The following is a 71,380-nucleotide window of genomic DNA, read 5'->3' on the forward strand; positions in this document are numbered from 1 at the left end:
AATAAAGTTGATTTGTCACTTGAGTGGGCAAATAATCTTTGTAATATAATATATTAATATTATATACTGTATGATTTTTGGGGAGGCCGAGGGGGCAATTATCCCCTTTCCTCCACCCTTGGGTCCAACTTATTTGCATCCCCAATAAGTATGCGTATAATAAGGTGCATGTATCAATTTATTAATATTTTCTCTTAAGACCTTTATAAAGACATTTTGAAAAGCATCCATTTAACTTTGGTCATTTTAGCCTCTCATGTGACTCTAGAATCTCAATGAAGTCTGCCGACGTTGCCCAAGGATGCTGACTTTGATTCCCTTAACTGAATGTTGAAAATCTTTATGCCCTTATCACAAGAACAGATCATTTAGTTTTTTGTTAAAATTTTTTTACTTAATGTGTGCTAAAATATATTTGTACTTTTAACAAAATAAAAAGTAGAAAAAAAAAAATATAGAAGTGAAATTTTAAAAGAATGAACGTAAAAATTATAAGCTAGAAATTAATGCTAAAACTTGATGTCAAACTCACCTATGTGTCTTTGTTATCTTGCAAACTAAACTTGCATATCTATGTGATGTAGAAAAAAAATTCGTGAATGTCATGTACTCTGTTGGTCATAGCAAAGAGTCCCTTGTAACCAAACTTCAATATTTATTTTTGCATCCATCTTTGTTTCCATCTATAATAAAATGTCAATCATCAAAAAAATCTAGAATAAGATGTCAGACTGTGTCCTCACCAAATCTTAGAGGGCTTAAGCCATAAACTGTCCAAGAGTTCTCATGCTCTTAGCTGTTTCAATGAAGGATACTTATTGTTGATGGCAGGGTTGGTCTTTATGCTCTTAGCTGTTTCAATGAAGGATACTTAGCTGTTTCAATGAAGGATACTTATTGTTGATGGCAGGGTTGGTCCTTATGCTCTTAGCTGTTTCAATGAAGGATACTTATTGTTGATGGCAACCATGTTGATTTCTTTAACACGGCTTTGTTTTATATCCTTGTTGCCTCAATCATTAGTTATTAAAAGTAGTTGGACTTCCACTTGCTTGGCTTGCTCTCACACCTTATAATATTTTCCCACTTTTGTTTCTTACCTAGCCCACCATTATTTGTTTTGCTGTTATTATATGCTCATCAATCAATCATTATTTTCACATTAAAAAAAAAAAATCACTATTTGTTTTGCTGTTATATGCTCATCAATCAAGGGTAATGATACTCTCACTAGCATTTTCTTACATCTGATTTTTATATCCACTTTCATATTTTAAATGTATTTTTACTTTTTAAAATGTGGACATTTCACATTTCTATATTAATTATGGACATTTGTATAAATAATGGAGGCAAACTAATTAATTAGAGTCATTAGATAGAAGTCTTATTTCCTTTCTTTTTTTTCTTTTTTTTTTTTTTTGATAATTTAATAGTTAGAAAAATAACAATTTGAACCCTAAATGCTTCTGTTAAAAACACCAAAAAACATCAACTTCTTGAATTACAATACTATTTGCAGAAGTCTTATTTCTTGGATTTTCAAAGATGGTTTATAAGATCTGGCGTTTATTCTAAAAATAAAAATAAAAGATGGTTTATAAGGCAAGGTTGATTTCTTGATCAAAATGAGGCTTTCTTCCTTTTATTTCACTTAGCTCCATACAGTTTGGAGTCTAAAGAAAATTTGCTCGCCTAGCCGCTGCTCTGTTGTCCAAAACAGTTGATTGAATGAAATAATTATGCCAAGCCTTCATGATGCTGAATAGAAACCATCAGGCCCAAAAATACTTTAAAATACTTTATATTCTACTAATTGTGATATACCATGTGTTTTTTTTTTTTTTTTTAATTTTATTTTTTATAAGAAAAATAAAATAAATACATGACAAATTGTGCAATGAAATATAAAGTGGACTAGAAAAAGTAGCTTTGTATTCCATAACATTGCCATAGGAAATATAGACAAACACAAATTATCTTCCACTTCCTGCCATTTATTTATAAGAAAGGATAAATGATCCATGATTGCAAAAGCCAAAACATACATGCTGATTGGCCACCATTTATTTCAAAGTGCTTATGTAATTTACATAAATGATCCATGATTGGAATGGAGTGAGATGGGGGAGAGAAGAAAGGGAGGGGAAGAGTGCTGACATATACTAATATTTTAAAACAATTTGATTGGCACAAGGTTCAAAGCTGTTTTCTTACTGGTAGTAAGGCTAAGACCAGCTCCCTCTTCCATGCTGATATCTTCCTCTTTCATCCCATCAGGTAATTTCCAATTGAAACAATATAAAAGATTTGCAAGTGCAAGCTCAATTGTTGTTGTTGCCATATATATCCCAGGACAACCTCTTCGACCAGATCCAAATGTCAATAACTCAAAATTTTGACCTTTATAATCAATGGAGTTATCCATGAACCTTTCTGGGATGAATTCTTCTGGGTTCTCCCAGTATTTAGGATCTCGTCCTATGGCCCAAGCATTAACTTGTACTAACATTTTTGGGTAAATGTCATAACCATTGATCTTAAAGTGTGACATGGTTTCTCTTGGAAGAAGTAGAGTTGCCGGAGGATGCAATCTAAAAGTTTCTTTAACTATCATCTTTAGATAATGAAGGTGGTCAGTGTCGCTTTCAGTGACTTTCCCTTTATTTCCAATGAAATTTCTAACTTCATCTTGTGCTTTTTTCATCAATCTAGGGTTCTTAGCAAGCTCTGCCATCGCCCATATCATGGTAATTGCACCAGTGTCAACTCCACCTAAAAATATATTCTGATAAACAAAAAATAGTAACAGGTAAGTAGATGAACATGGGCTAATTTGATAAGGTAAGTAAAGTTAAAAAATAAATAAAAAAACAAAAAAACATGGGATTAGTAAAAGACTGGCAGCTTACCAAGAGGACTGCCTTAATGTTATGTTTTGTGAACCGAGCATCATCGCCAGACTCAGCTTGCTCCCTTTCAATTCTCAGTAGCACATCGATAATGTCTTCATGCTCTGGTTTTGTCCTCTCAGGATCAAGATGGAGATCAATGACCTGTTGGAATAAAGTATCCAACTCATGAAAAACCCTTTCAAGCCTTTTAAATCTACCAGATAAAGTGTCTATAATCCATCCCACGAAGGGCAAGAATTCAGATGCATTGTAGCTTCCTATCATGGACTCTACCTCATGAACCACTGCTTGAAACCTTTCATTGTCTAAACCACTCCCGCGAAAACTCCTACCAAAACCAATCCTAAAAGTTATACTTGCAGTGAGGGCAAACAACTTCTCAGAAAGATCAACAGGGGTTGCAGAAGATGCATAGTGAGATATAGAATCAATAAACAAAGCAACTTCTTCTTCCCTAATGAACTGATAGGACTGCACCCTCTTCACGCTAAAAAGCTCAAGAACACATATTTTCCTTATCTCTCTCCAGTAATCACCATAAGGTGAAAAAGCCATGTCCCTATAATTGTAGGAAAAAACTTTAGAGCAAGCTAAGGGAGGTCTACTGCAACAGGCAAGATCATGAACTTTTAAGACTTCTCTCGCAGCATCAGCAGAAGATATTATGACAGTTGTTATGCCACTGAGTTGAAGGAGCATCACAGAGCCATATTTCTTGGAAAGTTGCCACATAGATTGGTGAGGCAACACACCAAGTTGGTGCAAGTTACCTATAATAGGGAGCTTAGGAGGGCTTGGTGGAAGGTTCTTTGAACTCTGCTCATCCATCTTTTTTTTAATGAGAAACAGAAGAGGGAGAACAAGCAGAAGAGGAAGCCATAAAGGTATGCTATCAAGAGCCATTGAAGCTATATCTTTTATTCTTTTTTGATAGGTAAAGTTATATCTTTTATGTCAAGTTAGTAAGTGTCCTCTAAAATTGTTCACCTATAAATAGCCCGAGATACCAGACTGAACTAAAAAAAATCTGTATGTAAATTTTTTGTCCCCATTAGGCAGTATAATATACTAAAAAGGGAAAAATATTGCTTCACACTATTACTTACACCTATCCATGGTTTTGAAATAAGAATCTGTACGTAAGTTTTTTGTCCCCATTAGGCGGTATGATATACTCAAAAGAGAAAAATATTGCTTCTCACTATTTCTTACACCTACCCATGGTTTTGAAATTCGGATTGGACCGTACGGTCCAACCGGGTTAACCAAAAACCGTTTCTTGAAATGGTTTTGTGCAAGTGACCATTACTCAAAAAAAAAAAAAAATACTAGCTAATAAAAGGGAAATTCAGACAGAAAAAGACCAATAAAAGATAATAAATTGACAAAACTCCCAATTATTTTTATCATCAGTAAGCTTAACATTACTTCAAAGTTTCTATCAAACATTTTCACAAACATCTTGTGTGTATTTCTAAAATCAACATTAAAATAAAATAGAACATTGAGTTACTGCCAAACCCAAATGATGAAAATGAATTATTGTTATATTTAAACCAATGGTGGTATATATGGTGAGAAGCATAACCGGAAATGGTGGTGTCGCGGTGCAAGCAGAAGCTTGGCCACGGCTGGACTTGACAGAGCGAAACAACAGAGACCTAAAGAGAGGAGAAGCACCGCCAGTGGTGGTGGTCGTGTGAGCCTTGGAGGCTTCCAGTTGTAGCCATGGTCATGGAGAATCGGGCCAGTGGCTGTGCCGTGAAGAGAGAGAGAGTAAATTTTGAATGTTAGTATTTTGTTTCAGAGGAGATACAATACAGGGATTGAAATTGTCTTTTTACAATTTGATAATAGGTCAAATTTAAGAGCCATTGGATTGAATAAACGGATGATATTTAAGCCATTTGAACGGATGAAATTGTCTCTTGCTATTTCTGCGTTTTTGCCTTCTCTGTCTTCCTCTCTTCTCTTGTTTATTTCTTGTTTTTTGCCTTCTCATATACTCAACCTCACTGTCAACCACAGCCTTTATTCTTAGGCTTCGATTTTAATTCGGTGGACACAACAATGTTTTTCCTTTCTCAATTTTCTAGGCTTCTAGCTTTATTAGTTTATATTTTATTTTTAAAATTTCGTGGGGGGTATGTGTAAAGTGCCAGAGCCTTGGGTCTCTGGACAAAAGACAAAAGTTGAGTGGGAGACAGAGCAATAACCACTGCTTTAGGCAAAGCAACAAATTATATTTTATTTCTTTCTTAATTATCTAGGCTTCTAGCTTTAGTTTATATATTATTTTTAAAATTTCATGAGGGAAGACAAAAGTTGAGTGGGAGACAAACCAATAATCACTGCTGCTACTGTTCAATTTTATTTTTAGAAAAACCGGAAATATCTATTAACTTTTTTAAAAAAAAATTAATTTCATGCAAAATTTCTATTAACTTTGAAGGAGTATTATTTTTACAATATTTTTATAATAAATTATTAATGATTGCATTTTTATAACAAATTATATTTTATTCCTTTCTCAATTTTTTAGGCCCTTAGCTTTAATTTATATATTATTTTTAAAATTTAATGGGAAATGGGTAAAGTACCAGAGCCTTGGTTCTTTCAACAAAAGACAAAAGTTGAGTGGGAGACAAGCCAATAACCACCGCTGTTACTGTTTATTTAAAAAAAAAAAACCGGAAATATCTATTAACTTTTTTTTTTCAATTAATTTCATGTAAAATGTCTATTAACTATTGATAGATATTATGTTTATAATATTTTTATAATATTTTCATAATAAATTATAAGTGGTTAGTTGTTATTAATTTAAATTTGAACTTAACACTAAGATTACTTCTTTACCCTAATAATAACAATCTACCACTTAGAATTTGTTGTAAAAATGCTGTGAAAATGTTGTAGACATATCATTTCTCTTAACTTTTATATTAAGTTTTATAAAAATAAAATAAAAAAGTTTATAAATAGTCAAATATTCGAAACTATTTTAGGTAATTTTGTAATTTTTATTAATTTAATATATGTATTTATATTTTAATTTATTATTAAATTAATTATGACGTCATCACGGTTCGACAACGGTTCAACTTCGGTCCGACTTTAAAAACATTAAACCTTTTCTTTTTACGGTTCATTGGACAGTCCAAATAAAAAAAAATCATAATACTACATTCACATTTGCATGCACGATGTACATAGTTTTTTCAATTTTTACACTCTAACTAGTATGTATTACGTTCACATTTGCATGAGTGTAATATGATTACATATATATATTTTTTTTGATATCTCCATTTAAAATGGAGAAATAGAATGGTATGTACAAATGATATACATACAAAATGAATGTGATATATACTAAGTTCTCAAATTATTTGGTTAATGTTTTTGTCTTGTTAGATAAAATTGCGTTTGTATGTTTCTAATCCCTGTGAAAGTTTGGCAAATATCCATTATTATTGCATGTGAGATGACACTTGATAAGTTAAGCCCACTTTGCTATACTCCTTTTAGCATCCCACCTAATCTTTCAAAATTCCACTCTTATTATCTTTTTTGGGGAATATGATGGAGTGAGCAAAGAAGACCAGTAAGTGAATTTTAAGCTAAACGTTAATTCTTTTTGAGATAAAACGGATAGAATTTTATTGATTGATAGTATAAGTCACGTATACGAAAAGAGAACATGGACCAACTAGAACCTTCTTCCCTAAAATATGACAAAAGCACAAAACCGTTAATTCTAGAGTCTAAAAACCAACCTCAAAAATCAAATTATACTCATCAATCAAAATTATACTCATCAATCACTTTTGCAGGCATGTTACTAGTCTCATTTCCCATGCCCATTTGTCTGTGTGTGTATATATGTACATATTAGGCAATCATTAACATAACAAGTCACGCAATATATTCTTGAAACTGAGGCTCTTCAGCAATAATTTAAGCATATTTCATATTGTTTTAGATAATGACATTGGAGCGTACAATTCTATCATCTCTTCATTTCGAATGATGAGCTAAGCATGCAATAACAGCCGAACACTTTTAAAGTTTTCATCTTATTAAGAGTAAATAATTGCAATCATCGATATATATCTAAAAGTTGAAGCGTAATATTTATTGTTGCTACGCTCTAGTTGAGCCACATCAGTGTCCATATCATTTTCTTTCCAATCTTCCTATAATTTTTTTTAACATTTATTCATTTTTTTTAATATTTACACTTTCTATAACATTTCTCCATCCCTTACCTATTCACCTCCTCACTACCATCTACCTTAATATCACTTTTCCTATAAATTTATCATTCTTTCTTCCATTCTTTACATACTTTTCCCTTACAAAAAAGGTTCTCTCTCTCCCAATTTTTTAGTGAATTTTTTTATTTTTCTTGCATCTTTTCTTTAGGTTGATAATTGTTGTGTTCTTTAGAACTTTATATTGAATTGATGCGATTTAGTTTTGTGATTTAAGTTTTGTTTTTCTCTCTTTAATTTTTAATTTTATTACATGTTTTTTTTTCTTTAAATTCTTAGTTTGGGTTGCTTTGAATTCACCTATTTAGTTGTTCTATATATGTTATTTTTGTACAACATGACATTTGTTCTATGAAATTCCTTTAGACTTGATACGTTATCTTTTCATTTGATTTTTTTTTTCTCTCCTCATGTGTAGTGATTGACTTCTAACAAAAACTATTTTATTTATATAGTTAGAAATCTATTTCTTCTTAATTCCAATAGTTAAATTTTGTATGGGTCATGGATTCTATTGAGCAATTAATATGAAAAACAAAATAAAAGTAAAATAAATTCTACAATAATTTGCTTTATAGGGATCTAAGTTATAGATTGTTCCTTAAAAGTAGTGCGAGAGAAACTTATGATTGGTCTGCCTATGTAACTAATTTTTCTAATCTTTTGAAAGTTTGTGGAGCACATACCCTACTAATTAGGCCATCTAAATCATTTGAATTAAAAATCACTTGTAACATAAGGAAAAAATGCGTCATAATGCATTCATGTTCTCCTTATATTGTGATAAATCTGAGTAGTTGAATAGTATTGTTATTTAATTTACCACTATTACATATTTTTTCCTGAAAGCTACATACCATCGATTGTTACTCCAAAATGGATATTTCAAAGTTCATTTACATGATTACTTTGATGTGTGGTGAGTTGAAACATTGTTGGGTAATGATGTATGTTAGATTAAATGTGTAGCCACTTGACTTGCAAAGGATAAGTACTGATTTATGCTAAGTTTTTGTTATTGGTATTCTTTAGAGCTATAATGGTTGATAGGTCTAATGAGGCTTCATTAATTTATAAGAGGCTCCAACTTCACCCAAATGAAAAGCGACAAAACAAGACAATTCATGTTCAGCTTTCAGGTTTATTCTATTAAAAAAGATATGTAGCTTTTTGGTAACCGCCAATTCGTTTTGTTAACTCAACAGCATAAAGTAACTTTAATTTAGTTATATGGATACGGTTTATCATTTTTCAAGTTGCCAAAAAAAAAAAAAAATTCAAGCTAATATCAATAACACTACTACAATTGACCATTTAAATTCAGTCATATCCTTCATATCAATAAATTATTAATATTTTCTCATTTTTCTAAAAAAAATTAAACATATAATGTTTCAATTAAATACAAATAAATAAAAATTTCCTTATAAAATTGTATTCATTTTTTTTTTTAACATTTACACTTTCTTCAACATTTCCCATTCCTTTCGCATTTTCATCTCCCTACTACCGTCTACCTTAATATCACTTTTCATCTTTCCCTTTATCTTCATTTATTTTGTTTCTTCTTATTCTTATCATTTTTTTAAAAAAAATAAAATTTTCATTATCTTTTCTATTCTATATTTCTATGCATAATTTTCCCTCACAAAACAAGGGACGCAATATATTCTTGAAATCGAGGCTCTTCAACAATAAGTTAACAATGTTTCATATTGTTTTAGATAATGACATTGGAGTGTACAATTCTATCATGTCTTCATTCCAAAGGATGAGCTAGGAATGCGATAACAGCTGAACACTTGTAAAATATTCACCTTATTAAGAGATAAGACCTTCTTATATTGTAATTATCCCCATTCCTCAAATAAAAATTATTCTAAGCGTTTTTGTTGAAAACACTAGGAGGTGCTATCAATTGAATTATAAGGCTCTTGACATTCTCGAATGAATATTATCAAATTAAATCCAAAACTAACCACAATATTTCAATTGTACATGAAAAAAAAAAATCTTCATGAAAATAAAAATCTAAAATCTCATGCGCAAAAAACTAAATCACAGAAAAACCAAATCTTATTCCAAAGAGCTTGATCTTGTTTCAAGTGCATTCATCTACGCTAAGTCTATGTTTGAAATGGGATGAACTAAAACAAATTGCAAAACCTACAATCTTTATCGAGTTTTAAATTAATTGAGTGAGCCATGTATGACCTGTTTATTTTTTTCACTGTTGACACTGGAAAAAATATTGCCCAAATGTACATATCTCAAGTATCAACCAACTATATGTGAGGAGCTTCTTGGCAATGTGTAATCCAAGTGTGTGATTTGTGTCCTACACTAGGGTGATGTGGGTGTGAGTCTATTCTTTATCTTTCCTTTTTAAAATCACCACTAACCATTGGGTGCCATTGGTGACCTATATGTGTATTCCCTTTATACCTATTTAACTAAGGATTTTCCTAAAGGTTCCTAAGTTAAAGGGTAAAGCAAATGTCTTGAATAAAAGACATGAACTCAAAAGTTCTATTACGTGTAGAGAAGTTGTTAGGCACCCTACAATGTCTATTCTAAGATAGTACATTATTTTGATTTAATCCTAATTTCTATCATTTGAAGTGTGGCATTTGGATTCAAGGAAACATGAGAGGATGCATGTACATGTGAGCATGTGGAAATGTTTGTGCATGTGAGAATGCATGGCATGTGAAATGCATGTGCACATGAGGCATGCATAGATGAATTATTATGTGTAGAAACCTAACTCACTCCATTAAAATTTTTAACATTGTAGAATAAACACTAATGAAAAGATTAGTGCTTAGGGGATGGGGATTTGTTGGCTTATTAATGGGGCATGGGCTTAATTGATTTGAAGTGTAACTCATTTATTGGGCATTTGGATTCAAGAAAACACGTGAGGATGTATGTACACGTGAGCATGTGAAATTGCATATGAAAATGTGTTTGCATGTGAGAATGCATGGCATGTGAGATACTAGCAACTAGCATACAAGATACTACGTACTAGCATGTGAGAAAATACAATTAGGCATGCATAGATGAATTATCCTAAGTGCAAGAAATCTACCTCACTTAATCACTCCATTAGAAGTTTATTAATTAGCACTGCAAAATAAAACGCTAATGAAATGATTGGTGCTTAGGGGATGGGGGATTTGTCGGCTTATTTTGATGGGTCATGGGCTTAATTGATTTAAAGCCATGGGCCAAGCTCCGTTTGAAAATTATTTTGTGAAAATTGTCCTTTTATTTGGAAAATTGATTTATTTCTTTAGAAAAAGGCTTTTGAAATCCTTTTGAGATTTTATGTAAAATACCCTCCAAGGGTTTTTAGGGAACATCACATGATTTTTAGTTGGAAAATATCCTTTAAGGGTTTTAGAATTTTTTTTTCTTCTTTTTCCTTAAAAGTGGTGCAAACATCAAGCCTTTTATTGTGGGATGGAAAACCTTCAATACCACCTATGGAGATGGCATGAAGATACACACACATCCAAGAGGGAAATGACATGAACACAATATATCAAATAAATTGCAACTGGCAATGATGAGATAAACATATTAGCATAATAAACATGCGAATTCCAAAGAGAATATTATGCAAATCTAATCAACCAACATGTGAATTTATTGAAAAAATTATTGCAAAAGACATTTCATGTCACGACTCAAATCCATGGAATATGAATTTAGATACATGACTAACTTGCTAATCTTACATAACTCAATAAGCATAATTAATTTAAACATAATTCAGTAAACTCCAAATAAACAATACTCTAAATAAATCTCTTACAATAACTAAAATCCACAATTTAGAAATAATCTCCAAATACTATAAAATCTAAAGCGAAATAAAAATAACTAAAAATTATTTAAGGCTTCAAGTATTATTGATGTCGCCTAAAAACTCTCATGCTCTACCTTGCACCTTATGAAGTAATCCAAAGGTTTTGTCTCTCAACAAAACTTTAATATGAAAATTGTAATTGATGGAGTGAGCCACACATCCAGAAAGCAATTATACACAATACACAACAGAATAGAATCAAACAAAGCATGAGTATTTTGATTTTTCACAAATTCACTCAATGATATCAAATATACTTATTCCAAAGCATATAATGAATTACATCTTTAAATTATTCGAAAACACGTGCATATAATTGATCAGAGCACAGTGTCACATATACATATAGCACATATTCTCACATACAATCCAAAGGTTTTATCTCCCATATTCTCACATACAATCCAAAGGTTTTGTCTCCCAACAAAACTTTAATCTAAAAATTGTAATTGATGGAGTGAGCCACACATTCAGTAAGCAATTATACACAATACACAACAAAATAGAGTCAAATAAAGCATGAGTATTTTGATTTTTCACAAATTCTCTCAATGATATCAAATATAATTATTCCAAGGCATATAATGAATCACATCTTTAAATTATTTGAAAACACATACATATAATTGATCAGAGCACAGTGTCACATATATACATAGTACATATTCTTACATACAATCCTATGAACGGATACCAATATCTAACCCCTGCTAGTGAGGGATCAACACTTATTTTCACATACAACCCTGTGAGTAAGCTTACACATATACTTGATTAATTCTAAAAACACTTATTTTGAGTCACATATCGCAAAAACAAAGTTTATACATAATATAATAATTTTCATAATATTAACAATTATTCCAAATAAAGAGGCATATCGAAGATCACAATATTGAATTGAAACATAAATTATTATTTTACTAGATGTGATTAACTACAAAAGTATATGCTTTATTATTATTTTGGGTCACTTACCAAATTCAAATATTTAGATAAACCACATTAAGTTTGTTTTTTTTTTTTTTGAGAATCAACCACATTAAGTTTTGGTTAAGTTAATTATTATAAGCCTTTTAAATATATGTATATAATGAGATTAAGGTATGATTTGATTAAATTGAAATATAATTTCTAAGATATATAAATAAAGCAAGTGATTGCTCAATAATAAAGTATTAAACATCATTAATACCAATATATCATTTATAGTCCTTACAACTAATAGTTGTTCTTCATATATAAATTTTTTTCCCCCCAAATGTTTGTTTCAAGATATTGTAATATCATCAAGAAATTCACAATCCCTCAAAGGTAAAAAGTACTTTTAATGTCCTTTTTATTATTATTGCTAAAAAAATTGCAACCCACTTATAAAACTCATTATATTGCAGTTCCATTAGATATACAATCAGCCCCATTCCGTTAGATATCAAAAGCATAACATATTTTTACTAACTACACTTTTGAGCAATAAAAAATGTTTTTCTTTTTAGAAGAGTGTCATTTTGTATTACTTGAACTCTAGAACAAGACTATTTTACCCTTAATTTTAATAATGACCTCATATGTTTTTTTTTTTTTTTTTTTTTTTTTTTTTTTTGTTGGTTGTCAATTTTGGAATTTTCCACCTACGTGAAGTTATTATTTTACCCTTGAGTATTTGAAGAATGAATTTTAATAATTAAAAATGATATGTCTGCAATATTTCAATAATCCATTGATCCATTCAAATTAGATCTATCACACTTATTTGTTTTGTTGGATGGAAGGAGAGAGAATGCAAGACATGTTCCATTTAATTTCCTTTGTTTGGTTTAAAAAATAAAAGGAGATAAAAGAAATGTGGAGAGTTTGACTTTTTTTTTAATTTACTTTTATATCCTTGTAATTAATTATTAATTTATAATTTACAAAATAAAATAATAAAATAAAATTAAAAAAAAGTGTTATATTCACATCACTTTACCGCAAATCTTAAGTGCTAAGGTTCTAATTTAAACCCACCAATAAAATGATATTAATCTCACCCAATGGATTTCCTTTATATTTATTTAATTTTTTCTTCCTGTGCCCATTACACAATACTCTATCAGTTTGGTTTAGCAGTTCTTGCTCTGATTAAGTTGTTCCTGTGTGTGCTTTCCTTATTGCAGATAAAATCCACAGAAAGATTGGTGAAGTTCAGTATTTTTTTACCCTTTGTTTGTATTCTTTTCTTTTTTTAAGTTGAGTTTCTTCGTACCATGCATTCCTCATCTAGTATCCCTTTCATTCTGCAGGCACCTTTGGTCAGGTTCTTGAATGCTGGGATAAGGAAACAAGAGAGTAAAGAAGTTTGAGAAATTCTATCTCACAGGGATAAGATAGAGAGAAGACTTCTATATCTTATATATAATCAATTATAGAATGTTTCTGGTCCATTTTATGGACTTGTACAGGATGGCTACAATCAAGTAAATATACAACAAATATGGAATACCACAATCTTAGCTTTCCTAGAAAAAATAGAGTGATATGCGCCTCTATTTAATAATGCTAGAATCATGGAGGAGCCTTTTACAGCTGTAATCATAGTGCATGATTTGCTGGTCTGCTCATTGCTAGGATCATGCTCTATGGGCGTAATTCTATCACTCCCCCTCAAACATGGCCGTGGATGAGGACAAAGGCCAAAGTTTGATACGCAATGACTGAAATTGAACTTTTGACAAAGGCTTGGTAAATATATCAGCAAGTTGATTTGAAGATGAAACAAACCGAGTAAACAATGCTCCAAGCGCCACACGTTCTCTAATATAGTGGTAATCCAATTCGATGTGTTTTGTTCTTGCATGGAGAATTGGATTGACAGACATATATAGAGCACTTAGATTATCACAATGCAGAATAGGCACTTGAGGTTGTGGAATGCCTAGGTCATGTAGAAGGAAAGAGAGCCAAGTAATTTCAGCTGCAGTAGAGGCCATGGACCTATACTCATCCTCAGCACTAGATCGAGCCACAGTGGCCTGCTTCTTTGCACTCCATGATATGCAATTGCTGCCAAGAAAAGTGCAAAAACCTGTAGTGGATCTTCGAGTGGTTGGACATCCAGCCCAATCTGCATCGGAGAACCCATAAAGGTCTAGAGTGCTCTCAGCTAAAATTTTCATCCCAAAGTGAGTTGTTCCTTGAACATACCGCAAGAGCCGTTTGACAAGCTGAAAGTGTGCCACTGTTGGAGATTGCATAAATTGGCAGACATAGTTGACACTATAAGCAATATCTGGTCTTGTAAAAGTAAGGTATTGGAGTCCACCTACAAGACTTCGAAATTTGTTAGGATCAGAAAATAGCTCAGAGTTACGTGAGAGATGTCTACCTTTGCAGGGCATGGGTGTGGAAATAGGTTTGCAAGCACTCATGTCAGCTCAAGCTAAAAGATCCAAGGCATATCGCTACTGGGACAAGAAAAGACTATGTCCAACCTTATGAACTTCAATGCCAAGAAAATGGTGAAGGAAGCCAAGATCTTTAATTGAAAACTATTGAGCCAGCTGATTTATGAGCCAATTAATACAATTTGGGTTGTCACCGGTGACTACCATGTCATCTACATAAAGAAGTAGTACAAGAATACCCCCTGAAGAATGGCAGATAAACAAACTGGGGTCAGTGATGCTGCAATAAATCCCAAGATGGAGGAGGAAGTCACTAAGTCGATCAAACCAAGCTTTAGGAGCTTGTTTGAGACCATAGAGAGCTCGACTTAGCTGACAAACATGTGTTGGGCAAGCAGGATCCACATATCCAGGTGGCTGTTGCATGTAGACAGGTGCACTAAGGTGGCCATGCAAAAATGCATTTTTGACATCAAGTTGTCGAAGTTCCCAACGTTTAACAACTGCAATTGTGAGGACAACTCTGATGCTGGCTCGCTTGATGATAGGTGAAAAAGTCTCAAAAAAATCCACTCCATCGACTTGATTAAAGCCTTTTGCCACTAAACGTGCTTTGAGGCATTCAAGGGAACCATTGGGCTGTAGCTTGGCTTTGTACACCCATTTGCATCCCACCACATTCATTTCTGGTCTACGGGGAACCAGGGTCCAAGTTTGATTGGCAGAAAGGGCAGCCAACTCCTCATCCATTGCTGCAGACCAACTAGGGTGTTTTTTGGCTGCAATGACTGATTTTGGGACTGCTGGAATCTCATGGACAACATGAAAATTTGCATATTTTGGATTTGGCTTACATATGCCAACCTTGGATCTAGTAAGCATAGTGTGCTGAATTGGTTGAGGCCTGACAGTAGCTAGCTGTTCTGAGATGGATGAATCATTTTCAGATAATGCTCTTACTGCTGGGTTTAACTGTGGACTAGCAGGTGGTGGTTGAGGCAAAGAGAGTTGAGAATCAATTGGAGATGGTGGTGGAGCAAATGCTGTTAATGGTGGAGAAGGATTTGATGTAGGAATGGTGCTGTCAGCTGCAAAGTTCTCCCATTCAGAGAAGGTGCAAAGCTCCCCCTCAACTGGTTCATGGCCATAAAGACATGTGGGTTGTGAGTATGGTAGAATGGACTCATCAAACACTACATGCCGTGAGATGTAAATGCGACCTGTTGGAGGATAGAGGCACTTGTATCCCTTGTGTTTGCTGCTATATCCAAGAAACACACATGGCAGTGACTTTGGCTCTAATTTGTGTTGTCTATAGTCCCCAAGATAAGGAAAGCACCTACTTCCCAAGATTCGAAAAGTGCCATAGTCTGGATGTTTGCCATAGAGACGATAGAAGTGTGAGTCCATCCCTAAAGTAGGAGAGGGCAATCTGTTGAGGAAAAAAACTGCTGTGGAGAAGCAGTCCAGCCAGAACCTTGGTGGAATTTTGGCATGGAACATCATGGTTAATCCTAGTTCTGTGATGCTTCGATGCTTTCTCTCAGCCTTGCCATTTTGTTCTGGAGTCTTAGGGCAAGCAGATTGATGATGGATACCCTTAGCTGTCAAAAAATCAGTGAATGCTTTGGCTGCAAATTCCCCTCCTTCATCACTTTGAAATATGCGTATTTTGGCATCAAATTGACAAGAAACATAATTATGAAATTGGACAAATGTGTCAAATAGATCAGATTTATGTCTAAGAGGAAAGAGCCATGTAAAATTTGTGAATTCATCTACAAAAATGGCATAGAACCGAAATTTGTCTTTGGAAACAATTGGAGCTGGCCCCCATAAATCACAATGAACTTTATAGAAAGGGACACTTATATTATTATCACTTTGTAGAAAAGGTAATCTACAAGATTTTCCCATTTGACAATTGGTACAAACATCAGGCAGTTGAGATTGAGAAGAAGTGATAAATTTATGAGAATGGAGATAATCTATAATTTTTTGATGAGGATGTCCTAAGTGTTGATGCCAACACTGTTTATCGACTTGGCGAAATCTGTTTGAGAAGAGAGCTGTTGGATCTTTGTCTAAGATTCTGTTAGGCGGTCCTCCATCAAAAATATATAGTCCCTTCTGTTTCCTTCCCCTCGCCACTATCCTCTGAGTGATCCTGTCCTTTATCACAAAACCAGGGCCATCAAACTCAAATTTGAGAGGATAATCGGACGTTAACTTACTAATAGAGAGGAGATCTTTCTTGATGTCTGGTACAAGTAAAACATCATTAAGTGGAATAGAGGAATCACCTGATCCTACAGTGGCTTTGCCAATGTGTGTAATTGGCAAAATATCACAATTTCCAACCATTACACCATCATTCCCAGTATAAGGAGTTAAGGAATGAAGATTACCTGCATTTCCAGTCATGTGGTCTGTGGCACCAGTGTCAGGATGCCAAGTAGAGTCTTGAATATCACTTAATTTCATTGCTGCAAAACGTTGAGGTAGATTGTCAGCAGTGAATGAGTGATTAAATCTATTAAAACACTTGATAGCAGTGTGATTTCTTTTATTACATATCTGACAAACAACAACTTCATCTTTGTTTTTGTTGTTTGCATTTTGATTGCTTGACTGTCCTCGAGATTGAGAGTTGTAAGGCTTGAAGTCAGATTGGTTGCCTTGAATGAAACCTCGTCCTTTGGAACTGAATGATACTTGCTGCCCTTGATTTTTCTTGTTTTGCTTTTGACCATAAAACACCATTGGAGAGGTTGCTGGAGTGTCAAGCTTGTTTCTGTCTGCATAACTTTCAAGATGAGTCACAATCTCAGCATATGGAGGAATGGGAGGTCGAAGCATAGTTGCTGTGAAAACCTTATATTCTTTGTCGAGTCCATTAAGAAGCCACCATGACTTCTTGTGATCAGGTACAGGTTTACCTATGGCAGTGAGCCATCCCTTGACAAGTCGATCAGATCTACGCCACTTCAAAAATGCAGGATTTTGTTGGGGTTCAGTTTCATCAACAGTGATGAACTGAGGTGGTGATGTAGTATCACCATTGATAAATCCTTGAAGGTCATAGCTCTCCAGGATGTTAAGCATTTGTGTCTTCCACAGAAGGAAATTGGTGGAAGTGAGGCGGAGTGACACAAAATTGGCAATATTTTGTGTCACAGGGTAAGGATAATTATCAGTTTGGGTGGTAGTGTTTGACATATTTAAAAAAAAAATGCTAGAAAAGATAAACAAAGAAGACAAGTTCTCTCTATCTTCCTGTTAGCTCTGATACCATAAAGAAGTTTGAGAAATTCTATCTCACAGGGATGAGATAGAGAGAAGACTTCTATATCTTATATATAATCAATTACAAAATGTTTCTGGTCCATTTTATGGACTTGTACAGGATGGCTACAATCAAGTAAATATACAACAAATATGGAATACCACAATCTTAGCTTTCCTAGAATAAATAGAGTGATATGTGCCTCTATTTAATAATGCTAGAATCATGGAGGAGCCTTTTTTACTACAGCTGTAATCACAGTGCATGATTTGCTGGTCTACTCATTGCTAGGATCATGCTCTATGGGCGTAATTCTACCAGAGAGATGGTTGCCATAAAAGTTGTGAGAAGTATTAAGAAGTACCGTGAAGCAGCAATGATAGAAATTGATGTGCTCCAGTTGCTTGGAATGGAAAGTATGACAGAACTGGAAGTCGGTGAGTGTAGTTTTGCTTATAATATTATCTCTCCTTCTGCTTCATCAATTTTCAGATGAATTTTATATCAGTGGAGTGATTTTATTCTTTGCAGTTGTGTGCAAATACGGAATTGGTTTGACTATCGTAACCATATATGTATTGTAAGTATGAGTTGATTTATGATAACATGATTTTCCCAGCTTCATAAATATTCGTGCCTTCAGACTTGCCGCTGTGATTTAAATGGTCTTAACAGGTCTTTGAGACCTCAAAAAAAAAAAAAAAAAAAAAAAAAAAACAGGTCTTTGAGATGCTTGGACCAAGCTTATACGATTTTCTCCGGAAAAATAATTATCGCCCATTTCCTGTTGATCTTGTCCGCGAGCTTGGCAGGCAACTGGTTGAATGTGTGGCATGTGCATGTGTAGTTGTTACTTCTGCTATTTCTTTTTTATCCTTGTCAATGTTGGTGGAAACTGCTCTACTTGGAATTGCTTAAAAACCTTCTTTTACTGCTCGGGGAATTTTTTAACATTGTTTACATATATAATTTTATCATTTTGGCTTTATACACGAAAACTCTATTGAGTTTGAGGAGTAAAAGTTTTTTTTTTTTTTTTTAATAAAAATAATCTGATGGTATGTGTTCTTATGTTGGTTGTGGTCTATGAATTTGGCAGTCATGCATGATATATAAGCCTTATTCACACCGACTTGAAGCCTGAGAACATACTTTTTGTTTCTCCAGAGTATGTAAAAGTACCTGACTACAAGGTACACCCTTCTACTATGCACGTTCTCAATTTTTGCTTTTGTAGTTCCTTGAAGGAGGATTTCATGCAATAACTTTTCAATCCACTACAGGTTACATCCCCTAAGCGGTTCCCAAAGTCTAGCGCAATTAAGGTTATTGATTGTGGCAGCACAGCTTATGAGCATCAAGACCACAACTATATTATTGTCTCTACTAGACACTACGGTGCCCCTGAGGTTATTCTTGGTATGCTAATGTTTTGACTGCTCTTTTGCCAGTTCTTCCTGCTCCATATCTCGCTGAAATTTATGGGTATAAGCTTTATATGTCTTTCCAGGACTTGGATGGAGTTATCCATGTAACATATGGAGTATTGGTTGTATCTTGGTAGAACTGTGCTCTGTATGTCTAACATTTCAGATCTATGTTGAATTGTAAGCCAGATGGCTGTACTGTGCAAGTGTTACAAGTGCTGATAAAGAAGTGCAATTGATTGCAGGGAGAAGCTTTATTTCAGACACATGAGAACTTAGAGCACCTAGCCATGATGGAAAGGGTTCTATTGCCAAGCCCAAAATTTCGTAACAAACCAATTCCCAATTAAACATGCATTTTTCATTAAACCTATGGTATAAATATATTATAATTGAAAGATATATCAACAAATCAGAGTGGCGCAGCGGAAGCGTGGTGGGCCCATAACCCACAGGTCCCAGGATCGAAACCTGGCTCTGATACAAAAGAGTAGCTTCCAACGCCCCCGACTCTTTTTCTTAAATTTCCAAACTTCCCATAAACGACGTCGTAGCAGCTCACCCTCGTCACTCTCAAAGTCCTTATCCACGTGTTCACTCCTAATTGGCTTCGTTCACACACTGTCCGGGCGATATATCGCCAGAAACAAAAAGATAAAATAAAAAAGAAATTCAAAAATCGAAGAAAACGAGAAAAGAGAGGATTTATTAAAAGACAAAAACCCCCAAAAAAAATAAAAAGAAAAATCCGCCCTAACCCCTTAAAAATATCGCGATAAAATAAAAAAAAAGAACCAGAATCTTCAGCAAACTTCCGATTATCTCTCCGTCGAGAAGACCAATCTCTTTCTCTCAGTAAGCTCCTTAAATTTCTCGCTATTTCTCTTTCACTTTTTTTTTTTTTTTTTTTTTTTNCACTAAGATGCTGAAAAAATGTATAGCATACAACTCCCTCTTTGATGCTTATAGACATCTTATAGAATAAAAAATCGTGTACTTACCAGGTGGAACAGTGTCTCTAGCTTCCTTCGCTAAGTTACAAGCAAACATCCTCTCACCTTAGTAAAGGTACATATTTGATTCGTGATGTCACGTCTCATATCAGGCATAGGAAGTAGAATCTCCAGAACTTTGTAAAGATCTTCTTTCATAGCTGGAATAAATTTCATTTCTGGATTATACTGGATACTAGGGTTCAAAAATGCTGCTGCTGCATGTAAGGGTGAATGGAGTTGTTCCCGCCACTTTCTATCTACTATATCTAAGAATGTCTTGCACTTATTCTCATCCATTATATAGTATGTCCTTATCGATTCCTTGGCCCTGGTCATTAGCTCATAAATAGAACCCACAGCTGGTTTCCCTGCAGATACTTCCCTCAACACTTTCAGAAAAGGCTCGGAGATGGCCACACTTTCTTCAACTGCCCTCCAGAAATCATTATCCTCAACAATGGCAATACAAGTTATGCTCTGCGGTTTATTTGTGTATGAGGAGTTCGTAGAATACTCAGGGCTATTGAACATAACCTTCAGTCTAGTCCTTTGCTTCAACAAAGACTGCAGTGAGAGGAAGTTGGATATGGACTTTGTGATACCAGTCTTAATAAGTTCCTGTGCCCCAGTATACTGTTTCATCAAATCAAGCATCGAAGCACTATTATATATAAACTTTGTTATGGTTTGTGCTTGTAAGATACATCTGTTTACCCAATCTACCTTTGAAATTTCCTCCAAGATAAGATTCAAACATTGAGAGGCACAGGGAGATACAAAAATGGTTCTGTAGTTCTGCACGATATGGCTTGCAATACCAGTATAATTGAAACTACTATCCATGATAATTTGCACAACATTTTCTGGGCCAAATTCTTGAATAACAGAATCAAATAAATCAGGAAGGCATTTTGTGTTCTTGAAATATGAAGATGCATCTACAGATTTGTGGAAAAAGGTCCTGGAAGGAGACGAAACTAAAAAGTTAATCAGAGCTCTTGATTTATTGTCAGTCCACGTGTCTGCAATAATGGTACAACCTGTGGTCGTCCATTCTTTTTCTACATCTTTCAATTGTAGGCTCACCTCTGACTTTATCCTTTCCAACCATATAGTCTTCAGTATCTCTGCTGATGGACCTGTAAATCCAGGACCACACTTTGCTACTGCATCAATCATAAGCTGATAGGATGAAGATCGAGCAACACTGAAGTCCAGCTTATTCTCAAAAAGAAAAGAGCAATATTTTTCTCTGCATTTTCTTGGTTGTTCAAGGATGGAGGAGCCATTTGCGTTACAGTAGGGTAGACTTTCTGAATTGGAGATACGACTGACTCCAAAGGCATAGAGGCTTTAACCATAGATATATTGCCAGGAGGTTTGGCTTCTACTAGCTTTGGCTTTGTAACACAAGAACTTTCTTTAATATCCTCCTTTTGTGCTATTATAGCTCTCACCCTGTCAGTAACATCATCTCTCACTTTGGTACATGGATTTACACCTTTACTTGGAAGTCGAGATAGATGATGCTTCAATCTACTGATTCCACCATTCAAAACTCTGTGGCAAAATTTGCATCTCACCTTATTTCCTTCCAATTTCTCAGCATATTCCCAGCAAATATCTTTTTCTCGAACCACTGCCAGAAGAAAAATGTATAATTAGTTCATAAAAATGTTAGTAATTTCTGCTTTCTTGACATCTCCCACCAAAACAAACTAACCATAGAGAGTTGACACAATTTAACTTCAAAAAAGATGCTATGTCTTCAACTTAAGAAGCAATATATACATATTTGAAATATTAATTTGAGAAAAATAAACAGTATACAGTTATGTAAAGACATAGTTATCAAGCAATTGACAGTGTTATCATGATATAATCACACTAAATCATAAACTTTCCAGTTGTTTAAAGCATCTATTACACAGGACTGCAATTCTACACACACTATATTCTTAACAACAATCATAATGGCATAAAAAACGAGGACTTACTGAGGGTGTAGAAGCTGTATAATTCTCCTGTAGGTCAACCTACACAGGAAGCAAGCCAAAACTGAATATAAGTAGCTGGATAATCATGTATATAAAACATGAACTAGTTAAGTTTTCAAATATTGCCAAGAGCTCAAGAAAAGGATGAACCTAAGGAAAATACACAAGCTCTCCTGATCTAGCAACCCAAGAAAATATTTTTTGCACACTCAAGAATACACAAGCAATCATCAGAGTAACATGGATGATAGCACATTTTGAATAAGATTCAATACCAATATCAACTTGACGAAATTCTTAAAATGTAGATATAAAATTAGTAAGCTCAATGAAATGCGTGACCATTACTTCAATGACATAGAGGTGAGACAACATAAACGATATATGTTATAGTTATATAGCTCAAATTATGTCCCCTATTAAACTGATTGAAACAGAATCAACTCAATCAAGCACAAATAAATTGTCAATGTCTTGGCCAACTTCCACTATGTTATAGTCATATACTTCAATTTTTTGTGTTTTTTTTTTTTAACCCAGAATTGTGAGCATTGTTGGCACATGAATTCATGAATTCCTGTGAAACCCAGTTCTGAAATAAATCTTATTGCCTCCTAAATTCTCATCCCAGCTTCACAAATTTCGATAAAATTTTAAACTCTCTTTTCAAATAAATCCAACACACTACGAAAAAGATACATTAACAGTGAAACAGATACAGACAAAAAAAATTTTGGATTTTCTTCCAAATCTGAAATCTGCTTATAGAAATTAAACAAGCTCCAAATTATATTTCCCATAATGTATCTTCGATTAGGTTACGTAAAACAACTTAAATGTTTTAACTTTTCCTGGAAAACATTTCCCTGGAATTTGCAGACCCAGTTTGCATATTTACCAAAAAAAAGTTTCGAACTTCCCTTTATTTTCCTCCATTTTCTCACAAACCAAACAAGTAATAGTTCAGATTTGCAGTAAATCTGAGCCATATAGTAGCTGAAATTGTTTTCAAATTATAAGAGCACAAAATAAAAAATAAAAAATAAAAAACAGTTACTAAAAATTAAAAAGAGCAAAAACGGTTTAGGAGAGAAATTTAAAATAAGAAAATGATCTTCAGTTCTTTCTTTCTTTTTTTTTTCTTTTTTTTTTTTCCTTCTTCTTTCACTGGGTTCAGGTTTCTAGGTTTCTTTTTTTTTCTTTGTTTCTTTTTTTTCTTTTCTTCTTCTTCTTCTTTCACTGGGTTCGGCGAGTTTGGGTTTCTTTTTTTCTTTTTCCTTTTTACTGGGTTTGGTGAGTTTGGGTACTGAAAAAAAAAAGCTACACCGAGTGACAGGTATGGGGCCTACAAACAGTGTGAAAAATATTGAAGGATGACAAGTGAGTGATGGTGCCAAACGGGTAGGGTATTTTAAAGTGATGGAATTGAGTGATGGAAATTGAGTGATGAAAAAAAAAACATCCAAACAACCCCTTAATGGTTGTGTTATGCTAATTGAAACAGACGAGGAATCTACTCCGAATTGCTATATTCAATATTAGTTACATCAGAGGCCTGTATATCAGAGAAATTTAGTAAGCTTCTTGTATTTTTCAGTTGTCATGTCTATGACCACAAGTTTCATCATTTGTACTATATGTGTGTGCAGTTTTTGTGTTTAATGTGTGGTGTGTGTGATTGTTGCAGTCGGTTGACTAAGGGTGAGGTTGGTTGGGTATGGCAGAGCTGGTTATGTGCTGTGGGGGATATTTTTGGCGAGTGGTAAGAAAAAGAGGGAAAAAATGAAGCCTAAGTTCATATGAAAAGGAAATCTGGATGTCTTGGCTTAAATGATGTAGACTGGGTTTTGTAGCTTTTGGTTATAGGTTTGCTGGGTTTGTGATTGGGTGTTGCCATGGGATTATGGGAATGTTAGGTTCATGGGTCCTAGCTTTGGGTTGTGGAAATTGAGAGGGAGATTATTAATAGTGGAGATTAGTGGTAAGGGGATGAAACTAAGGGAGTTTATTTGTTTTGGTTAGGTTCATCCTCAGCGTGAATTGGGTTTATTTGTCTTTCAAAGTGAATTATTGGTTTGGTTTTATAAAATTTTGAGTGTGATTTGAGTCCCTAGGAAGCACGGGTGCGTTTTGGGACTCGGGTGCAGGTGCGGGTGCGGGTGCGGGTGCGGGACTCGGCAATTTTTGAAAAAGGTGAGTGCGGGTGCGGCGGGACTCGGCGATTAAAAAATTATTAAAAATATAATTATTTATATTTTTAATATATTGCTAAGCACACTTTTTCACATTATATAAATATATACCAAATTTAAGAGCAATAGTAGATATTAATTAAAACAAGATGTTCATAAATTAAATACAACCCACAAGATTAAAACTAAAACATTCCATAATGTTCGGAAATTAGACTACAACTCACAAGTTCGAAAATAAAACAAAATAAAAGACAATCAACAAGACAATCAAACACCAACATCATCATCCTCAATATCAATAGCTTCACTTTGAGCTTCACTTCGAACTTCACTTTCACTAGTAGTAGCACTAGTGTTAGCATTCCCAATAACCATGGCCTCCAGCTCTAGCTCATCAAGTGTAAGGGCTGCATTTTGCAGCAGCAGCATTTTTGAACCCTAGTATCCAGTATAATCCAGAAATGAAATTTATTCCAGCTATGAAAGAAGATCTTTACAAAGTTCTGGAGATTCTACTTCCTATGCCTGATATGAGACGTGACATCACGAATCAAATATGTACCTTTACTAAGGTGAGAGGGATGTTTGCTTGTAACTTAGCGAAGGAAGCTAGAGACACTGTTCCACCTGGTAAGTACACGATTTTTTATTCTATAAGATGTCTATAAGCATCAAAGAGGGAGTTGTATGCTATACATTTTTTCAGCATCTTAGTGGAATAGACAAATGTGAGGAGCAGATTGCATCCTATACACCAACTGCAATCCCATTATAGTGCATCATTATGACTATCATGGTTGGAATGATCTCTTAGCTGTAGAAATATCCTATTTTAGGTGAATCCTGCTTAAACAATAGTATTTCGAAGTCCCAGGTTGGAAGCTTGTAGAATTAGTTGTTTAGTTCAGACACAAATTTGAACTGGATTGAGAAGTCAGATTTATGGAGTTCAGGAGTTCCAATAAAATTTATGGTTTGTCTTTACCATAAAAATAATAGATGTCAGATTTAAGAATACTTTTTTCTGCATAAATATAATATATATATATATATATATAGTTAAAACCTAGGTAAAGCTAAGTGTAATTTGATAATGTGATAAATTCTTGAACAAAGAGACCAAAAGGTTAGTCAATCTTATAATAGAAGAAACATTTGATCAATCTTCTCATGTGAAATAGTCGGATGTATATGTATTCTGATGTCATATACATTTCTCATACCACCAAGCATTTTCATATGAGTTCTTAGTTATGCCAGACAGACAGATGTAAATATTCAGACCCAAAGATGCTGCTGTGCCTTTTACTTTTCTTAATACCATCAAGTAGGTTAGACAAAATTGTTTGGAATTTCTCATATTTAGTTTTTTTGCCACCTTCATGGCTTGATGGCTTCTATATCATTATGGTAATGTCTCTGCGTGTCTGCAATTTCTTAGTTGTTGAATTGGCAAACTTGCTGCTAAACGCATATCGGGCCTTGTAATATGCAGCCTTCCAGCCTTTTTATTCCCTTCTAAGTTTTTATGTTGTCCTGAAACTTGCTGCTAATTTCATTGTAGGGCTTTGGTGGGAACAATATGGCGATTCTGCACCTGTTTTGCAACGAGTTGCCATTAGAATACTAAGTCAAGTTTGTAGCAGTTTCACTTTTGAGAGGCATTGGAACACATTTCAGCAAATCCACTCTGAGAAGCGGAATAAGATCGATAAAGAAACACTGAATGACATTGTATATATAAATTACAATCTCAAGTTGGCAAGACAGATGAGAACAAAGTCCTTAGAGGCTGATCCTATTCAATTTGATGACATTGATATGACCTCAGAGTGGGTAGAGGAGAGTGACAACCCAAGCCCAACTCAGTGGCTTGACAGGTTTGGTACTGCTTTGGAGGGAAGTGACTTGAATACTAGACAGTTTAATGCTGCCATATTTGGTGCAAGTGACCACATATTTAATTTGTAAATGTGTAGCCCTCTTAAACTTAAGTATATCTCTAGTTCTGAAGTGCCTTGTAAGTTGTATCTGTTCCTTTTACAATAGGTGCCTTTTCTTTATCTAGTTGGTTAGTGATAAATTAGTATTTGCTCAATGACCATATTGCTTTTCATCCCTGTAGATATTTATCAATTTCTTTTTGGGCATGAAAGAGGAAGCTAATCTTCACTTTTCCTTTGTGTGTGCACATTTGTTTGGTTTTTTTTTTTTTTTTTAAAAAAAATGTTAATCCCTTTCCTTAAATTATAGCATATTGAAAGCAAGAATAAATGACCTCACTTTGGAAGATGGAAAGAATGTTTATAAAACTTTCTTGTAGTCTTCCTTGTAAATAGAGTCAATGTCATGTTGAAGCTCGTTTTTTCTCAGTGAAAAGGAAAAATAAGTTTTACATTTTAAGTTTTTAAAAATGTTTTGGTGCATTAGAGTAGTTATTTAGAGGTTTGTGGAATAATTATAAATTTAAAATTCTTAGTACCAAAACCAACATGAATTCGGGACACTTAATGCTGAAATTTGTAGTATCTTTAGTACTCCCTCTGTGTTACTTTTTTTATCCTGTTTGAAAAGTCAAACTTTTTAAGGCAACATTATTTATTGTCTTGTCTACCTTTTAAAAATGTATAAGTTTCCAAAATTACCTTTAAAAAAATTTATCTAAAAATTGAATTAGTAAATGGGTCATGCTAACGAGTGCTCTTAGGGCACTCATTAATAATCCATTTCAGGAAAGTTTAAATATCACTTTTATGAGAAATAAAAAAAGCTGTCAAAATATTAATTACTTTTTTTTCATTCCCCATAAAAATTTTCTTTAAATGGATTATTAACAAGTGCCCTTACGGTACTCGTTAGCATTTCTCTTAGTAAATTAATAGGAGTATAATAGGAATATTAGTAAATTAATGACTTTTATTTTTAGAAAGAGGACAATATTTTAGAACATCTTAAAATGAAATAAAAGATAAAAAAAGTGGGATGGAGGGAGTATTTTTATTTGAAAAAAATTTATTTTGACACTTGGATGCTAAGAATGACAGTGAGGTGAGACTGGGTCGGATGACTCGGATCATGAGTGTTTCATTTCCACCTCATTTAGGAGGGAAAAGTCCACTCAAGGGGGAGTAAGATATTTTTGCCATCCCTAGCATTTCTCATAAAGGAAGTGTGACTTGTTAAACAGTAAGAGAAAATTAGAGAAACAGTAAGAGAGAATTAGAGAAACAAGAAAGGCAGCTTAAATTACAGTGTTATCTAAATATAACTAAATATGGTGGTATAAAATATTATTTCGGTTAATAGGTTGTTAATCCAATATATATATATATATATATTTTTTAAATAGGTAAATTTGGGCTGAGTGTTTAGTCCAATATTTTCCCGCACGCGCGAAAAGAGAAATTGGCAAATTGGCTTTAGCCCATTCGGGCCTTAACACGTTTTCTTCCTACCAATTCCAATTCCAATTCCAAGTTTCATCTCTCTTTCTCTTGTCTATTTCGTTATACGCGTGGTGTTTGAGTTTTTACTTTACCCTCACCAATCTCTCTCTCTCTCTCTCTCTCTCTCTCAAATTATATAAAAAAAAGATGGACTACGATTACAGGAACAGGTCCGGCTCAACATACGAGTCACCGATGTACCGTACATCCTCCACATCATCGGCACCATCCAACCATCCAATGTATGGAGGCGGAGGAGGATCATCCTTATATCCCCGGGTGGGTCAACCCGGCCCCAACATGATCCCTCCGCCAACCCGCACCTCTTCCCACCACCAGCACCACCACTCCTCCCCTTCTTGTAATTGCACTCTCTCTCTCTCTTTCATTTACCTCCTCTTCTTTTTTAATTTTGTTAATAGTTATGTCTAAATTTGTTGCAGCTGGATTGGGCATTAGGGTTGCCATCAAACCCCAATATCGGATCACTCCTCCGGTAACTTTCTATTCCTAATTTACTTTACGCTTTTTTCATTTGCTATTAGACAATATGCTTTGTGCTCACACAAAATTCATATGATGCTGTTGATGATGTTTTGCTTCTAATCCTAACGTTGTTTGATTGTTATTTAGGAAAAGTTAACGGATTGGTTTAGGAAGTATTTTTGGAAACTTTTTATAGGAAAAGAAAAAAAAAAAAAACAACTGATTTTTTTAATGGTTCATTAACAAATGCCATATGAGTACCCGTTAACAGGACCCTTGTTTTTTTTTTTAATACTATCTAGTATTTGGGGATGCGTCTTAGGTTCTTGTAATGATTGGTTGTTCGACTCTGGTGTCTATGGTTGAATGAACTTATATGCTATTCGTACATCACTGTTGTTTATTTAGTTTAGAATTGGCCTTTCATAGTGGCTATCTGGTTCTTGTTCATTTTTATTTTTATTTTTAAAACTTGTAATGTGTCCTGGTTTGACGATCTGCAATACAATTATGCTATTGTTTTTTAGGAACTTAAAATAGAATTTTAGGGGGGAAAAAATTTACGATCTTTTATTGTAAGGGGATGAGTTCTGATTTTGGAGGAGACTAAACATCTAATTAGTAGGTCTACATTAAGGTTATAAAAACATGTTAATATCACAGTGGTCCTTCATGTGTGTCGGGATCAGGCTATTAACTATTTTTAACTTTGTACTGGACCAGTCTGATTAATTGAAAATTCTTGAAGTGTTTATGAATTTTGACTATCGGAACTTCTTAATTATAGATAGAAATGCTAATTGCACGAGCAAGCGTTTGAATTGTCTACTTTGCATTAGTTACATTGTTTGTAAAAGAGAAAGTGTGGAAAAATGAGAAGGGGAAGAGTTACTTCATATGCACTCTAAATTGGACTAAGCTTTTTTTTTGCTTATCTTTTAGCCTCAATTGTCAACACAAATAGGAGATATTCCCCGGAGCAATTTCCAGTTTGACTTTGAATTTGAGAGAAAAATTTTAGCTGAAGCAGAGAAGGACAGCCAGAATTGGAGCAGGTTTGGGCTGGAAAACCTTCCATCTAGGAATACAGAGTCTACATCTTCAATGGTAGGCTCATTTTCTGCAGAGATTTTTGTGTTTTTCTTTCAATTCTATACTAGCTTGTGATATTTGCCTTTTATAATCACTTTTCCTGATTTTCTAATTGTTACAATAATTACTGTGAAGGAACAATTTCATCATGGTTTGGAGTTTCCCATATATTTAATCAGGGGTTCATATGCAAAGCCCTCATTACCTAATTGTTTTTGACTATTCAACCAAAAATTAAAAGTGTTCTTATGGTTTAGTACTTTAGACAAATACATTTTCTTCAGGAAGGATTGTAAATGAACTTATCAAAAAAAAGAAAAAGGATTGTAAATTACATTAGCTTTCCACTTTTGAGGTATGAAGTGATCGTATTGTAAATTGCAGCAGCGCCCTGTTGGAGATCCTGTGGTGAACAAATATATTACTATGGGGCTCAACCGAGAAGCCGTTCCTCTTGCAGTTGCAAATTATGGAGACAATCCAACCAAGGTATGCTCCTGAGTCTTTTCTTGATTTTAACTTTTATTGTAACACCTGAAGTACCTATCAAAAAATTGTTACACCTGAAGTACTGTGGAGATGAGAAAATTGGGGGGGGGGGTGTTGGTTATGATGTGTACTGACTTTCCTGGATGGTTTGCACCATAAATGGGTTCTAAGGAATGGGCTTTATGTTGAAGTTATTCCTGTGGTGTGGGTAAAGAATTGATGATGACATTTGTATAGTTATCTTTTTGGATGTGTGGCACATGTACATTTAATAGTAGAACATCTCTTACTCCAATTGTTGTTTTTTGGAAGGGTGACTGTTAAGGACATATTGCCATGGTCTTCTGGAGTTTTATTTTCAGAGGAGGGCCATTGTATTGTGCTCGTCCAAAGGCCACAAGGTTCCTAACCAAGTCCAAGTTCAAAATGGATAGGCAAAGAAAATGAAGAGAGGTTCAATCGTAATTATTTTTTCTAGTATTTGCACCTTGGGGTTCACTTGTTACCAAAAATGACTGAAGTCCTGTTATTCATCTATTTTGTTGAATGTTCATTGTCTTATGATGGAATTCCTATTATTCATTTATTTAATGGAAATATCTTTGGCTCAAGAAAGATTTCGTGTTTTGTATGTACTAGTTAGTGTGGACCTTCTTATCTTTTCTTGCTCTTATACCTGGTGATCTGCCTCAGCTTTGCATTTAAATTTGATTCTTCTAGTAGATGATTAAAACGAATGTCTTTGCTTTCACTTGCTGAAGGTTCAGGAATTTGTCAAAGGCTACGGGCTCCTCCGAGAAATGGGATTTTCGTCAAGCAATGTTGCAGAAGCCTTAGTTATGTTTGACAACGATACAGACAAGGCAATAGCTCATTTCCTTAACAGTTCTACGTAAGGATACAGGAAACACGTTGCTGTGTGTACTAGTGAATATTAGAGTAATGGTTTTATACAAACAGTTGGGTCGTTGATTGAGAATTGTGGCTTTTTTCTGATGATGAAAAACATTATGGGTTTTGTTAGTACAATGTCGAAGGATGGTTCCATTTCGTTCATTTTAACATCTTCCATACAATGGTGTATTGTGACTATCTTATCATGTAGAAGAATTCCTTTATATATTGTGTAAATAAATTAAACAGGTTTTGTTCAACAGCAGAAGGTTTTATTTATTTATTTTATTTCCCTATCTTCTCATGGACAGAGATTTTACTCAAGGAGTCACCTGAGCTGAGTCACACTACATTCTTTAACAACTAAGTGATAACTTATTAGTTTCTCCCAAAAAAAAAAAAAATGATAACTTATTATTATTATTATTATTAAATAAAGAGTTTAATAAACATGACTATCCTGTCTTCAGAACTAAGTGATTTTTGCTCGAAGAAACGTCTCTATTTACCACTTGATATCTGAGAAGAAATGAGAATGACATGAATAAAAAAAGAAATTTTTTTATATTTTATTTTTGTTTCTCTACTATCAGTTCCTTTTATGGCAATAAGCCAATAATACTCTTATAAGCATCAGTTTTTTCGGAAGAGCATTTTATCTACAACTGCTAATTGGAGCTATGGTGTCTATGCGAATACTAAGACTAAGAATATTTTATTTCTTGAAAAGATGTTTTGGTTAATCAAACCATAGGATCAAAGGTATTTAATGCAATGTATTTAGAAAATTTGATTTTAAGTCAAGATTTTGGTAGATACAATTAACATAATAAGAGTTTAAAGCTTTGCTGGTGTTTATATTTAGTACATTTGGTGATCTATACAAAAGAGGTTTCTCGATGAGACCTTTGTCTCACAACACATGGGACTTGTGTGTGTGGAACCTCCACATGTTGTGACAGAGGTCTCATCTCTCATGGGACCTTGAGACAAGATATTTTTTTCCTTTTACGGAACAAGAGAATGTAAAAATAATAGATAATAAAAAAGTAGTTGTTAATTGATCAACTTTAATAAAGTAACTTAGCTTTTACAAAGTAACTTTAATAAAGTAACCTTCTTTTTAATTAAGTTGGCACTTTGCATTTTGTAAGAAGGTAATCTAGCTTTTACAAAGTAACTTGAATAAAGTAACTTTATTTTTAGTTAAGTTGGCACTTTATATTTTGTAAGAAGGTTTACTGATTTCTTGCATGCTAATCTCATTTTTCCATTTGGTCGATGAAGTTGAGATATTTTTTGTTGTTATTTAGTGGATGCAAAGAGATAGTGCTTTAGTTATCCTCAACATGCCGAGCTTCTATATCATCTTCTAATAAAGACAAGTCGCAACCCATCAAGAATTTTCCTTTTGATCATATCCTCAAGTATGTAAATCTTCAACATTTAAATTTTTTTTTTTTTTTTTTTAAATTATTCGATCTGCACTAAATGTGTAATTAATTGGTAAGTGGGATCAAGTAACATTCTCTGGGATATGCATCATCCTTCCAACACAACCTTGTGTTGGATGGATGATGGATTAAATGGTTGTGTTTTTAATGAAACAGACTACATTGGATGGGGTGGGTAGAATAACTTTTCTGCTCTCGACTGGTGTCTTTTGTTATACAGCACATACAAATGGTTCATAAGGTTTACTATACACATTAAGGGGGTATTAACTTGAGGAGCTTTCGCATGTCTCAACTTTAGTTGGAATATCAAACATTGGATCCAACTTAGCAGGCAAAAATAATCAAGTTCCCTTGTTTATGCTTCTTGGCAATTGATATGAAACAGTCAAAGTAGCCATCCCCACTAGATGTCTTACTCAATGCTCTAGAAATGGTCAGCAGAAGTAAATAAATTTCACTGTATTGTGCCATTAAGTACAGCAAACAACATGGTTGTATGAAAACTACACCTGCTTCTCATAAGTTCCAACATGAAAAAGAATCACTCTCAATATAATCAATCCTCCACACCAACCACAATCGCCACCCACCCCCCCCTTCTTTTCCACATGACGATGCGCCACACGCTTTGTGCACCCAAATGAAAAAGTTAGCCTAAAAATACTAACAATGAAGCAAGAAGACAGTAACAATAAATCATTTAACAAAAAAATTTGTATTCTTCACTTTTCTATTATCAGTTTGGGTAGCCTGTCTTCCGCAATCATTGTGTGCTAATACTGCATTGCTGTTTGCTCCTATCTCCAGAATGTACACAGATTTAACCAAGACTGTTTCAATATTTCAAGCGATGGGAAAGAGAGATTTCAATGAGAGGTGCCCTCTTTTGTCAAAATTTTCAGAGCAAAATGCTTTTTTCTATCAAAACTTCACATCAAGAAGACTGAAAACAGCTGAGATGCATAGCAACAACTTCAAAACAGTCCAACAGCATCTGGTTCATTTTTCCATTTAACGATCTTTAAAGTGAATCAAATCAAACACCTGCACATATAGCTCCTGAAAAAAAGAGAGTAATTTTAATTGATCAAAAGGCAGATTTCCATTCCAGCATTTATTTTATACGGATATATTGTTGTCCAGAGGATGGAGGCCCTTAAACAGGCCATAAATCTTATGTGAGAAGTAAAAGGTTTAACTTAGATAAGCAGTATTGAGTTTGGTACTACTGCAAGAATTATTCAATTAACATTTAAAATTTCATTGCAAGCATGGCCATATGCACACACACAAATAGAGAGAGAGAGAGAGAGACCAGATGACCAAGATGAGCAGCAAAACTTTGATTCATCAACATGTTTGACATCGAGCCCAATAAACCAGGATCCAGCACTGACATCATCATGGGCATAGGTACGGAGAATAGATCTGCATACTCAATAGACCTTGATTTAGTTCTTGCTTCATAAAGTGATTGCTTATAATTTATAAAACCAATGAGCCAAAAAAGAAAGGAACTGACCTATTTATTGATATAAATTTTGCCAAAGCCTGTGATATGACATATAGCTCACCTGAAGCATGGCGAAAGTATCTGTAGGATGCAAAAAATTTATTTGAGTTTCAGAGTGCAAAATTGTGAATATATATATTTTTGCTCCTCCTTCAATGAATGTATTAGTACACACTTCTACACTAAATTAAACCATATTTTTAGTATAATCTAATGTTCAAGCATTATAACTACTCAATTGTCATCACAACTCATAATGTTCAACCCACTAAAAACATACTGAAAATCCAATATAACGTTACTGTTTTTTACATCATATAGTTTTAAGTTCTATCCATCCAAAAGATATTTAGAAACCAAAACACCACCTAAATTGTTACAAATATCGTAGGGTTTTGTGTGTGTGTGTGTGTGTGTGTGTGTGTAAGTAAAAATTAATAGAAGGGATAATATAGTAATTTACATGCACAATCAGGTTGGGTTCGAGTACCTAGGGCATAAAAACTGAACCCTTCCCAAAACCCAGCAGATTTAAAGCTAAATCCAAACCCTTACTATTAGGTCAGTTAGGTTAGATAAAAAAACCCACAAAGCCCAACCCATGCCATCCCTTGTATCCACTTTTCCTAAATTGCCCCTAATTAATTATCCATCACAATTAAAAAATAAGATAAGTGTAATACTCGTTGGGCACAGTTAAATTAGTGACGACCCACTTATTAGTTTTGCTTACTGTTGACTATCTCTTCTCTCCTTTGAAAAGTTAAAAATGTTGACTTTTTTAAGCATGAAGACTGACTAGGGATGGAAGGGAAACAAATAATCATACTCTTATCATTCTTAAATGAATAGCTGTAAAATGTAGATCATGCAATTAAATTAGTCATGTTCACATGATTATTATGACCATCAAACAATCTATTTGGCAGGAAAAGCGAACTAAGGAAACCAAGGTGCTTCATGGATTCATTTTTAACCAGAACTCGCTTGACTAGGTGGGTATCAAGGCCTCTACCTTCATTATACATTCATCTAGCATAATACTATAGTTGATAATAACCAAAAGAAAGAAGAGACAGAAAAGTTGGAAAGTAATCTTGTTTATGGAAATAAATTTCCAAACGTGTGAGTTTAAGCACATAATGCATGTTTAGCCAAGCTAAATAGTGTGTGACATAGCAAGACATGTTCCAGCAACATCTGCAAGCAACTACATTGGTTGAAATTTGACCAAATTGTATTTTTCAAACTATTAAGTGACATTTTCATAACTTGCTCATGTAACAATCATGAAATGCAGTAACTCTTTCTCTTAAGTTGAATTACAAGATGTAATAAGTTGCAGTATTACTTACGATTTTTTATCGCCAAATTTCCACCAATCTGGTTCATACCATTTATGGTTCCTGAAAATGTCCAGTAACTATAAGTATGAGAAGTACAGAAGATCTTCAAATTTTAATTCAACTTGTATCTTTTGAGCAATTTATACTTAGATTTTAAGGCCAGACTCACGGTTCTGAAAAAACTTCTCCCGATTTCATGCATCCAATATAAACACGAGGTTTGTCCAAATGAGTGGCAAGTGTAGTGCCCAGGGCATCTGTGCAGGAAAAAAAATATGGGCCATGAAAACATGTTCTCGTACAGACTGAAATTTTATCAAAATCTGAAAAAGACTCTTTCTATAATATATCGTTGGTAAGAAACTGTAAATATAGAAAATCCATAAAAATGAACAGCTAACAAAGTTTCCTATATGTCTTATGAGAAGAGAAAACACCAGATGGATGCCAAACATTGAAGGTAGATAGTCTAGGGAAAATTACATTTTAAACCCTATAATTTAGGGAAGGTTTTAATTAAATCCCATAGTTTCAAAAGTTACAAATTAAACCCTCTAGTTTAGGGGATGTTTCAAATTAAACCATATAGCTTTATAAATTACAAATTAAACACTGAACTTTTAAAAGTGTTTCAATTCAAACCCTTTCTTCTTTCCCTATAGTTTCATAAGTTACAAATTAAGCCCTATAGTTCAGGGAATGTTTAAAATTAAACCATATACCTTTATAAGTTACAAATAAAACACTGAACTTCTAAAATCTTTTCAATTCAAGGCCCTTCTTCTTTCTCTCTCCGTCATTGACCATAGGACTCAAGGTTTGGATTGAAAAGGATTTAAAAGTTCAGGGTTAATTTATAACTTATAAAACTATAGGATTTGATTTGTAACTTATTAGACCATAGGATTTAATTTGAAATCCCCAATAAACAATATTTTATTGGTAAGTTATACACGCACCCAATGGTCTTGACTCCATGACCTCACCCTCCACCTAACTCTTACAGGAGGAGGAAGTGGCAGTTGAGCTAGAGCTCATTGGCTCCCCCATAAACAATATGATTACAATGTAATTTCACCAATAATCAAATTTCTAATTCTATAGATGGTTTCATAACCAACTTTGTTATTATTTTGGGAGGTCTACGTTTGCATTAGCACGTCTTTGGGCATATCACAGTTGTGTATAACTACTACACATGCCATTAGCAGGTGTTTTTAGAATATCAGAGTTGTGTATAACTAACTCATCTTTCTACCTTTATACAGTAAAAGTGAATAAAACACTTAATCCACCTACTTCTTTGAAATTTACCCATTAATCCATCTAATTAAAGATAGTACTAACCAATATTTACATAAACGTCATCATTGACTTTAGCGTAAAACTCAGCATCCCATTTATCTGCAGCATGAGCAAAGAATAGTTTAGTCTTCTTTGGAAGCTCTTCGTCTGCCTCCACATGGTTATCCTGCCAGCAAGAAGGGTGAAAATGATCAGGTAAATGAGCTTATGTTGTTTGGATCTTGTTTCCTACCCTCGGTTCTATATCTCTACATAGAAAGAAGAGGCTGAGCAGAGCATGTAATTCACGATCAAACTATACTTTTGACATAATTAGGGAACTACAACAGTTGTGTACCCACAATATTTCTATTTTCTTTGGAATCATGCTGCTTTTTGATCATATTCTCTAATTCTCTATTTTGTACTCATTGGTTGTCTCACAATTCGCTTTGCAGGATTAACCATCTTTTAATAGGAAGAACCCATTAAAAATTAAGGAATTTAAATCTAGGAGAAGCACTTATAATTAGTTTGATGACATACAAGAATAATGAAGTCATTATTCTGTCTGCTTTCAATGTCAACGCTCTTGTCTGAACTATCCCCACGATTTGCACTGCAAGGGAAAATATCATCAGAAGAAAAGGCTATAGCCACCGCCATACTTTTCTTAGGTATGGGTCACAACAGAAGAAAACAGAATAACAAAAAAAAGAAGAAAACCTTCTTCCAATGACAAATCGTGCAACTATTCCCTTGTTGTTCTCCATTTTTTTCAAGGCTGCACCTGCAAAGTTGAAGCAATTGGTTCACAACTCTTTTAAATTTTAAAGAAATAATTGCTTACTTGAAGTAAAATGATTTGGAAAGAAAGAATGTTCCAGAATCAAATAATTTATACACAACTCATATGCAACTTAGCCTGACTGCAAAGGATAATACATGCAAGCTACAGTGCTACACAGGCAGACAAATCCTCAAGTATATCATCTATTATTGAGAGGGTATGATGTACATAGTCCAATAATTATAAAACTATTTATGCTGCAGAGAATATGTCTACTACAGTTATTTATAAATAAAAAAAGTCTACTACAGTTAACCACTACATCAATCCCATGAATTTTCTGATCACATCCACAAATTATTTGGGTTTAACTTATCTTTTTTAATGTTTTTTATGCATTCCTGATCACTAAAGTAATTTTAGTCTCCATGATGGTTTTCTCTAGGATCCCACTAGGACATCTTGTAATAAAGTAACTGTTCTTTTATGTATTTAACATCCTAAAACCTCTTTTTGCTTGTTTCTATAGCTCAGGCTTAAATGACCTACCCAAAACCAGCCAGAAGTTTTTACTTGTTTGGCAACATGCTTCCAGATTAGTCCTTCCATATAGATTCATAAATGCATAACCCAATGGCTACCATGGGAAATTCAAATTGCCAAAAATCTTAAATACTAAAATATAGCCACACAAATCCTACTCGTAGTTGCAGATTTATACACTTATGTGATCATTCCTAATTCCATATAGAACCCTTGAATACTGTCATATTTATTTACTGTTCTAGTTCTACAATTATCCTGTCTATGTAATGCAATTATAGAGCATGTAAGACTGGATGATATCAAACACATATGAGATGGACAAAAAGAAGATTACCATTCCAAGATATAGAGCATGTTATCCAAAAGAGAATAAAAATATTTTACCAGTTCCCATCCATGCCTTTCGGATTGCATCTCTATTGTTTCTGCGGCCAAACCTTGTGAATATTCCTATAACTACTAGAGGCCTTTTCTTAGAAGTAATCTCATTAGCCCCTGTTGATCGCGATGAAGCAAAACCCTCCTGTCTTGCTGCTGCCAACTCCATCTCAAGGGCTGATAACTTCTTATGTTGTTCCCTGACAAGCAAAACAGCATACATCAGACCCATGGCAAAGTTTTAAAATAATTATGGAAATTCTCAACTAAACAGCAGTTAAGGATCATAAGTATAATCAAAGAACAATATATATTTTTGATAAGTATAATTGGGACTCGGGTTGATGCCATTCCAACCTGAGTCCTGATATATAAAACCAAATGACACATGAATACCAGCTTACCTGCAGGCTATGATTTTCAATGTATCATCCACTGATATGGCAGTTTTCCCCTAATGTATAAAAAAAATAAAATCACCAGTTAATTTAATTAATTGAAAGAGAATCAAGCGTTTGTGCAGGTATATATGTGAGATATACATGTGTGAAATGAGGAGAAATCGAAATTTTAATTGTACAGCAACCCCATTGTGAACAATGTACCAAATATTAAATGAAAATTGTTACATATGGGAAATCCAGATTATGTCACTAACCCCTTCTATGATAGGTTACTGAAACTAGTGTAAGAATTATGCAGTTAGCATAATTTTCCAAGGCTGAATGATGGAACAATTGCCCAAACTAGAATTAGCCCGCATTGCATGCATTCACAATAGATATTTCAGACTAGGAATTTAACAATGCCATTAGTGATCTAACAAATTGCAAGAATCATATAACTTTTGCAAAGCTCCAACAATTGTGCATTGATTTTACAAACCCAGATCCCAAATAAACATAAAAATTCCAAAACAAGCACAAAGAAGTAAAATTGAAGCATAACAAGGAATACCCACCAACCCAGTTATCCTATCAAGCTCTTTGATCAAATAAACCCGGTTCTGCGAGTCCTGCCATAGCCTATACACCAATCCCACCAAAAATTGAGACCCAAAAAAAAAAAAAAAAAATTTCAAAAAGTTAAAAGCTCTGCATTAGTAACAAATGCAAATTCACAAAAAGGCATTGAAAAAAAGAGAGCTAACCGGCCAGCAACATAGATGGAAGCGAAGGTAGAGAACATGAAGAGCAAGAGAGTTGGGATTCGAGACCGAGAAGACATAGTTGAAAGGCGGGTATTGGATCCTTTACCATGCATTTTTCTCTGCTTGAAAGATAAAAGTGCTAAGCAGATCCAGTGTTTGGATTCAGAATCTTCCAATTGTATATGTATGTGTGTGTCTTAAAAAGGAGAGAAAATTGGAGATAGGTGAGCTGTTGATGTCGGAGGTTGCGTGGGTTTGGGTTTCAGTGCCAGTTGCCTTACTTTAAAGTTTAAACCCATGTAAAACGGCAGTTTGTACTCTGTAGTTGTATGCAACGTGGTTTCCTTGTATGTATAAGATTTTCGAAAAAAAAAAAAAAAAAAAAAAAAAACTATTTAAATATAAGTAGCGAAGTAGGTATAAGATTTTTTTTTTTTTTTTTTTTTTTTTTCACGTGAAAAATAGGACCTAACCGAGTTGAGACCAAGTAGCGAATGTGTAACATCGGTTTGAGAACAAAAATAAAATGTTCAAACCCAGGGTCAAACTAATAAATGATGTTTGAACTCAGACTCTCCAAAATTTTGAGCTCATCTTGGTTTGGATGGATTTACTGGTTAAACTAAGTTTGAATTAAATATGAGGCCTTTGAAATTGAGTTTATACATTATCTAGATTTTTCTAAGAACATAGTATACAATAATACATACAAAGATAGAGAGAGGAGTGACGAAAGGAAATTTCCATGTAACAATTATTTTTTAGAATTGCATGCCTTTGGCCCATATTAAAAAAAAAAAAAATCAAGAAACATATTTACTTAGATGGTGTTTGATTCAAAAAATTATAAATGAAAAAAGAAGTAGAAATTTAAACTCAAATAAAACTATAAAATACTCCTATAAGTTGTGGATTGTCACTCAAAATATTAAATAAGATTCTAAAGAAATAAAAATTTGAAATCCTATAAATTTTTTAGGGTAATTCTACCAAAAAGCCCCCTAAATATTATTTTATTCATTTTGAAATGAATAAATTAGATTTTTCCATATCATTAATTTTTTTTTTTAAAAGTGACCCATAATTTTTTCATTATTTAAATTATTAATAATATGACAAAATTTATGGATAAAATTTTAAAAACTTTCTCCTTCCATTTATTCATCAAATGTAGCTGTTTCGCACTTACCAACCCAAAAAGCTTCTCTGCCGGGCTGCCCCAATTAGGTTTTGGGCCATCTATTGGGCTTTTCCGCACGGAATAATAATTCATAGGCAAGCATCATCATGGGCTAACAATAAATAATTTCAGTTCAAGTTGGATAGGTTATAAATGAGCTAGAATTCAATGTTTGCCCGAGTATAATATTGTGGACCTGTGTTGCTAAAATGTTGGGCTACAATGAATAAACCCAATGTGTAGCCACCACACTATATTCTGAACCATTCTGTGCTAGTTCTCCTAGGAAGGTGCCCATTTTATTTTGCTTTGAAGGTTTGTATGTTCCATGTATACAATTGGGGCACTCAAAAGAACATATCTGCATGTGTTTATATATAGTTCAACTTGGAATAGATAATAGTTTTGTCATTTTCTTTAGAAAATATAAGCCAAATTCAAATAAGTGATAATTGAACAGCTAATGAAAATTAATACTATTTAATTTACTTAACTCAAACAATATGATTAGTATATATTAGTTAGAACTGTGCACCCTTGATGTGGTGGTCACTCTACAAGTATAAATGCTTGTGAGGTGTGGAGGATAAGGGCCGGGGTTCAAGTTTCCAGGAGGGAACTTTACACACATATATACTTACATTAAGATAGAGTAAAAATTCTATCTTGTGTAAAAAAAAGTATATATCAGTTAGAATTTAGCAACTAATGATTATCATTGACTTTATTTTTTAAACTTGTAATGATTACAATTTACAAAGATAAAAAATTTATGATTAACATTGACTATAAATGGGTAAAAAATTTTAATCATAGTTTTTGGCTTTTACTTCGAATAAGAGAATAACTTAATCATACACAACTCATAAATAAGATTAGCGTACAAATAATTTAACTTATAAGTTCAAGTTTAGCTTGTTTCTCAAAGCAAAATAAACAAATGGATCTCAATTTTTTTAGTATTAGACTCAGTTTTATGTCATAGAAATTTATTACAATCCTAAGCATGGCCCAGTTGGAGTTGGATTCTCAGGTCCATTTATTATGTGTGTACGAAGGTTGGCTCTTACTTACCAGTCAGCACAACTGGATCTGTTCTTTTTCAATAATTAATGTGAAAACAAAACATCATCGATCCCACTCCAGCAGAAAGTATAGAAAGAGCCATTTCCAAAAATATGAAGTAACTATCTACACTTATAGAATCACACAGAGACATCCCATTTTACCTTGCTGTGTTTATTTTGTTTTATGTTTTGTTAATTTTGTGTGACAGCTGAGCTGGGTGTACATATTGATGAATACGAACAATGACCAACTTGGAAGAGTATATTCTATTTTACGTTTTGTTTTGTGTGCTTGTACTGGTTGATCGAGTCAATTTAATTTCTCAAGGCACTAACTCCTTTTAATTATTATTCCTTGCTATACAATAACAATCATGTATAACTCTAAGACCACACATTTTGGCAAATTATTTGTCACAAATGTCATACGTGGTTGACTATAAATAATAGAAAAAAAATAGTAAATTAATGTGAAAGTAACAAACAAACAATCACATAAAACAAATCACATAAAACAGTTGTTGCAAGAAACGTATAGAAATGTTTGGTACTAGAATTATTCATATTCACGCGCAATACAAACCAAATGAAAAGTAACACATTGTGCTGCATGCCTGATGGGATCCAGCTTTGGTCGAAAAAGAAATGCACACTAGGGCCATTATTGATCTTGCATTCCCACGTGATGTTCATGACTAAGGCTACAGATGGTTACTGTACTGTCCCATTCCAAGTTCGTGCAGAAGATCTATCTCCAGTTTCCTCAGAATTTTTACATAAAATATATAAGCACTACATGAAATAGATTCTTTATCAAGATTAACAAGGAAATGTGCTGTTGGGTCTGCACATTTTTAAAAAATATTTGGTACGAAATAGATTCTAAGTTCGTAAAAAAATATTTTTAAAAATAAAAAGCTTAATATGTATCCTGGACCATATATATATATATATATGTATATATATATATTGCTTTTCAGAGAAACCTACAGTGAAAGTGCTAGACTTGAATTATTGAGGTCCTGTTTTTTCACTGATTGACAAAAAGTAGGGCATGCATTTTTTAAGAACTGTGTAGTGTACGTACACATCTGAGAGAGAGATCTTCTTGAATGATTATGGGCAAATTTATCTGCCAAGATTGATCTCTGTATATGAGCCATGCCCTTAATTAAGAACATGAAAACATAAAATAATTGGACGTTGCATATATAGTTTGCATGATTTTTATGTATATACAATTTTCCAGTTGATTATTTGTTTGACAATGAATAGGAGCAAAGCCCCAGGTAATTGAAGTGATCGAGCTAATTCGAGCACATAATTAATTCTATGGAAAAAAAAAAAATGCTAGTTACTATTTCTTTATATTTTATTCAAACTTTTACAACGTTTATTTAAAAAGTAAATTACTTTGGAGAGAAAGCATGTGTAATGGTTTAGAGAAAAATGTTTCCATGCAGAGAGTGGGCAGAGAGGGAAAGGATAATTAAAGAGTAATTATTAGAACATAATAGAAATTTTTTTTTTCCATTTAACAATAAATATAAAAAAATTTAGATAGTTGTCACGTTTCAAAACAATGTTGAAAACTAGCATTTCGAGTGTTTAAAACTTGAGTTTTTAAGTCTTGCTTTGTAAGCGGATTGCATTGAGGAGGAGAAAAATTAAAGTAGAAATTGAGTTTTAAAGACTCAAGTTCTGGAAAACGCCATTATAGGGACTTAAAAATGTCACTATAGAGCTATAGGGGCTCACTGTATGCATTTAGAACAATTTTGCAGGAAAACGCCGCTATAGGACTCTAAAACGTCACTATAGAGCTTAAAAACGCCACTATAGCAGCGATTGCACTAAAAATTATTTTGCATAGAACTCGATTTTCTAAAACTTGAGATCTGTGTGGCATTTTCACTAGGAAAACACTCAAAAAGTGAGTCTTTGAGACTCGATTTTTAATATGAATCTCGAGTTTCTAAAACTCAGGATGCTATTTTTCTTAATTCTCACGCACGTTGCCTGACTTACTACTTACATCCCCTTCACACAGCGACTTTGCCCATTCCCCCGAACATAATATATATATATTTAGAAAAGAAAAAAGTGTACTTACTTTAAAAAAGTATTAATCTGACTTAACATATACTGTTTTCTAGTGACATTTGTTTTCAAGTGACGCATGTGGTGATGGAGTCTGCATGGAAACCAAACAGTCTATTCTTGTCCAGATATGCTGCAAGCTCGAGAGAGAGAGAGAGAGAGAGAGAGAGAGAGAGAGACATTTTTATATTATGCTGCAAGAAAGTGCTATCACGACTTCAATTTTTACCCCTTGTGAATCAACCGATTTTTGTCGGTTTAGTATCTAGTTTTTAGTAACTTAATCAAAAGATATAGTTTTTGATATATATATTTTTGGCCGAACATGTAACAAAAGGTTAAAAATTAATTTATTTATAAAAAAAAAACTAAATTTGTTATTTTTTTAATAAAAAATGAAACAAAATAGAAAAGCTAAAAGTTTTTGTCGAACATACTTCTACCTATCAGAGTCTACTTTCGTCTAAAATGTGAGCTGCCTCTACTCCTGAGTCTTGAGTCTAAAGTTGGATTATTTGATTGTTTGATTTTTTTAAAAATGTCTATTTACCTATTTCTCTATATTTGAATATTCTTCTATACAGAAAAATACTTTCTTTTTCATTTGAGTTTGCACTTATTGGGGAAAATCCTTTCTCCTTCACTAATTGAGGTCACTAGAGGAATTAAATTTTTTTTTAGGTCATTATCTTATAGAAACATTGTCTTTTACCAAAAATTTTTATTACCTTTCTCGTGTTTGATAAGAATAAATCCATTTTATTTCTAAAAGAATTATCAATCCATAACTCTTTTCGAAGCCTTTACTAGTAATTATGAACAACTTTTTTTTCTCAATCTTTTCAATCTCAATTGCGTAGAAGCAACTGAAAAGATTGAGAAATAGAAAATTCTAATTTGATTTGTTCTATTATACTCGTAATCTTTGAAGGATGAAAATTAAATATGTAGTTTGTATATGACAAATTCAAGTATTCTAAAGGTCAGTAGTTCCATCCTTTGAGATATTAAACCTAAAACAATGTCCTCTGAGAGAGAGAGAGAGAGAGAGAGAGAGAGAGAGAGAGAGAGAGAGAGAGTCTCTCTCTCTCTCTCTCTCTCTCTCTCTCTCTCTCTCTCTCTCTCTCTCTCTCTCTCAAAACAGAAGAAATGTCCTCTCTTCACCTTTTCTCTTCTTTAAACTATCGAGGGTCATGATTATTTGATAACCAAATATTTGTCACAAAACGATTTTTTAAGAAGTTTTAGTGATTTCAATAACTTTCTTAAGAAAATAATTATTTTTATTTAGTGTGAGTTTCAGTTAGCTCAATTGACAAAGTATTTGATGGTTAAATAAGAGATTTAAAGTTTAATTTTTGTCCATTATTATCAGAAACAGATGATATAGGTAAGAAAAATTTGCAGAGAAATCATTTAGGTTAAGTTAATAGACCATACATCTATTTCCAGCAGTGCGAGCACTAAGCAGGCTTTCCATGTGAATAAATTTATGAGCATAAGGCTTTTTGTCAATTTCGCCAACCGTTACGAGACAAAACTTCATTTTGTCATCGTCTTTCCTATGGCTATGGTTCATACATTTTGGTACTTTTTGTTTTTTGGTTCCTTTCTTTCTTGTTTAAAGTAGGACGTACTTAACTAGCTAGGAGACTGATTGGACCTCTTTCATACATAGTGTTTGGACTTTGAGGTTTGTGCATAAAATTTTCAAAGAATATCGGTGATAAAATTATTATAAGCGGTAACATAGCTGTGCTGCCTGTGCATATAAAATCATCCACGTTGTTGTCCATCTTGAAAAAAAGGAGAGGTACATGATGAAAGCTATGGCTTCCAACCAGTCATAAAATCAAGGAATCATCATCATAATCGAGGTGGGGTCAATTTGAATTAAAAAAAAACACAAGCTTTTAACAAGGCTAAATATTATTTCACTTACCTTTACTATTTTATATACATATTCACAATAGATGCGAGAATATCTATATTTTAACAGATAAAAATAAATATAGAAAAAGAGATGTGAAATAATGGTGGGAAGAGAATCAAAAACCCATTTTCAAAGATGGGTGATACTCGTATTATAACTAGAGGTGGTAACTTAATTGTATAGATCTAATAGAGCACGAGTTGTTAAGGGCCTTGTAGTTATCTAATTATATATATATATATATATATTCTTTCACTTACCTTTACTATTTTATACACATATCTACAATAAATGAAAGAATATCTACGTTTTAACATAAAAAAATAGCTATAAGAAAAGGGATATGAAATAATGGAGATAAAAGAATCAAAACCCATTTTCAAAGATGGGTGATACTTGTATTATAAGTAGAGGTGATAACTGAACTGTATAGGTATAATTTACTTAAACAATATGATTAGTATATAGGCAAAACTTAGGGACATTCTAGCCTTTTGCCCCTAATTGTTTTTTTATTTAGCAATTTGCCCCTATTTTGAAACTATATAGGGATATGCCCCTGTTTCAATACTTGATTACCCTAAAATCGAGTTTCAATGAAATACTCGATTTGTAGAAAATCGAGTTATGCCCGATCAAACTTAAAAAAAAAAAAAAAAATGCATGTAACTTGAGCTTAGGGAAATCGAGTTTCATGCAAAAAATTTTTACAAGTGTGATTGCCCAATATTCAGGGAGACCTATAGCGGCGTTTTTAAGCCCTATAGTGACGTTTTTAAGCCCTATAGTGGCGTTTTTCTGGAAAATTTTTTTATACTAGGTTTTAGTGGCCCTATAGCGGCGTTTTTTAATCCCTATAGTGGCGTTTTTCTGGAAAATTTTTTTATACCAGGTTTCAGTGGCCCTATAGCGGCGTTTTTTATCCCTATATTGACATTTTTAAGCCCTATAGTGACGTTTTGGAACTCGATTTTCATTTACTCGAGTTTCATGAAATTTTTTTTTAATTTTTTTTATTTTTAAAGTTTGATCGGGCATAACTCGATTTTAAACCAATCAAGTACTTTAAGTAACTTGATTTTAGGGTCATCGAGTATCGAAACAGGGGCACGCACCTATATAGTTTCGAAACAGGGGCATTTTGCCAATTAAAAAAATAAAAGGGGGGTAAAATGCCAGAATGTCCCAAAACTTAGATATAGTATCTGAGCTACCCCCTTTTAAAATTAAAACACATGTCCACTTACTTAACAGTGAAACTGCCGTTTTCTTTCTATTTATTTCTTTTCCCTCTTTTATTTTTTCCCCTATTCCAAACTAAGACATTTTGACTCTTGAACTCCCGCCAAACACTCTTTGCTCCTACTATTCTTTCTCTCCCTCTCTGTTCTTCTCTTTCTCTTTTTCTTTCCTTCTCTCTCACTTAGATTAGATGAAATAGACAAATCCAGCTCTCTGAATTCTCTATCTTGCTCTGTTTTTGCAGATTGGTTGGTTGGCACTAAGAAAATTCATTGGTATGTATTAGTTGAATCCTATTATAGGTTTTCAATTCTAGTTGTTGGGTTTGTGTTATTATGAGATTTGGTAGAGTTTTTCTTTGTTGATTATGATCTAGGTATCAATTTTTGTTATTGGGTTTGTGTTATTATTGGTTTGGTTTGTTTTGATTTGGGTTTTCAATTATAGTTGCCGAGTTTGAATTATTTTGAGGTTTGGAAGAGTTTCCTTTGGCTATTTCTAATGAAGGTTTCAATTTTGTTAATGGGTTTGTCTCAGTATTGCTTTGTTTAATTTTAATTTAGGGTTTCAATTCTAGTTTTTGGGTTTGTGTTATTTTGAGGTTTGAAAGAGTTTTCCAATGGCTGAGTCCACCTTGATGAAGCTGAGTTCTAATTTTTTGTTTTCAATTTTTGATGTTTGTCTTTGGTGTTTGATTGATAGTTCAAATCAAAAATTTGAAATTGGAAAGGCAAAACATTCTTAGAACAATAATCATATACTAATCTTAGAGAATTAAATTTAAATATTTTGATTTGCATATTTTGGAAGTTGCTGGATTGATATTAGCAAAACATTGCAAAACATAAACATTGCTGGATTAATATACTATTGATTCTTTCTTCATGCATATACATTGCAAAATTTTTTTTTTTTAAACTTCTTTCAACAATTCCATTATATATTGTAGTATTTTTTATTTTATTTTTTTATTTTATATATTTTTAGTGAACTTAGTTCATCAAAAGCAATAAATTGTGTTTGTTAATTTACGGGTTATGGAGAAAGATGGGAAGAGCAACCTTGAAGAAGTTATGTCTATTGATTCAGAGGAAGATATAGCTCCAAAAATTGGAGAAAATACAGACACTAAAAAAGATATAACTCCAAAAATTGGAAAGGAGTTTAGTTCAGAGGATGAGGCATATCTATATTATAATATATATGCTGGATATGTTGGATTTAGTATTTGTAGAGATTGGTTGAACAGAAGTAAGGTAGATAAAACAACTATCATATACCGCAAGTTTTGTTGTTTTAAAGCTGGTTTCAAGAAGGAAGTTGCATATGATGGAAAGAAATCTAGAATGGAATTAAGATGTGGTTGTGAAGCCCAAATGGTTATCAGTTGTCAAAAAAATGGTAAATATTGTATTACCATTTTTAAAGTGAAACACAATCATGAAATTGTAACTCCACGGAGTAAACATAAATTGCCATCACAAAGGAAGATATAAGCTGCCCAAGCAGCTAAAGCTAAATTAGCAAATCACTCTGGGATTAGGCAAAAATTAGTTTTTGAGTTCATGAGTAAACAAGCTGGAGGTAGGGAAAATCTTGGTTTTACTCTTAAAGATATCAGTAATCATTTACAATCTAAACGGATGAGGGAAATGAAAGAGGGAGAAGCATTTACCCTTATTCATTATTTTGAGATGAGAAAGTCTGAAAATGCTTCATTTTTCTATGAGATACAATTGGATGTTGATGATCAAATAACTAATATATTTTGAGCAGATTCTAAAATGGTTATGGATTATGATTTATTTGATGATGTAGTTTGTTTTGATACTACGTATCGAACCAATAAAAACCATCGTCCATTGGCACCTATAATTGGAGTGAATCATCATAGACTTGGTGCTACATTATTGTATGATGAAACAGCTCAATTTTTTTCGTGGTTATTTTGAACCCTCTTAAAAGAGACGTGTGCAAAGAAGCCGGTTACAATTTTTTCTGATCAGCAATGGCTATAGCAATTGCAAAAGTGTTACCAGAATCTCATTAGCGTTTATGCCGATGGCATATATATCAAAATGCACTCAAAAAACTCAACAGGTATTTTCAAAGTTCAAATTCATTTGTTGCAGAATTTAAAATTTGTATGTGTGATCACGAATATGAGGATGATTTTTTTCAAGCATGGGAATCAATGATAGATAAACATGGTCTTCAAGAAAATAGCTTGTTGAAATTCATTTTTAAAGTTAGAGAAAAATGGGCGATGGTATATGGTAGAAATCATTTTTGCGCAAATATAACGACCACACAATTGAGTGAAAGCTTCAATAGTAGCTTGAGACATTATCTAAAGTCAACCAATAATGTGCTAGAATTTTTTAGTCATTTTGAAAGGTTACTTGAAGACCTACGCCACAATGAGTTGGATTCCAATTATGACATGAGCTAGCGTTTGCCAGTTTCAAGAGTGGAAGTGCTTTTATTGAAGAACTCAAGGGATGTTTGCACACCTAAAATCTTTAATTTCTTTCAAGAAGAGTATAAGAAGTCTTTGGACATGGTTGTTGATACATGCTATGATATTTCACCATTATTTGATTACAAGGTTTGCATGTATGAGTTTACTTGAGAACATAAGTGTTAGGTTCTAAGACTTTAGGAACTAAATGTATTAGAACTTCAATGTGTAATGTGTTGGCAAACTATGATAAAAACTTAGAGTCTAGATTTAGGTTGCTCAAAGTGTATTTATTTTTTAAAGTTGGAATTGAGTAATTGTAGGATTTATTTGTCTAAATCAGCAAGGCTCGATCGATCGAACCTCGTGCAGATTAATTTTCTGCAAATTTTTCCAACTCAGCCCAAACCCGATTTGACGTGTAGGGTTTTATATTTTACTCCAAGTATAAAAGAAAAAACCCTAGCTACATTTTAGATGTTGTTGATATGCTGTGTGTTGAATCTCTTGTGAGATCTAGAAGTGTTTACTTTTATACACACTTAGAGTTATCAAGATTCATGTTAAGAACTTGGTGATCGTTTCAGTTGTTGCATAAAGAACTTTCAAGAAGATCGAAAACCTTTGAGTGGAGTCTCAAAGTCACAAACTTCAAATGTTAGTGGTCTAAATTCTATTGTACAAACTTCAATTCTTTCATAGTGGATTTACTTTTTACCTCAAGGATAGCTAAGTTAAATCTTTCCTAGGTTTTTTACCGGTTTGGTTTTCTTGAGTTATCATATTGTTGTGTTATTTATTTTTTTTGCTCTTTGCATGATATGATTGTTTTGTTTTAACCTAGATTTGAATAATAAATCTAAGTATTCTCTTGGTTAATTAATTAGGTTAAACAACTTGTGTTTTACAGGGATCTAAAAATGTACAAGTGGTATTAGAGCAGGTTAGCTCTTGTGTTAGATTTTTTGATCTAAGAGTTGATCCTTGATACTTGCTATCATGGATAATTTGAAGTGTCTTTCTGCTCATGTTTGTGATAATTTGAAGAAAGAAGATGCTATTACTTCTGTTGATCTTATTGATGCTTGTGAAACTCTTCGTAAGAAATTATCTAAATCATTGAAAATTGCTAAGAAATTTAAAGAAGAGTTAAAATTGGCTAATCTTGAAAAAGAGGAATTGATTGTGAGATTAGATGAATCTAATAAAAAGAATAAACTTTTGAGACATCAAATTTTCTCTCAAGATGAGAAGATGAAAAGCTTGGAACAAAAGTTCGTTGAATCTAAAGTTAAAATTGAAAATTTGACTAGTACTATGCTTGCTATTGATAACAGAAGTATTTCTATTTCTCTTAAGCCTAAAGCTGAAAAAGTTTATATCCCTCTTTTCAAGAGGAATAATAAAGAAAAGACTTATTTTGCTAGGTTAGACAAAGTTAAAAGTTTTGATGTATATGCTGAAGTTTCTAAACCTATGTCTAAACCTATTGTTAGAGAGCATAATAAATTTGTTTTTATGCCTACTTGTCACCTTTGTGGTGTTGTTGGTTATATTAGACCAAATTGTTTTTTGTTGAGGCAAAAACCAAAATCTGAGACTAGATTTGCTGTTAGAAATACTGATGTTCCTAAATTTGTTTATGTTTATCACTTTTGTGGTGTCTCCAATCACATTCGTCCTAATTGTCATAAATTAAAATTTAAAAATTCTGTATTTCAATCTAGGATATATGATGATATTTCTTCTGCCAGAAGTCCATACAAATTGTTTCATATTTTTTTGAAAAATTTAAGCTTGTTGGCTTGTGAAAGAAATTTGCAGGATTTCAGTCTTTCTCAGAAGATTGGTGTAATCCCTCAAATACACTCTGCTTCACATGGATTTTCACCTACAAAGCCAAAAACTCGTACTATATGGGTGAGAAAAGATTCTCTAAAGTGAGTGTTGGTGACTTGTCCCTAATTTAATTCTTTCAATTGTTTATGGACATATTTTGTTTCTGTTTTTGTTGTTTTTTTTTTTTTTTAATTTAAAAAAAAATATCCAAAAACATTGAAAATTTTCAAAAAGACAAAAATATTTTATTTTGTGTCTAGGAATCATGATATCTTTCTCTTGATTTAGAACATGCTTGACATTGTGGATAAATTTGAATAGTATGTGTTATAAAAGTGCTAAGCTATTTCTGATTTTGTGTGAGTATGTACTAGTTTGTACATGTACTCATGAGTTAATTAAGAAATTGATATTTCTTATTTGTGTACTCTCTATAGCTTAGTTTAGCATTGTCATGCATTGTTTTTGCATTTTGGTCATAAATATTTTTTGAAAATCCAAAAACGATTTTGTTTTTTTTTTTTTGTTTTTGTTTTTTTTTTGTATTACATATCATGGATGTGTAGTTGAGGTTGGCCATATTATTTTTACATAACATGCTTGTGTACCTTGTTTAGCTTGGACGAGCTTATTTAGTACCTTGTTTACTTTGCTAGTTTTAGCTATGTAGTGTATGCTGTGTGGGAGTTGTTTATAGTTTTTGACACATGATTTTGATTTTGAAGTCACATGCTTTTAATTGTTAGGACTAGAAAATTTTAAGAGAAAGACATAAATAACTATCTCACCACTATTTACTAGCCAATCTTGAATACTTTAGTGCATATCATAAGATTTTGTACTAGAGAAAGTGTAGCACATGCACAAAAAGAATATAAGGTGTAGCCTTGGATTAATAATAAAATTGGTGTGTACATTACTGGGCTATAATGAAGATGACACAAAGAAATAAAATTTGTGTGTACATTATGAGGCTAAAAAAAAAAAAAAAAAACATTATTGCAAGCCTGTTTTCTAGGAGATGTGAAAGTTATATGATGTAACTCTTTAGGTGATAGTCACTTTCAAATTTATGTGATGAATAATGTAGAAATTGTGATTGATTACTATCTACATATCACTTCACATGTATCTCATGTTGTTACTAGTTGCACACACTACACAAGTTATTCTTTACTAAACTTAGTACATGAAATTGTGTGTGAAGTTGATTTGGCCATCCAAGATTATATATTCTATGATTTTGATACAAAATGTATTCATTGGATTGAACATTTGAGGGCAAAAAGTGTGAAAATCTTGTTTTTGAAGTTTTGGGTTGAAAAAAAATGTTTTTGAAAAACTTTTAAACTCATTCTCATGCATTTCATTCATGAAATTATTTCTTTTGAGTGTTTTCTGCATAAAACTTCTGCTATTTTTCAAAAAAAAAAAAAAAAAAATCAGTTTTCTAGAAATTCGATCGATCGAGTGTGATTTTTGATCAATCGAAAATTTCTAGATTTTTTAAGTCTAGCTTCTGCCTAACTCGATTGGTATTTGATTGATGCTTGACTGATCGAAACTGAAAATTTTCAGTTTTTAAGTTTTTTGACCAAATTTTTTTTCATGCATCATTTATGTTTAGGATTCGCATGCATTTTTTTTTTTTTTTTTGTATCCAACTTGCAGTTTTGCAGTCATATTTCTTATTTTTTTTTCACACATAACTTGCATACACTTTGCTAAATTGTGTACTCAACTTGATTTAAAAATCAATTGATTAATTTTTGAGTCCTTTGTTCATTTTAGTATACGCTATTTTTATGTGTGAGCTGTAGAAAATGTTTTTCTAAAGAGATATGATGGATAATAATGTGCAAATATTTTTTTTCTACTCATGCAATTTTTTATAGGTCACATAGTGTCAAGTTTGCATTTATTGAAAGAGAGAATATTTTTCTTCATGTGTATCCTCAACTTAGTTTTTATTTTTTTTTTTTATTTTTTTTATCCCCACCTCCTAAATTTTCCCCAAAATTATTTTTCCCAAAATTTGTTTTGTTTTTCCTATTTTTATAGGGGGAGAAATATGTTTTTAAAACCTAACAAGTGTTCATAAGGGGAGTTGTTGCTCTTCATTTGTTTCCTTGATTCTCTATTTTCTCTTGACTTTTGTTGCGTATGTTTTCTGTTTACTCTTTGTTTGAGTTGTTCTTGTCAATACGTGACAAAAAGGGGAAGATTTAGATGATATGTGGGAATCCTGTTTATTTTGTTTAGGTGGAGTTGAAATTGTTTTTGAAAGAGGGAGAAAATAAATTTTTTTTTTTTGATGTATCTAACTTAGGAGGAGAGTTAGTTTGCATATTTGTTATTTGCTTTAGTTTGTTTATTTTGGTTTACTTGTATTTTCCACACATGCATTTATGTGTTTGTTGAGTGTTTCAGGAATTTACAGGTTAATTTAGTCGTGTTGCTGTCTACACTGGCAACTGATAGATAGTAGTTAGGTTGAATTGTTTTTGGGCATGTTTAATGTTTAATAGGCTATTTGTAACTTTGAGCATTTCAGGTTTGTGATGTGTTTTGTCACGAATTGCCAAAGGAGGGGGAATTTAATTAGGTTCTAAGACTTTAGGAACTAAATGTATTAGAACTTCAAAGTGAAATGTGTTGGCAAACCATGATTAAAACTTAGAGTCTAGATTTAGGCTACTTAAAGTGTATTTATTTGTAAAGTTGGAATTGAGTAATTGCAGGATTTATTTGTCTAAATCTACAAGGTTTGATCGATCGAAAATTAGGCTTGATTGATTGAACCTCGTGCAGATTAATTTTCTGCAATTTTTCCAACTCAGCCTAAGCCTAGTTTGATGTGTAGGGTTTTATATTTTACTCCAAGTATAAAAGGAAAAACCTTAGCTACGTTTTAGATGTTGTTGATATGCTGTGTATTGAATCACTTGTGAGATCTAAAGGTGTTTACCTTTATACACACTTAGAGTTATCAAGATTTATGTCAAGAACTTGGTGATCGTTTCAGTTATTGCATAAAGAACTTTCAAGAAGTTCGAAAACCTTTGAGTGGAGTCTCAAAGTCACAAGAAGGAGAACTTGCGGTTGCTAAAGATCAAAGAAAGAAATAGTCTGTGAATTCGGAGCTGTCACGTGGTAGTGGTAGTAAGCTTTCTACTCGAGATAGCAATAGAATGTTAGTGGTCTAAGTTCTATTGTACAAACTTCAATTCTTTTATAGTGGATTTGCTTTTTACCTTGAGTATAACTAGGTTAAATCCTCCCTAGGTTTTTTACCGGTTTGGTTTTCCTGGGTTATCATATCATTGTATTATTTATTTTTTCGCTGTTTTGCATGATGTGATTGTTTTGTTTTAACCTAGATTTGAATAATAAACCTAAGTATTCACTTGGTTAATTAATTAGGTTACACAACTTGTGTTTTACAGGGATCTAAAAACGTACAATAAGGTTATTTTGAGTTTGTTGGGTTTTAATGTAGTCATGCATTAAAGGTGCTAGATATTCAAAATATAAACTACTTCCTTCTTGATACATTTTGAAGCGGTGGACTAAGCAAGTGAGAGTTGGATGTGCACTAGATAGTTATGGTTGCATTGTGAAAGAAGATCCTAAGTTGGATATAACAAATCGGTACAAAGATTTGTGTCGTAATGCAGTTAAGATTGCAAGTAAGGCTGCCGAAACTGAAGAAGCATCTATGTTTTTAGCTAGGAAAATGTTTGAATTAAATCTTGATGTGGAAAGGATTTTGAAAAAAAAAAAGATTTACTTTCCAATAAAATTGGGATGGATCCTTCTCATAATGAACACGTAGATGTTGCATTTGTCATAACACCTTATAAAGCAACTAGGATTAAGAAAAAAATAGACACATCTCATGTCAAAGGTCGGCCTTAAAAGTTTTATTGAAAAATGATCAAGGAAAAGGAGGCATCCTTGTGGAGAAACTCCTGTGACAAGTACTACTGTCAACATACTAGCTTCTTTATTTGTTGACTATACACAAGTAACGCAGGTAATTTTCTTGCATATATATATATATATATTCTGTTTTAGACCTTTAAATATTATTTTCATACTTGGAGGTGTCTTATATTTTTTTTATTGAAGGAAAGAATCTAAGTGGTGCTCATTTCTTTTGGAAGTTACTCTTATTTTGTTTCTGCTTAGTGCTTATTCTTTTTCAATTTTACTTGGAAATGGTAGGCATCAATCATTGTGTCTGATTATTCTGCAAGGGATGGTGGTACTGGTAGTCATTAGATTCCATGGATGTGTACTTAGTGTGGTGGTAGTATTTACAGCTTACCATTAACAAGGTATTTTGTGCATATATATATATATATTAGTATAAATGAAAATTTCAAGAATTAGGATATAGACTATCTATTGATGTGATTAATAAATCATGAGTTTTTTTTTTTTGGCAGACAATTGTGTTATATAGCATGGGCAAGGAGTTTAGCGTGCAAGAAGTTTAGTGTGGCTTTGGATGAATCAACAATTTTTTGGCATAGGCAAGGAGTTTAGTGTGGCAGATCATTGTGCTCTGTAGCATGGACAAGGAGTTTTCTTGGTAGACCACTGTGTTCTATAGCATGTGACCAATACTTTGTTTACTAATTGCTACAAGCGACATTACTTTGTTTTGTTGTCGCATTTCAATTTATTTATTGATGCATGTTTTGGGAACTTTTATTATTATAACTTATCAAATGTAACTTCTTTAATATTGGATACCTTTTTTTGTCCAAATTCACTACTGGCCTTTTGATTATTTGAACTATTTTTTGCCTTACTTTATTTATTACAATCATCTCAAACTTGAATTGTTTTTGCCCACACTTTAAGCACTACCATATTTTTCTTGATACACAGTGTCGGGTCCTGCTGCTGCATGCAGTGGGGTACTACTGTTTTTTCCCTTTGCATTGGTTTCTCTGCACTGTGTAGCTGCTACCTGCAGTGTGTGGGCTGTTATTTTCTTGATGCAATTGCATCAATTGCACTCATTGATGCAATTGTCAGGCTTACTTATGTATTTGATGGTGAAAGTGGCAATAAATAAATGTGGTCATAATATTACATATTGCATCATTCATTTCTTTTGAGCTGAATATTGCCAATTGTTGTACGTGTACTTTTTTTTTTTTTTTGTGTTGATTATTTAATTAGTGTACTTGAAAATCTTAGGGTCTTCTTGGTTTTGGATGAGGGCTGTACTTATTGGATCATAAATGAATGTAGCCAATTGCTGTACTAGTTATATGCTTTGCCTTCAAGATCATATCTCCATTTCATGCAAGACTTGCTTGGAAAAATAATACCTACTTTGGTATTTTGGATGTCATAAACCTAGCTTGGAAGTGTGTTTATGAACTAAATTAAAAACTGATATATTTCTTAGCTTAACAACATGTCCAGCCAATACTAAACTAACAATATCATTTCACATCACAAAAAATTATTCTTATATACAAAAATATGCAATTCCACACAAATGTACTGCACATCTATACACATAGCTCTTAGTTCCCACTATTATATTTAAGTGCAGGCAAATGAAGGCTAGTGGACTCTTTTTATAAAGGATGAGGCAACTTGTGGTGAACATAGAGCCAAAACTCACAATAAATTCAAATGAAATGGTGTAAATGCCCCACTTATAACTCAAAAAAAAAAAAAAAAAAAACCCTTAGCAGCAATAACCAACAATTGATTAAGCTAATGAATGACTAAACAAGATAAAAGTTCAAAAAATTAGCAACCCATTTCATAGAGGAAGCAAAGAAAAGTCAGTTCCATTTAGCATTGATATCTAAACAAACAAACAAAAAAGACTAAGCAAACCCAAACACTTCCCTTCATTAAAACCATAGACTTCATATACACAGAGACCTAAACTTTTTCCAAAAAAAAAAAAAACACCACTTATTTTTATCTAATTTCTATGGACTCAAGCAACAGTCCTCTTGGCTCTCTTAGCAGTAGGAGACTTAATCAATTTGAGCTGTTTAGGCTTAGCAGGAGTTGATTTCTTCGTCTTCTTAGGCCCAAGTTTCTTCGTGACCTTCTTCACAGCCTTTTTAGCAGCATCAGGTTTCTTCACAGCCTTGGTTGTTGTAGTTGTAACCTTCTCCTCTTTAGCCATTTCAGATAGCTTATATGAAGCCTTGATTTTGATAAGCTTTCCTCTCACAATAGAGTTCTTCATTTGGAGAAACAAAATCTTCTTGTAATTCAGAGGAAGCACATACTTGTGCTTCTCTTCCATGTACTTCGCTATAGCATATGGACTCGACCCTCTTCTTTCTTTCAAAGCCACAGAGCTTCCTTGATCATTAGCAAAATACCATAAAAAATTCAAAATCATCATGTTTTGTTAAAATGAAGTAAACAGTGTTTTATTAAATTGTGAACTCACAATACAAATATCACATGACATATTGCAAAAGAGAATTCACTAAAGTAAAAAACAGAATTCAATTTATGCCTCAAGATGTAAAGTTACCAATCAATGCTGCACCACATTTAAAAATCAAGTTTCAATGTTAATTGAACGGTTTTAGACCCCTTAAACCAACCAGATTAACCTAGTTAATTAGCCAAGTTATTACTTAGTCAAATTATGCAATTCTATATTATCATAAACATACAATCATATCAAAAGTATAAAGCAGCGGAATAAAAAAAATAACACAAGATATGATCACCCAAGAAAACCAAACCGGTAAAAAACCTAGAGAGGATTTGACCTAGCTATCCTTAAGGTAAACCTGAATCCATTATGAAAGAATTGAAGTTTATATAAAAGGACTTACAAGCTCCTCACTTGACTTCCTAATGCTACCCACCAGTAGAACTTACTGACATGACCATGTGCAAACTCCGAATCCATGGACTCATTCTTTCTTGGATTCTCTAATCAGCTACAAGCACCCACGCTTGTTATTCTTTAAGTTCTAATGGCAGCAACCGAGTTGATCATCAAGGTTTTGAAGTAATCTCTATCTAGAAAACCCTAAACTTTGTGTAAAGGAAAACTCCTCTAGATCTCACAAGAGATTTACACAAAACAGAAAAGTATGAGCAACAATACAACACTAGTAACTCTAAAAACGTGGCTAGGGTTTTTCTTTATATACCTAGGGTAAAAACAGAAAACCCAAAACGTTTAATGAGTTAGGGTTGAGCTGGAATATTCTACAGAAAAACATTCTGCCTGAGATTCGATCGATCGAGTCTTTCTTTCGATCTATCGAGCCAAGCCGAAATGCACCAATGCATCTGCAGCCTCTCGATTCCAACTTTACATGAAAGACCCAACTTTGAGCAAGCCTAAACAAGACTTAAACATATTGTTTTGATCATGGTTTGCCAACATTACACATTAGAGTTATAAATACATAAATTCCTAAATATTTAGAACCTAACAAACTCCCCATTTGGCAATCCGTGACAAAACACAAACTAAAGCTCAAAGTTTACAAGAGAAAACCCTTTACATAAATAATGCTCATAAAAACTAAAATTCAATTCTAACTACTATCCATCAGTTGCAAGTGTAGACAACAGCTCAATTGAATCAACCTGTATATTCCTGAAACACTCAACAAACGCATGAACGCATGTGTGGCAGAAAATAGTAAATAAACAGGTATAACATTCTTGTATGATTCACACAAAAACATATATCAATGAATAATCTCATAAATATAAAACAATAAACAATGAATCCAAAGACACTATATATCATGTATATCAAAAAACAATGTAACTCCCCATAACATGAATATCCCCAAAAAAATAATATACACAGTGAAGCACCTAGATACAATCTAATATCTCCAGTAGCTCCTCAAAGCAAAAAAAACTCTCCCCCTAACTACAAAACTCCTCTACAAAGTCTACTCCCCCTTTTTGTGACGGAATGCCAAAGGGCAATCATAATCCATCATCAAAAGGAGGTGGTGAGGGTGAACGAAGATGTGCCAGATCAACTCGCAATGCACGGATCTCGTCAAGCAAGTCCACCAAAATTTGACCATGAGTCGCCTGAACGGTCATGACAGTCTCCAAAGTATGACGGATATCAAAGTCATCCAATGGAGGTGGAGGAACATCAACAGTAGCAGCATCATCAGGATCAGGAACAGCCTCACTAGCAGGACCTGTAGAAGAAGAGGGAGGAGGTACGGAACCAGAAAGCTCAGACCTAGGGTGTTTAGAGCCAGCTCAAAGGTGAGCAGCCTTCTGCCTAAGAAAAGACGCACCTATAGGAGTAATCACATGAACATGCTCAGAGGAAGGGAAACCACTAAGATCAAGATACAGGATGAATAAGAGCATATGAAGAAGATGAACTCCTATAAACTTCGTTCAAAGAACGAAGGAACAAATAAGAAAAACTGATAGGAGCATCAGTGACAAGAGCGTACAAAAATACACACTGCTCGAGAGGAATGGTGTGAAGATGAGAAATGGGCCAGATAGAGTGACACGCTATCCTAAAGAAGATATAGTGTAACTCAGAAAGCTTAGCAGAGGTGATCTTAGGATCAGAACCCCACTGGATAGAGGACCCAGTGATGTAAGACATGACATCACTCAAAACAGGTGACTCATCATAAGGATAGACTGGGTGCTGGACTAAGGGTACCCTAAAAGCATCAACCACTACCGAAGGAGTAATGGAGTACTCTACGCCTCGTATTCAACTCTTTACCAAAGTGTTGTAATCATAGATGCGGACAGAGATGTTCGAGAAGAACTCTTTAATCAAGGTAGCTGGAGGAGGAGGATCAGAAACATCCAACAGTGGTAACCAGCACCGACGCTCAAAGTTTGCCCTAATGGCAGGATCAAGCTCATCTAAGATGATAGAATGCTCAGACCAAATCTTTCTCTTAAGGTTCAGCTTCTCATAAGTTTCTTGGTTTTTCTCACTCGGAAACCTCTCACGGTTAAAGGAAGGAAGGGAAGGAGTAGGTGAGGGGGCAGACCTACGAGCCTTAGTCTTCCTAGGCATAGTGCTAAGGAAAGGACAGAGATACAAAGAGAAAACCAAAAAATAACACAAAGACCAAGGGCAGACTGCAAGTTAGCACAAAAAGAGATAGAACAAAAATCTATATGATGCATGAACAACCACAATGTCGTGATGCATGTGTTAATGCAGTAAGCAAAGTTCAAATTAAGTTCAATTTGCACAAAATTGGCTTGAGCATAGAGTTTCTAACAAAAACCCTAAAAATTTGAAAAATCACTTGAGAATTTTGAAACAGATTGATGAATTGAGCATTACATAACAAAACACACAGATTATAATGCTTAATTACATCAAAACAACAAGCCAATTTCATCAATTTCAACCTAATGAACGAAATCCCCAATTCAGAATTAATACAAACCCTAGAAATTTCAATTTTTCACAAACCCCAAAATTGATCAAATTAAACTAGCAAGATCATGTTTATATCATAACCCTATAAAAACCCATTGATCAATTGCACAAATTTGGGCTTGAATCAACAAAAATCCCAAAAAGAAAAAGGTTCAAAAATTTGAGTGTAAATGCATGAAAAATGTACATAAACTCAAAAAGGAAGGGCAAAAGAGACTTACTGGCTTGAGGAAAGAGAATCTTTGCAAAAAATTTGGAGGAAAACGACAAAAAAATTGACTGTAGAGCCTTGCCTAGTCGGAGAGAGAAGAAAAGTTTGAAAAAAACTTTTTGAAAAAGTGTTTGAATCAGTCAAGAATAGTGTTTTAAAAAACCTGATTCGTGACTTTCGATTGATCGAAAATTACATTCGATCGATCGAATCAATCCGAGATTTTTAAAAGAATTTTAAATATTTTCGATCGATCGAAAAACAGCTTGGATCGATCGAAACAGATAGCGGCTCACAGTATTTTGAGAAAAATTACAGTTTTGAAAAACTCAAACCAGTTTTTGAAAATAACTCCTCAAAGCATTAAACAAAATGCATGAGTATGAGATGTAATGGAATACATTTTCAAAGACCCAAATTTTTAATCCCAGTTTCTCCAAAGAAAGTTTTAGCCATTCTCCCTTTAAGTTCTCAAGCAAACAAAATGTTTTGCATAATACTTAAGGTATTTTCAAACGTGGTTGGTCAGACCAAAAACACACACAATTACATGTACAGTGTTTAGCAAAGAGTAACTTATGTAGTGTGTGCAAACTAGCAAAAACTTGAGATACATGTGAGGTGATATGTAAATAGAAATCAATCACAAAGTATACAAAATTCATCACACAGAATTTTAAAAGAGATTATCATCTAAAGAGTTACATCATATAACTCCCATATCTCCTAGAACATAAGCTTGCAATCATGTCAGTTTCTTGAATTTTGCCTCGTTATTATTATTTTTTTGTGTGGATTGGCATCAAGTCTAATAGTACACACCAATTTTAATTATGTGAAATGACATCAAGTCTAATAGTACACACCAATTTTAAGCATTAAGCAATTAATCGAGGCTACACCTTATGTTCTTTTTGTGCATGTGCTACACTTTTTCGAGCACAAAATCTTATGATATGCACTAAGGTGTTCATGATTGGCTAGTGAATAGTGGTAAGATGGTTATTTATGCCTTTCTTAAAAGGATCAAGTCCGACAGTCAAATAACATGTGACTTCAAGATCAAGACAAAGTGATAAACACCATAAACATCTTTTCCACATANTTTTTTTTTTTTTTTTTTTTTTTTTTTTTTTTTTTTTTTTTTTTTTTTTTATAAAAGAGAAAACAAATAAATCCTAGAATGAAATGCATGAATGTAATGCAATGCAAGTCCTAGAATAAAAACACAAAAACCAAAGAGCAATGGACACAAAGAAATGAGTAATGAAGCACAAGGACCATGTCAGAAAGACTCAATTAGATCGAGTCTTTTGCATCCAAAACCTTTTAGATGCATCACGAGCATTGGAGTTCTTATTCACATTCGAGTGATTTCCAACTCCAAGATTGGAATAAAGGTTCAAAGCCTTTACCAATTCACCAATGGGTGTCATAGGATCTTGTGCTTGAGGCACAGACACTTTTGGTTTGTTTACTCTCTTAGCAGCTTGTAGCTTGGAACAGTTAGGACGAATATGTCTACGCTTTCCACAAAAATGACAAACCCAAGCAGGTTTTCCATGCATCTTGTCCTTAGAAAGGGTAGAATCTTTAGGTTTGGACTTTCTTAGATCAACCCTAATCTTCCTAGGGGGTGAAACTTTTATAGGTTGGACAACCTCACTCACAGGGGGTTTAACAGTTTCACTCACAACCTCACTCACGAAAGGTTCAGAAAAAGATGAAGGAACAAAGTTCGTGGAAGTAAGTGCAGACACAGAAATGCTTTCAACATATCCTAAACCAAATTTGTCAGAAGGATACTTTTGAACATATAGCATTTGATCAAGTTTAAAACTAGCCGATCTAGCAACAGATAAATCATGTTTCAAAGATTTAACTTTATCAAGCAAAAGCATGTTCTTAGATTTCACATGATTCAAAAGATCATTAGCATCAAATAATTTAACAAGCAAATTTTTCTTTTCAAGCTTAAGAGAATCAATTTTCTTTAGGCCAAATTCAACATTCATAGCATCTTTTGCAACAACTTTGCAAAGTTTATCATAGGCCTCTTGAAGATCTGCATCCTCAGAGAGTTCCCCATCAGAAGGGTTCTCTTCAACAGATATACTTTCATTGACTACAACAGTAGCAGTGAAAGTAATGAGGTTTCCATCCTCGTCACATCCAGACTCATCATCAGAAACCTCATTATCACTAAGAGTTATAGCCATAGCTTTACCCTTAGACCTCAAGAATGTAGGACATTCAGATTTAACATGACCATATCCTTGACAGCCAAAACACTGAGCACCCATGGAATTGTTTGAAGATTGACCAACTTTATCTCTAGGTTTTTCAAAGTTATTAACCTTAGTGGGATCATTCTTCCTAAAGTTTCTAGGTTCAGGAGTGTTTGTACTTCTTGCCTTTCTGTTGTTATTCCTAAGAAAGTTTCTAAAGTTCTTGGCAAGGTACGCAATCTCTGTAACAGAGAGCTCATCATTAAATCTACCAACCTTAATATCATCAACAGACTTAAGAGCCATTAATTTGGATTTGAAAATTTTGGGTAGGTCAGACTCATAGGACTGAAGAGATTCTACAAGCTCATCAACAGGGATGGAGTCCATATCCTTGCTCTCAGTAATGGCAGTCACTTTAGGTCTAAAATCTTCAGTTAAAGATCTAAGAATCTTCCTAACAATTTTAGGTTGATCATAGATTTCACCCAAATTAAAAGCAGAATTAACAATATCATTCAATTTAGCATAGAATTCATCAAAAGATTCATCATCAGACATTCTAATATTTTTAAATCTAGAAGTTAATTGCTGCAGCTTGTTAATCTTAACTGCCTTTGTGCCTTCATGCATAGTCTGGAGGATTTTCCAAGCAGTATAAGTAACCTCAACATCAGAGATTCTCTTAAGTTCCTCCATGGAAACAGCATTAAAGATGGCATTCATAGCCTTGTTATTGAAACCAACTGCTTCTTTTTGAGAAGTTTGCCACTCACTCACAGGAGTAGTGGGCTTCTCCCATTCGTACTCAACGGAATTCCAAACTCTCTCATCAATGGATTTCAAGAATGCTCTCATTCTTATTTTCCAATAAGCATAGTTATTCCCATCAAAGTGAGGAGGAACAATGAGAGAGTGTCCATGCTCCATGACAACAGGGGTCAAGGATCAGCTCAGAGTTCAAAAAATCTCCAACAAGAGAGCTACCTGCTCTGATACCACTTGAATGGTTTTAGACCCCTTAAACCAACCAAATTAACCTAGTTAATTAGCCAAGTTGTTACTTAGTCAAATTATGCAATTCTAGGTTATCATAAACATACAATCATATCAAAAGTATAAAGCAGCGGAATAAAAAAAAAACACAAGATATAATCACCCAGGAAAACCAAACCGGTAAAAAACTTGGGGAGAATTTGACCTAACTATCCTTAAGGTAAACATGAATCCACTATGAAAGAATTGAAGTTCATACAAAAGGACTCACAAACTCCCCGCTTGACTTCCTAATGCTACCCACCAGTAGAACTTACTGACACGACCACGTGCAAGCTCCGAATCCACGGACTCCTTCTTTCTTGGATTCTCCAATTAGCTACAAGCACCCACGCTTGTTATTCTTTAAGCTCCAATGGTAGCAACCAAGTTGATCATCAAGGTTTTGAAGTAATCTCTACCTAGAAAACCCTAAGCTTTGTGTAGAGGAAAACTCTTCTAAATCTCACAAGAAATTTACACAAAACAGAAAAGTATGAGCAACAATACAATAGGAACAACTCTAAAAACATGGCTAGGGTTTTTCTTTATATACCTAGAGTAAAACAGAAAACCTAAAACGTTTAATGAGTTAGGGCTGAGCTGGAATATTCTGCAGAAAAACATTCTGCCCAAGATTCGATCGATCAATCGAGTCTTTCTTTCGATCGATCGAGCCAGGCCGAAATGAAACAATGCATCTACAGCCTCTCGATTCCAACTTTACATGAAAGACCCAACTTTGAGCAAGCTTAAACAAGACTTAAACATATTGTTTTGATCATGGTTTGCCAACATTACACATTAGAGTTCTAAATACATAAATTCCTAAATCTTTAGAACCTAACATTAATGCCCAGTCAACATGGCAAATAAACCATTAAAAATTCACTAGCCATTAAAAAATCTCTAAGTATTGCTAATATCAATTCAGCAACTTGCAAAATATGCAAATCAAGATATTTGTATTTAATTCTCTAAGATTAGTATATGATTGTTGTTCTAAGAATCTTTTGCCTTTACAATTTCAAAGATTTGAACTATCAATCAAACACCAAAGACAAACATCAAACATTAAAAAAATAAATTAGAACTCAACTTCATCAAGGTGAACTCAACCATTGGAAACCTCTTCCAAACCTCAAAATAACACAAACCTAGCAACTAGAATTGAAACCCCAAATTAAAATTAACCAAAGCAATACTAAGACAAACCCATTAACCAAAATTGAAACCTTTATCAGAAATAGCCAAAGGAAAACTCTTCCAAACCTCAAAAAAGCACAAACTTAGTAACTATAATTGAAAACCCAAATCAAAATTAACCAAAGCAATACTAAGACAAACTCATTAACCAAAATTGAAACCTTTATTAGAATTAGCCAAAGGAAAGCTCTACCAAATCTCAAAATAACACAAACCTAGCAGTTAGAATTGAAAACCCAAATCAAAACAAACCAAAGCAATAATAACATAGACCCAATAACAAAAATTGATACCCAGATCATAATCAACAAAGAAAAACTCTACCAAACCTCAAAATAACACAAACCCAGCAACTAGAATTGAAAACCTATAATGAGATTCAGCCAATACATGCCAACGAATTTTCTTAATGCCAGCCAACCAATCTGCAAAAACACAGTGAGATAGAGAATTTAGAGAGTTGGATTCATCTATTTCATCCAATTTAAGTGAGAGAGAAGGAAAGAGAGAGAGAAAGAGAAGAAAACAGTTTTGGGGTTTTCTTGTGGGAAGTCTTAGTTTGAAATAGGGGAAAAATAAAAGAAGGAAAAGAAATAAACGGAGAAGAAAATGGAAGTTGCACTATTAAGTATGTGAACAGGTGTTTTAATTTTAAAAGGGGTACCTAAGATATTGTATTTAAGTTTTGCCCTCAGTATATATTTTGTTTAGAATTAAGCAACTAATGATTATCATCAACTTCATTTTTTAAACTTGTAATGATTATAATTTACAAAGATAAAAGATTTATGATTACCATTGACTATAAATGGGTAAAAAATTTTAACCATAGTTTTTAGTTTTTACTTCGAATGAGAGAATAAGTTGCTCATACATAACTCATAAATAAGATTAATGAAAAAATAATTTAACTTGTAAGTTCAAGTTTAGCTTGTTTCTCAAAGCAAAATTAAACAAATGGATCTCAATTATTTTTAGTATTAGACACTTTTACACATCATTCATCACAAATGTCATACGTGGTTGACTGTGAATGATAGAGAAAAAATAGTGAATCAATATGAAAGTGACAAATGATGTGACAAATGAATAGTCACATAAAATAGTTGTTGCAAGAAACGTACAGAAATGCTTGGTACTAGAATTATTCATATTCACGCAATATGAACCAAATGAAAAGTAACACATGGTGCTGCATGCCTGATGGGATCGATCCAGCTTTGGTTGAAAAAGAAATGCATGCTAGGGCCATTATTGACTTCCATTTAGGGGCGGAGCCATGTTGCTCCTTCGCCCCTCCCAAAATTTTAAATTTTTTCAACTGCATATATGGCAAAAAGATATAGGCCACTCAAAAAATTATAAACGCCCCCCCCCCCCTATTTGTTTAAAAGACTTAAACTTTGTCTAACATGTAAAACTTCTCCTTAAATAAGAGAATAGTTGAGCTCCCCAATTATCCAAAGACTTGTAATTAATCTAGTGAACAATGACATACTCTCTACAAATAGAATAAATGTTAGCCCATTTCAAAACAAAACTTTTACATTTTCCTCTTCATTCTCATTCTCAGGCTATGTGCCTTTTGCTTTTCTCTTCTTAATATTGTTGCCAGCCTCATTGTTTAGTTAATATTAACAAAACAAAGCTCATCTCAACACAGCCACACAAAACTGAAAACCCTCACAGCTAGTAAAAACAAATTTGTCCTTTTTTTTTTCCATCTCTTGCTGCTATAGTAGAGTAGTGAACTTGGAAGTGTGTGAGGATGTGGGTTTGTGTTGGGGGATAATTCATTAAAATATTTTAAAAATAAATAAAATGAATGATGAAGTGGATGTTGCTCAAAATAATAGTGGAATTTTTTTTTCTTTGATGTGATAATTGAGAAAAAAATTAAGGTTCTTTTTAGGTTAATTCTTAAGTCATATTAAAGATATTTGTAATTTAAAATTTAGGACACTTGTAGCAACAATTTTTTTTTTTTTTTAATGCAAAATGTTCTTCTTTATTGATTTGATGATGGTGGCTGAATTTAAGATGCCTGTAGCAACATTTAGAATTCATAATTTGATGATAATAGACTAATTTTATTCAATGAAACATTATCGTCAAGAATTTATTTATTTATTGTGTGTGTGTGTGTGTGGATATTATGTATGTCTATGGTGAACTATACAATTTATGGATATATTAGAGTTGATAACTTTGTATTCAATATATTTATGAATTATGATTATTGTATAAATACTATAACTCGGCCCCCCAAGTGAAAAATCTTGGCTACGCCCCTGCTTGCATTCCCATGTGATGTTCATGACTAAGGCTACAGATAGTCACTGTCCCATTCCCAGTTGGTGCAGAAGATCTATCTCCATGTTCCTCAGAATTTTTATATGAAATATATAAGATTAGATTCTTTATCAAGATTAACAAAGAAATGTGCTGTTGGGTCAACAATGACCTTGGTCTTACACAGTTTTAGATTGTATGAGCATATAAATATATATATATATATATTGCTTTTTAGAGAAGTCTATAGTGAAAGTGCGAGACTTAAATTATTGAGGTCCTATTTTTTCATTGATTAACAAAAAGTAGGGCATGCATTTTTTTAAGAATTGTGTAGTGTATGTACACATTTGTGAGAGAGAGATCTTCTTGAATGATTATGGGCAAATTTACTTGCCAAGATTGATCTCTGTATATGAGCCATGCCTTTAATTAAGAACATGAAAACATAAAAATAATTGGAGGTTGTATAGTTTGCATGATTTTTGTGTATATACAATTTTCCAGTTGATTGTTTGTATTAGGGGCATATTTTATGTAATTGGCTAATCCTTTGATAAAATACATTTTACTTGTAATTGGGTAGATCTAGGATGAGTTTAGTACTTCAAGAAACATGTTGTTCAAGCCAAGTATTAAAACCATGAAGATTGGATTAAGAAATAAGTGAAGAAAAGCTGTTCATTAAAACTCGACAGATACCTCTATAGTAACAATATCTATCGAGATTTAAGAACAAAACTCGACAGAAGTTTAATTGTCGAGATTTACGAAATCAGAATTTTCAGATCTGATTTTTGGCCCTAGCTGACATGTATGTGTAGGGTTTCTTTTCTCACAATCCTAGACATATATAATGCTTATTTTAAAAGCTGTTATATATGGAGAACACATGCAAAAGTGACTTAGTGCCTTATTCTCTTTGCAAGAAGTTATTGCGTCTTTGCACCTTAGGGTTTTGTAACCAAGTACTTCTTGATCTTCATTATTGATGAAGTGAAGAACTTTGTAGCCAACAACATCTTCTTCAAGTTGTTGGAGTTAGTCATGTACTGGGATTCGTGCAAAGGAGTTAGTCACATACTGAGATCCGTGCATCGTTGGTGGCGTTCATATACTAGAGAGTTCAGAGGTTCTGAAGCAGTAGAAGGTTTTTGTTGTAAGTTCATCTACGGGGTTTGTAGAGTCTAGGGACAAAGGTTTGGTACTAGATCTGAAACTTTTCTTTATTCTAGTGAATTGTTTTTCGGGAAGGTTTCCTTTTAAGTTTTTTACTGTGAAACTAGTTTGTTTCATTAGTTTTCCTGGGTCATTATATCTTGTTTTATTTACTCTTCCGATGTGCATGATATTGATGTTTGTTTGTTATAACAAGGTTTATTCATAATAAATCTAATTAACAATTTGGGTTTAAAACTTGTTAGAGCAGGTACACTCTGATTGAATTAATTTCCTGAGTGTGATCCTTAACCCCTGTTGTCATGGATAATGGACAATTTCTTGTGATTCCTCCTTTATTTGATGGCACTAATTATGCATACTGGAAAGTTCGTATGAAAGTTTTTTTGTAGGCTCTAGGTGAAAAACTATGGCAAGCTGTTGAAGTTGGCTGGATTAAGCCAAAGTAAGCGTCGGTGGATTAGGATGAAGCAACAATAAAAGCAGCAAATTTCAACAGTAGGGCCTTGAATGCTTTGTTTAGTGGGGTGACTAATGAGGAATTCAAGAAAATATCATCCATGTAAGTTGCCAAGGAAGTATAGACTATTCTTGAGACCACCTATGAAGGTACCAAGGTAGTAAAGATTGTGAAGTTTTAAAAACTCACTAGTAGTTTTGAAGAAATAAGGATGGAGGAGGATGAGACATTTGATGAGTTCTATGCTAAATTCGAGGATATTGTGAATTCTTCCTTCAATCTTGGAGAATCTATTGTGGAACCCAAAATTGTTAGGAAATTCCTTAGGTTCCTACCTGAAAGTTTCTATGCCAAGATCGCTGTCATTGAAGAAGTGAAAGACATTGATCAAATTCCTTTGATTGAGCTTGAAGGGAACTTTCAAACCTATGAGATAGGATTAGGTAAAATGGGAAAAGGTGGAAAGAGTTGGAACATGGCTTTTAAGGGTATAAAGGAAGAGATTGATGACATTGAAGATAAAGATGAAAGCAAAGATGAAGATGAGGATGAAGATCTAACCTTCATAGCTAATGAGATTATCAAGCTTATTCAATATAGGAAAAAGGATAAGGACAAACCTTCTAGGTAATCTAAATCCTCTGGGAATGGCAAGAATAAGAAACCCCTCATCCAATGCAATGAGTGCAAAGGTTTTGGTCATATGAAGATAGAGTGTCCAAACAATCCTATGAAGGAAAAAAACAAGAATTCAAAATGTAAAGGGTTGGTTGCTACCTTAAGTGATTCTGAGAGTGATCTTTCTGATGAGTATGAGGATGAATGTGTTCATTATATGGCTTTTGCTACCATAACCGATAATGTGATTATGGAGAGTGCTAGTGATAGTGAGGATTCTTCTAATGATGAAGTACCCAAGAAGTTGACCCTTCAAGAAGCCTATGATATGCTATGCACTGAATTTATAAAATCTGAAAAGACTTCTCATCTTTGTAGAAAAGAGCTGAATGAGGTAAAAACTGATAAAGTTGAACTGTTAGTTAAACTAGATGAGACTACAAGGTTAGTTGAGACTCTTATTGTGGAGAACACCTCAGTCGAAGAAAAAGGTCAGGAATTTCGAGGTTGAGCTTAGTCAAGCTAGAACTCAAATAGAGAGGATGTCCAGTGCAAAACTTGATGAGGTATTGAGTGTTTAAAAGCCTAGTTTTGATAAGGTTGGCTTAGGATATGTTGATTCCTTCGGCCCCTCCTCTTCCACGGCTTCTGGATCAAAGAATGTCTTTGTGCCCCAATCTGAGAAAGGTGATAAAGGTATGAAATTCATAACTGATTTGTCTTATTCTAAATCCTTTGTTAGACCTCACTCTAGGAAGTCTAGTAGTCCTAAAACTGCTTATGTTTGTCACCATTGTGGTGTTTCTGGACATATTCGTCCTAATTGCTTTAAGTTGTATCCTCAAAATCAAGTGTCCAAACGATCACAGGTTTCCTCTTAAGGGACTACACATTTTTTTGGAGAGTTATTAAAAATTTTGAATTTTTTAATTCAATTTTAGGAGAATTCTAATTCTTCTGTCCTTTAGTAGACATACTAGGACTTGTGCTTTTTCATCTTCACAGCTCAAGACTCGCACTGTGTGGGGTTAGAAAGGAGCCTAAGACATAATTGTCTTTTTTGTTGTCCTTTGCTTTAATTCTTTTTATCTAAAGTAGGACTTTCTTTGCTTGATTACTTATCTGCTTTTGGAATCATGCTTTCATGCATCTGCATCTATCTTATACTTTCATGTTGTTTGTCTATTTTTGTTTGGTTGTTTAATCTTTATTTTGTTTGTTTTTCAAGAAAAAAAAAAAAAAAAACAGTGTGTGTTTATGTATATTGGTATTTGTGTATCCTGGATGGCCATTGAAACAAAGTTTCTAAACTTTGTATCTCTTGTAACTTAGATGAGCATCTCAATGCACAACTATGCAAGTGATATTTGTGGCTCATGTTTGTGATGAGTACGATTAAGATTGTCTCTTACATCTTATACTCACATCACTGTTGTTGACAGAAAGAACTAGAAAATCCTAAAAGAAAGGTATAAATAACAATCTCACTACTAAAACCCGCCAATCATGTATAACATCTGTGTGCTTTGGCATAACAAAATTGTGATGTTTTGGCTTACATAATTGGTTATTTCTTTGCTCTCTTATATATCCATGCATGATATGTTCAAAAAGAAAATATGCAAAGAAAAATAAAAGCAAAAAGAATCAAAATGTTTTTAATATGGTTGCAAGTATGTTTT

General features: G+C 33.4%; 7 protein-coding genes, 1 non-coding gene and 1 pseudogene across 9 annotated transcripts; 4 read left to right on the top strand and 5 right to left on the bottom strand.

Annotated features, from left to right (window-relative positions):
• Window positions 1-1,960: 1,960 nt before the first annotated feature.
• On the bottom strand, window positions 1,961-4,929 carry LOC112020203 (cytochrome P450 71B34). Its single transcript, XM_024052762.2, has 2 exons — window positions 2,913-4,929; window positions 1,961-2,788 (listed from the first exon to the last, which is right to left on the bottom strand). Exons 1-2 carry the CDS (start codon window positions 3,816-3,818, stop codon window positions 2,174-2,176), a joined length of 1,521 nt encoding a protein of 506 aa, XP_023908530.1. The 5' UTR covers window positions 3,819-4,929; the 3' UTR covers window positions 1,961-2,173.
• An 11,533-nt stretch (window positions 4,930-16,462) lies between these two features.
• LOC136063425 (uncharacterized) lies at window positions 16,463-17,671 on the bottom strand. Its single transcript, XM_065763794.1, has 3 exons — window positions 17,026-17,671; window positions 16,861-16,938; window positions 16,463-16,624 (listed from the first exon to the last, which is right to left on the bottom strand). The coding sequence occupies exons 1-3, from the start codon at window positions 17,669-17,671 to the stop codon at window positions 16,563-16,565; spliced, it is 786 nt and encodes a 261-aa protein (XP_065619866.1). The 3' UTR covers window positions 16,463-16,562.
• Window positions 17,672-17,859: 188 nt separating this feature from the next.
• Window positions 17,860-19,515, top strand: LOC112020228 (serine/threonine-protein kinase AFC1-like; annotated as a pseudogene).
• Window positions 19,516-19,576: 61 nt separating this feature from the next.
• TRNAM-CAU (transfer RNA methionine (anticodon CAU)) lies at window positions 19,577-19,648 on the top strand. Its single transcript has one exon. It is a non-coding gene; the product is annotated as a tRNA-Met (tRNA).
• A 473-nt stretch (window positions 19,649-20,121) lies between these two features.
• LOC112020215 (uncharacterized) lies at window positions 20,122-23,204 on the bottom strand. The gene is given in 4 exon segments (XM_024052781.2): window positions 20,122-20,214; window positions 20,217-21,392; window positions 21,395-21,799; window positions 22,158-23,204. Coding segments are annotated over 4 exon segments (1,668 nt in total). The 5' UTR covers window positions 22,159-23,204; the 3' UTR covers window positions 20,122-20,128.
• A 1,569-nt stretch (window positions 23,205-24,773) lies between these two features.
• LOC136063426 (uncharacterized) lies at window positions 24,774-26,530 on the top strand. Its single transcript, XM_065763798.1, has 2 exons — window positions 24,774-24,982; window positions 25,917-26,530. The coding sequence occupies exons 1-2, from the start codon at window positions 24,814-24,816 to the stop codon at window positions 26,321-26,323; spliced, it is 576 nt and encodes a 191-aa protein (XP_065619870.1). The 5' UTR covers window positions 24,774-24,813; the 3' UTR covers window positions 26,324-26,530.
• Window positions 26,531-27,833: 1,303 nt separating this feature from the next.
• LOC112020209 (uncharacterized) lies at window positions 27,834-31,019 on the top strand. Of its 2 annotated transcripts, none has more exons than XM_024052772.2 (5): window positions 27,834-28,159; window positions 28,242-28,294; window positions 29,227-29,391; window positions 29,764-29,865; window positions 30,627-31,019. In XM_024052772.2, the coding sequence occupies exons 1-5, from the start codon at window positions 27,946-27,948 to the stop codon at window positions 30,759-30,761; spliced, it is 669 nt and encodes a 222-aa protein (XP_023908540.1). In that variant the 5' UTR covers window positions 27,834-27,945; the 3' UTR covers window positions 30,762-31,019. The 2 variants fall into 2 exon arrangements, with proteins under 2 accessions (XP_023908540.1, XP_023908539.1); XM_024052771.2 differs by having other exon boundaries at window positions 27,836-28,159; window positions 29,761-29,865.
• A 1,641-nt stretch (window positions 31,020-32,660) lies between these two features.
• On the bottom strand, window positions 32,661-39,533 carry LOC112020211 (hydroxyproline O-galactosyltransferase HPGT1). The gene is made up of 12 exons (XM_024052774.2): window positions 39,224-39,533; window positions 39,035-39,098; window positions 38,478-38,527; window positions 38,080-38,273; window positions 37,086-37,149; window positions 36,906-36,978; window positions 36,423-36,546; window positions 35,245-35,332; window positions 35,085-35,135; window positions 33,739-33,810; window positions 33,532-33,644; window positions 32,661-33,275 (listed from the first exon to the last, which is right to left on the bottom strand). Exons 1-12 carry the CDS (start codon window positions 39,334-39,336, stop codon window positions 33,253-33,255), a joined length of 1,029 nt encoding a protein of 342 aa, XP_023908542.2. The 5' UTR covers window positions 39,337-39,533; the 3' UTR covers window positions 32,661-33,252.
• A 17,489-nt stretch (window positions 39,534-57,022) lies between these two features.
• On the bottom strand, window positions 57,023-57,340 carry LOC112020201 (histone H1-like). The gene has a single exon (XM_065763795.1). The coding sequence runs from the start codon at window positions 57,338-57,340 to the stop codon at window positions 57,023-57,025; it is 318 nt and encodes a 105-aa protein (XP_065619867.1).
• Between the last annotated feature and the right edge of the window lie 14,040 nt (window positions 57,341-71,380).

Source organism: Quercus suber, unplaced genomic scaffold (genome assembly GCF_002906115.3).
Source record: "Quercus suber isolate HL8 unplaced genomic scaffold, Cork oak 2.0 scaffold_525, whole genome shotgun sequence".
Lineage (NCBI taxonomy): Eukaryota > Viridiplantae > Streptophyta > Magnoliopsida > Fagales > Fagaceae > Quercus > Quercus suber.

What these genes read in the sequence shown, in the direction of transcription:
- LOC112020203 (XM_024052762.2), bottom strand. Translation starts at nt 3,818, where the DNA reads ATGGCTCTTGATAGCATACCTTTATGGCTTCCTCTTCTGCTTGTTCTC. An exon ending in ACATTAAGGCAGTCCTCTTG is followed by an intron (nt 2,789 to 2,912) that starts GTAAGCTGCCAG and finishes TTTGTTTATCAG; the next exon opens with AATATATTTTTAGGTGGAGT.
- LOC112020211 (XM_024052774.2), bottom strand. Translation starts at nt 39,336, where the DNA reads ATGCATGGTAAAGGATCCAATACCCGCCTTTCAACTATGTCTTCTCGG. An exon ending in TCCATCTATGTTGCTGGCCG is followed by an intron (nt 39,099 to 39,223) that starts GTTAGCTCTCTT and finishes ATTGGTGTATAG; the next exon opens with GCTATGGCAGGACTCGCAGA. An exon ending in ATAATGACTTCATTATTCTT is followed by an intron (nt 36,547 to 36,905) that starts GTATGTCATCAA and finishes TCTTGCTGGCAG; the next exon opens with GATAACCATGTGGAGGCAGA.
- LOC112020201 (XM_065763795.1), bottom strand. Translation starts at nt 57,340, where the DNA reads ATGGAAGAGAAGCACAAGTATGTGCTTCCTCTGAATTACAAGAAGATT.
- LOC136063425 (XM_065763794.1), bottom strand. Translation starts at nt 17,671, where the DNA reads ATGTCAAACACTACCACCCAAACTGATAATTATCCTTACCCTGTGACA. An exon ending in AGTTGTTGTTTGTCAGATAT is followed by an intron (nt 16,939 to 17,025) that starts GTAATAAAAGAA and finishes AACGTTTTGCAG; the next exon opens with CAATGAAATTAAGTGATATT. An exon ending in CCACATGACTGGAAATGCAG is followed by an intron (nt 16,625 to 16,860) that starts GTAATCTTCATT and finishes TTTGTGATAAAG; the next exon opens with GACAGGATCACTCAGAGGAT.
- LOC136063426 (XM_065763798.1), top strand. Translation starts at nt 24,814, where the DNA reads ATGAAATTTATTCCAGCTATGAAAGAAGATCTTTACAAAGTTCTGGAG. An exon ending in TAGAGACACTGTTCCACCTG is followed by an intron (nt 24,983 to 25,916) that starts GTAAGTACACGA and finishes ATTTCATTGTAG; the next exon opens with GGCTTTGGTGGGAACAATAT.
- LOC112020209 (XM_024052771.2), top strand. Translation starts at nt 27,946, where the DNA reads ATGGACTACGATTACAGGAACAGGTCCGGCTCAACATACGAGTCACCG. An exon ending in CCACCACTCCTCCCCTTCTT is followed by an intron (nt 28,160 to 28,241) that starts GTAATTGCACTC and finishes AATTTGTTGCAG; the next exon opens with CTGGATTGGGCATTAGGGTT. An exon ending in AATATCGGATCACTCCTCCG is followed by an intron (nt 28,295 to 29,226) that starts GTAACTTTCTAT and finishes CTTATCTTTTAG; the next exon opens with CCTCAATTGTCAACACAAAT.